At 48.1% G+C, this 70,429-nt stretch overlaps 5 protein-coding genes across 6 annotated transcripts; 3 read left to right on the top strand and 2 right to left on the bottom strand.

Moving 5' to 3' along the window:
* Positions 1 to 7,772: 7,772 nt before the first annotated feature.
* LOC103627643 (uncharacterized) lies at positions 7,773 to 10,583 on the bottom strand. The gene is made up of 3 exons (XM_008647940.3): positions 10,318 to 10,583; positions 9,089 to 9,167; positions 7,773 to 8,540 (listed from the first exon to the last, which is right to left on the bottom strand). The coding sequence occupies exons 1-3, from the start codon at positions 10,581 to 10,583 to the stop codon at positions 8,025 to 8,027; spliced, it is 861 nt and encodes a 286-aa protein (XP_008646162.2). The 3' UTR covers positions 7,773 to 8,024.
* A 21,882-nt stretch (positions 10,584 to 32,465) lies between these two features.
* On the top strand, positions 32,466 to 40,197 carry LOC100283742 (uncharacterized). Its single transcript, NM_001156641.2, has 2 exons — positions 32,466 to 33,480; positions 39,891 to 40,197. Exons 1-2 carry the CDS (start codon positions 32,556 to 32,558, stop codon positions 39,959 to 39,961), a joined length of 996 nt encoding a protein of 331 aa, NP_001150113.2. The 5' UTR covers positions 32,466 to 32,555; the 3' UTR covers positions 39,962 to 40,197.
* A 2,472-nt stretch (positions 40,198 to 42,669) lies between these two features.
* Positions 42,670 to 43,548, bottom strand: LOC100277464 (uncharacterized). The gene has a single exon (NM_001151015.2). The coding sequence runs from the start codon at positions 43,384 to 43,386 to the stop codon at positions 42,931 to 42,933; it is 456 nt and encodes a 151-aa protein (NP_001144487.2). The 5' UTR covers positions 43,387 to 43,548; the 3' UTR covers positions 42,670 to 42,930.
* Positions 43,549 to 49,249: 5,701 nt separating this feature from the next.
* On the top strand, positions 49,250 to 53,488 carry LOC103627642 (probable L-type lectin-domain containing receptor kinase S.5). Of its 2 annotated transcripts, XR_553745.3 has the most exons (3): positions 49,264 to 50,707; positions 52,077 to 53,172; positions 53,251 to 53,488. XR_553745.3 is itself a non-coding variant. In XM_008647939.3 (2 exons), the coding sequence occupies exons 1-2, from the start codon at positions 49,345 to 49,347 to the stop codon at positions 52,961 to 52,963; spliced, it is 2,250 nt and encodes a 749-aa protein (XP_008646161.1). In that variant the 5' UTR covers positions 49,250 to 49,344; the 3' UTR covers positions 52,964 to 53,488. The 2 variants fall into 2 exon arrangements, 1 of the variants encoding a protein (XP_008646161.1); XM_008647939.3 differs by having other exon boundaries at positions 49,250 to 50,707; positions 52,077 to 53,488.
* A 5,775-nt stretch (positions 53,489 to 59,263) lies between these two features.
* On the top strand, positions 59,264 to 62,318 carry LOC100278639 (uncharacterized). Its single transcript, NM_001372463.1, has 2 exons — positions 59,264 to 60,776; positions 61,633 to 62,318. Exons 1-2 carry the CDS (start codon positions 59,551 to 59,553, stop codon positions 61,976 to 61,978), a joined length of 1,572 nt encoding a protein of 523 aa, NP_001359392.1. The 5' UTR covers positions 59,264 to 59,550; the 3' UTR covers positions 61,979 to 62,318.
* Positions 62,319 to 70,429: the final 8,111 nt, after the last annotated feature.

The following is a 70,429-nucleotide window of genomic DNA, read 5'->3' as shown; positions in this document are numbered from 1 at the left end:
CACTTTCAGAACACAGTCCAGCAGCCGAGTGAGGGTATTTCCATCTCGTGACTCTGCGCGCACAGAGAAGCGAGAGGGCAGGTGCCTCCGGAGCCCTTGCCGTTCGAGACCTTGCACGAGGGATCGGCAATTAGGTTTTTGGGGAGCGTCTACGCGACTGCCCAAAGTCTTCCTCCTGCTGACATGACAAGTGAAGTTGGACAAGGATCTAGATCCTCGGAGCGCATGGGAGGGTATGATCAATTCATCTCCTTACTATTTTTCATTCTGCAAATTATATATGTTCATACCTGCTGTTTTATTTATAGCCTAAATTTATTCAATCTGCTTTGTCGTATTATATCATAACATGTCTGATGCCTGCTCATACTAGTAATACGATAAATCTGTTTGTCTTAATTTTACAGTCATGCTGTTTATGTTGCTATCTGTTTATTTTCAGTTGTTCCATAATAATACATGTTCTATGTTTATATGCTTATTATATTTATATGATTCATATGTTTCATGTTCTCTTGATCCATATTGTTATGGATATATTTGAGATAATGATTTCTATGATTAAACATATTTTATATGTCATCATCATAATGTTAATTTATGGAATTAAAATAATACGGAAAATGCCTATATTTCTAACATTATATATACAGTGATATGGAACTGAAGCCTATTGGTACCTTGGAAGTCAAGCTTGTGTAGGAAAGATGTTTGACAAACAAAGATCTGATAGGAAAATCAGATCCTTTTGCCATTGTATATGTGCGACCATTATCGGACAAAATGAACAAAAGTAAATCAATTGTAAGTTTAGTTGCTTGTTTGTGAGCTCTGACTTTTGGAGTTATTTCTAACCACTTGTTTAACTACTTTACATAACAATGATTTGAACCCTAGAACACTTTGAGTTTAGTGTTGAAGATGCTGACACACAGAATGTAACCGTGAAGACTTATGATGATGATTTCGTTCAAGAATCTTGATTGGCTATGCTCAAGTTAGGCTGAAGGATCTACATCCAGGCAAAGTGAAGGATGCATGGTTAAAACGTGTAAAAGATCTAGGGATTCAAAGGGACAGGAAAGATCGGGGTCAGCCGGTCAGGTGAGCCTGGTTTTCATGAAAGCAGCATTGCTCACTTTTCCTTACCGTGATCCTAGAAAAGTGTATTATTTCTTTTCTTTTTAAGGAAGAGGCTTTTACCATGCCTTGTTATCATCCATCAGGGGTGTTGTCATAGATGTACATAATATTTTTCTCGTGGCATACATGATTAAAAAGGTGCACCTTGAGATGTTCTACTGTCCATTTGACATGAAGGATGAGGATTTAAGTCCTTTCAACCAAAACAACAACCGCTAGGTTAGGCTTAGCCTGTAAATAGTTTTGTTCTTGTGTTTTGTCTCTGTTTAACACATTATAATTGCTCAAAATTCGACAATAGCAAGTAAGCACGTAAGGTTGTGGCCTATCAGTCTCTAGCGCGCATTCGTAATTGAACCTATTTTGAAATGCGTGATGGTCCATGTATTCAAACACCATGTAGATATCTCCCCAATAAATGTGATAATCTGCACGGTTCACAGGATAAAATTATACGCAATTAAAAATTAATTTAATATGGAAAATATTAAATTCATCAGCATGGGCTACATTAATGAAGAACATAAGCAATCAAACAAAAGAGAACTGAGTGATGTTATACCTGATCCGTTTGTTCCACGTGCAGCACCTAGGATTTTTTTTAAAAAAAAATGGTTAAGCAATGCCATTAAATAATGGTTAATTCATCCACGAAAATGGCGTTGTAGGCCCTCGAGAAATCCACCACTTCGAATTGTAATTGCTCGGTACGGAAATTGGATGGTCCTCCGAGCGTAACGGGTAGAGCGATTTGTCCGAGCGGGTGGACGTTGTGACGGGGCGTGATGCCATGGATCGGTGTTGTACTAGGACGCAACACGGAGCGTGCGATCCCAAGATCATCCAAGGTCTCGGCGCACATGACATCGAGGCTGCTTCCCCATCAACGAGTACCTTAGAGAGGCACTTTGAGCCCACAATCGATTCGATGACGAGAGGTAGGTCCCAGGATGCGGGATCCTATCCGGTGATCACTTTGGTCGAAGATGATCGGGATCTCCATCCATTGGAGGTGTTGCAGGACGGATGGCTCTACCACGCACACCTCATGGACGCTTGATTCGTTACGGCGCTTGTCGCCGAGTGTTTGCCGGTGGCTGACAGCGGCCTTAGACGTCGTCGACGACGCTTTCCCTTCCGCCATTTGCTAGTGGCGACAAGTCATCTAGGGCGTTGCTCGGAGATGGTGGTGCGCTTCTTGTGGCGTCTCTTTTCCGCCCTACTCCCGACGGAGCGATTGGGCGTTGGGTACACGGCGAGAGGCTCGTCGAGGCCGGCGAGGCGGAATTTGTCCATGATGGTGGCAAGGAAATTGAGGGAGCTGAACTTGACACGGCTTCCAGGGGCGAAAGCTTTACCCTCGATAAAGGTTGATGAACTGGCCATCGGAGTGGAAAATGCCTCTTAGCATGCTAGTGGTCTCCTACCTGACGCGCCAAATAGTGTGGTTTCAGGAAACCAGATGTAGTAAGATTTGTGTTCGGCGGTGATGCTAGCGCGGACTCACTCCGAATGGTGTGTCGCTGAACTCGAGTGATGAAGTTGAGGCGGGTGGATTATACTGGTTCAGGCTTGCACCATGTCGGGTACCATAATTAGGGTACCCCCAACGCTCCTAATCATGGCTGGTAAACACCCTTAGACCAACTAACGGGTGCGGTTCAAGCCAAGACTTCGTCTACCTGAGGGACGCGATCTCACCCGAGCCCAGCCTCGGGTTGGAACAGTAGTCCCCGACGAGTTCACGCCTCGCCCGAGGGCCTCCTCAGGCAGCGGGCGCCCCCTCGGCACTACCAAGGCCCGGCTCGGGCAGGCTTCGTTGTGAAGCAACCTTGGCCAGACCGCCTCACCAATCGACCGCTTCGCAGGCGCATTAAATGCAGGGGATGCCTGATGCTGTATCCTAACACACGCGCATCAGACGGGCAGGCCGAAGTGACCGCAGTCACTTCGCCCCTCTTCTTTACTGTCTGACATGACAGGAAAACATCGTCGCTCGCTCCGCTCCGACTGCCGTGTCAGCCACCCCGGCAACAACAGACAACAAGTCACGATCAACCACCGAGTTCAGCCTCGGGCGCAACAGGAAGCTCTGCCTCGCCCGACCACATGCTCCGGCCTCGGGAGGAGGTTTCCGCCTCGCCCGACCTCAGGCTCCGGCCTCGGGAGAAGGTCTCTGACTCGCCCGACCCTCGGACTCGGCCTCGACCCCGGTCTCGGGAGGAATCGCGTCCTAGCCCGACCCTGGCCTCGGTCTCAAGAGAAATCTCCGCCTCGACCGACCCTGGGCTCGGACCGACCGCGCCAAACAGGGGATACATCATTTCCCTATTCCTAGCCTGCTCAGGCTACAAGGAACAAGACCGGCGTCCCATCTGGCTTACCCCGACGACGGGTAATGATGGTGCCCCGCGTGCACCATGACGCCGGTGGCTCTCAGCCCCTTACGACAGCAAGGAGACGTCAGCAGGATCCTCGCCGCGCTGCCAGCTGGGCTCCTACAGGACTCAAGCGCTCCTCCGGCGGCCACACCATCACATGTACAGGGCCCAAGCTCTCCCCCAACGGCCACGTTGGCATGTACACATGGCTTAGGCACTCCACTGCCGGACACGTTAGCGCATAGCTACGCCCCCCGTTGTACGTCTGGACTCTCTCCTTGCCTCTATAAAAGGGAGGTCCAGGGCCACCCTGAGGGGGGTTCGCGCGAGGGAAGCGGCGGACGAACTCTGTGTCTCTCCCTCTCTCACGCGACGCGCTTGTAACCCCTACTGCGAGCGGCACCCCTGGTGCAGGATAATACAAGGCTTGTCCCACCTCTTGTGTTCCATCCCGCGCCAACCCATCTGGGCAGGGACACACAGCGATTTCACTAGTCGGTCCAAGGGACCCCCCAGGTCCGAGACGCCGACAGTTGGCGCACCAGGTAGGGGCCTGCTGCGTGTTAACGAACACCTTCCCGTTGAGATCCAGATGGGGAGTCTTCAGCAATCTCTCTAGCCCGGGACGGTGCTCCGCTTCGGGAGTCTCGAGTTCATGTCCCTCGACAGCAGCTACAACATGGTACTCCTCCCCCCGCGGCGTGATGACAACGACGGTCTTCGACTCGCCCGGTGGCGGCGAGCTCTACGACAGCATCTCCCCGCGGCAGAAGAGGAGCACTCCGGTCGTCCCCGCCACCCTCCTCGTCGGAGGAGGCAGAGACGAGGCAACCATGGCCACGCAGGAGGCGGCACCTTGTCGGCTGTTGCACCAGAGCGAGTCGACGACGCCGGCACTCCCCCGGGGGACATGTCGGACATTGCCCTCGCACCTGAGGCGACAGCGGGTGTCACTTCCCCACGACGTGTCAGCCCCAAGCGGACTGATGACGCCAGCACCCTCGCAAAGGACCTGCTGGGCGTTACCCTCGTACCTGAGATGACGGTGTGCTCCGCCCTCGACGCGACTTCACCACCGTCCAACGACCAAGAGAGGACGACCCCGACTCCGGTTGGGATTTCTCTGCCCTCAATGACCCCAGTGCCATGCAAGGCTTCATGTCCGCATGTGACCACTGCCTCTCCGGTTGTTCGGACGATGGCCATGACCTTGACGACGAGGGTTACGGCCCAAGTCGCGAATGTTTCCACGTCGATTTGGGAGATCACAACAAAGACAACCACCTCGGTATGCCAGAGGTTGACGATCCCCCTGGGCCCACATCTCGCGTTGACATCCCGCGGGAGCTAGCTGTGGTCCCACTCACTGCGGGGGTCAGGACATACAGCTCGAGCAAATCCGTGAGATGTAGGCCCGGGTCAACGGGGAGGCAGGCCGGCTTGTACAGCTCCGACAGAACATCGAACAGGAGTGGGCAGGTCGAACACTCGCCGGAGAAGCCTGTCACCGGCCCCAAGACATCCGGCGCCGCATCGTCGACAATGCCAGGGCAGCGCTGCCCCGGCCGTCAGCGGGTCCGGCCAGGACCTAGCTGCAGCGGCGACGCTGCTTCGAGCCATGCCGGAGCCATCCACCACCGAGGGACGGCGTATCTAGGGCGAACTCAAGAATCTCCTAGAAGGCGCCGCGGTTCGATGAGCCGAGAGCTCCGCCTCCCGCAGGCGAGCTGACCCCTCGGAGCATCACGCGGTGTCCTCCCGGCGCATTCGGGAAGCCTCGGTCCATCCCGAGCGTACACGGGACAAGGCGCCTGCCGCCCGGGAACGCCTCGGCAACGAGCACCACCATCTCGACCATCGAGCCCGCCTCGACGAGAAGGTGCGCCGAGGCTACCATCCCAGGCGTGGGGGACGCTGCAACAGTGAGGAGGATCGCAGTCCTTCGCCCGAACCACCCGGTCCGCGAGTCTTTAGCCGGGCCATACGACGAGCGTCGTTCCCTGCCCGTTTCCGAGCCCCGACTACTATCACCAAGTACTCGGGGGAGACGAGGTCGGAGCTGTGGCTCGCAGACTACCGACTGGCATGCCAGTTGGGAGGGGCGGATGATGACAACCTCATCATCCGTAATCTACCCCTTTTCCTCTCCGACACCGCCCGAGCCTGGCTGGAGCATCTACCTCCTGCGCAGATCTCCGACTGGGACGATCTTGTCAAAGCTTTCGCGGGAAACTTCCAAGGCATGTACGTGCGCCCTGGGAACTCGTGGGACCTCCGAAGCTGCCGCCAGCAGCCAGGGGAGTCCCTCCGAGAGTACATCCGGCGGTTTTCAAAGCAGTGCACCGAGCTGCCCAACATTACCGACTCGGATGTCATTGGGGCTTTCCTTGCCGGCACCACTTGCCGAGACCTGGTGAGCAAACTGGGGCGCAAGACTCCCACCCGTGCGAGCGAACTGATGGACGTCGCCACCAAGTTCGCCTCGGGTCAGGAGGCGGTCGAAGCCATCTTCTGGAAGGACAAGCAGCCTCAGGGGCAGCCGAAGATAGATGCTGAAAGTCGCCTAGAGGGGGGTGAATAGGGCGAAACTGAAATTTACAAAGTTAATCACAACTACAAGCCGGGTTAGCGTTAGAAATATAAGTGAGTCCGAGAGAGAGGGTGAAAAATAAATCGCAAGCAAATAAAGAGTGAGACACAAGGATTTGTTTTACCGAGGTTCGGTCTTTGCAAACCTACTCCCCGTTGAGGTGGTCACCAAGATCGGGTCTCTTTCAACCCTTTCCCTCTCTCAAACGGTCACTTAGACCGAGTGAGCTTCTCTTCTCAATCACACGGGACACTAAGTCCCCACAAAGATCACCACACAATTGGTGTCTCTTGCCTCAGTTACAATTGAGTTTGTCTCAAGAAAGAATGAGAAAGAAAAGAAGCAATCCAAGCGCAAGAGCTCAAATGAACACAAGTCACCCTCTCACTAGTCACTATTGATTGGAATTGAACTAGAGACTTGGGAGAGGATTTGATCTCTTTGGTTGTGTCTAGAATTGAATTCTATAGCTCTTGTAAGGTGTAGAAGTCTGAAAACTTGGATGCAATTGAATGTGGGATGGTTGGGGTACTTATAGCCACAACCACCAAAATGTGACCGTTGGAAGTCTGCTGTCGCATGGCGCACCGGACAGTCCGGTGCGCCAGCCACGTCAGCTAGCCGTTGGGGTTCGACCGTTGGAGCTCTGACTTGTGGGGCCTCTGGGCTGTCCGGTGGTGCACCGGACAAGTCCTGTAGACTGTCCGGTGCGCCTGCTGCGCGTGCTCTGACCTCTGCGCGTGCAGGCACGCATTAAATGCGTTGCAGTCGACCGTTGCGCGCGAAGTAGCTGTTGCTCCGCTGGCACACCGGACGGTCCGGTGAATTATAGCGGAGCGGCCTCCATTTTCCCGAAGGTAGCGAGTTCAGCGTCGAGTTCCCTGGTGCACCGGACACTGTCCGGTGGTGCACCGGACACTATTCGGTGGCACACCGGATAGTCCGGTGCGCCAGACCAGGGTGCCTTTGGGATTTCTTTAGCTCTCTTTATTTGAACCCATCTTTGGTCTTTTTATTGGCTTGTTGTGAACCTTTGGCACCTGTAGAACTTATAGACTAGAGCAAACTAGTTAGTCCAATTATTTGTGTTGGGCAATTCAACCACCAAAATCAATTAGGAAAGGTGTAAGCCTATTTCCCTTTCAGATGCCCCTGAGGCGTCCGCCCAGCGGGGCACGAAGAAGAAGGCTAAAAACAAGTCGAGAGCGAAGCGCAACCACCCCGACTTCGTGCCAAGCCCGGGAAGGTACCTGCTCGTCGTCGATCCGATCATCGGCAACGTTAGGCTCTCCAAGGTCCTCATGGACGGAGGCAGCAACCTTAACATCATCTACGCCGAGACCCTGGAACTCTTAGAATGCGTTTGGTTTAAGGTCAAAGTGGATAAGTTAGGGTCATCCCTGATTTGAGGGGTAGAGTTATCCCTAATAGTCACCACTTTTTTTGTTTGGTAGAAGAGATGAACTTGGATGAAGCCAACCCAGTTTTTGTTTGGATGGTGGTTGTCACTCGAACCCAGTTTCAGCTTCACAAATGTTGTTTGTTCTATAAACAGTGGTCAGTTGAACGCAATATTACAATATAGTAATACAAAAAATTGAGCATACACCATTATAAAAAAGCATTTCAAAACAATATTTCAAACATTACTTCAAAACAAACAAACTGAGCATACACCATTACAATGAATCTCAAACCCAGTATTTCAAAACAAACAAACCGAGCATCCATGTTGGTCATAACAAACCCAGTATTTCATAACAAACCGAGTATTTCGACATAGCAAAGCCATTATTTCAATCCCAGTACTTGAAAACAAAGTATTGGTCATGGTTTACATAACAAAAGAACAACACAGTTCTAATTTCCACTTAACCTCCAGCATAGTCCTAATTCCCGGTCCTCATAATCTAAGGAAAGGTCTCACTAACGAACCGAGCAAGCAAACTTATCTGATATGTCAATGGGAGAGTAGGGAACTGCCTTGCTAATCCAGGATTTTTCACTAGATATGCAAAGTAAAAGGCCTTGTGTGTGTCATCAAAACCTGGAATACTTTGCAATGTTTGAAGCAAGTCAGGTGGTAGGTCATCTGAACCAGCCTTCTCAATAGCCATTGCAAGCCTTTCAGCACCATCTTTGAATGCTCCAATCAGCCCTGCCTCTTCATTAATAGTAACCTTTGCCTTCTTCCTAGGTCTAGGAGCTGAGGATGAAGCCCCAATATCATCTATAGGACTAGGAACAGCATTAACATCTCCCTCATCAATCTCTGTTTCAGCCATACTGTTTCTATCTTCAGTACCTAGAGCTTCACTTGATCCTTTTGCATACTTTCCTGTAGCCATATTGTTTCCAAAGACAGTGAACATTTCCTTATAGTTCTCCAAAGGCTTGTTTAAAAACTCAGCATCAGATTTGTGATCCTGCATGTAAAAGTAACAGCTTAGTAAGGGCAAAACGACCAACACTATCAGTTGCTTTTGGTGAATAGACCATGTCTGATTTAAAAAAAACAAAGACAAAGCATCATTCACCTAACAAGAGATTCCATGATTTGTTTATCTTACATTCATTTCTTGGCCACCACAAAAACCATAATCACCCCAACTAATAATATAGCTGCTCTTTTTTCACGTTTTCATTTGAAATCCAAACAGAATATGTTTTCATTTGGTCCCTCTCTAGTGCTAGGAAGCAAATACCACAATTATGTTTTATTTGTCCCAACAGACCGAGATGGGAGGAATAAAAAAATAAACATATATTAGACGACCTTAAATAATGCAAAATACTATAATAGACGTTGCTTTCAAACATATATTAAACAGCTATGCCTTCATTGCGTGCTGGTCAATTCATGCGGTGAACAAAATAATGGTACATGTAAAAGTAATATGCTGAAATATATTAATAGTACATGTAAAAGTAATATGCTGAAATATAGTAACAATACATGTAAAAATAATGATACCTGCACATAGTTTGCATAATGTTCATGATCAAGAGTGATCATGTAGTTATCTTCGTTCCAAGAAGCAGCACTTAAGGGTCTTATGGGTTTAAATAGTGATTTTTTTAAGGAGAATATTGAATAGCTGAATATCACACCTTAAAGTAGGGATCTCATCTTGGATTTCCTGCTATTTTGGATGGAGTCTCTAATGATGGTGGCCTAATAAGTTCAGCTCGTAGCTCTCCAATAGCACGAAGCACTTTGTTGAAGTAGCAACTAACAGTCTCACCAGATCTACCATAATTTGTTCCCACCAACCTATTCCTAAGGTTGTGTCCCACCGTGTTCAAAAACATGGCCACTGTTCCTCAACACACATGTGTATTGTATCTTCAAGTAAACCCTGGTCTCTAAAGCCCTTACAAAAGCGAAAGAAATTAGACCTACTAAGTCTAAGCATGTTCACACATGTTGTATCACTCATCCATATTTTAGTGTTAAGATAATCAAGTCTCATCCTATCCCTTTCCTCCATTGGCCCATAAGTAATATCGACTCTTCTACTATCTCTTTTTCTTTTTCTAGACTCAATAACCATGGCCATCATGGACAACAACAAGTGTGCTGAAGCACCATAAATCAAAAGCTTGGTCGCCTTGTCCATCTACAACACATAAGCAAGATTGAAGTTCAATGTACCAAGCTACTAGGCTATGCTCTAGTTTTTAGTAAGAGACTTGAATGATTAACATCGAGAATTGATTCTTCAATTTGATAGAAAAAAAATTAACCGGTAGATCTATAAAAGAATTAACAATTAACACATAACAATTAAATGGTAGTATAACTAATTAACAACGAGGGGATGTGTGATTGAAATGTAAAAGAATTAAATCAAGGAGGAAGCTGTTGGAAATGTGACGGCTGGAATTCCCTCAAGAATTACTGCAGAAGGAAGTCGACCGGCCGCTGGGAGTCCCATATCTGGTCTGTCGCCTGCAGCTAGCTAGCCAGGGACTGTGGGCATCGAACTACTACTTGCTTTGTTGCCTTTTTTTTACTTTGTTCTTAATCGTTAGAAAAGAAGTTTTGTTACGATCTACTACCTCAGCATAACTGGCTTGTAGTGTAGTTGTAGCAAGGGGGTGCACGTGAAAGCGAGAGTGGGCAGCAGAAAATGCGAAGGGAGCCGCCGAACTCCAGAAAATGCGACGGACGGTCGAACTCCAGAAAATACGATCTACTACCTCAAGCATTTGTTCCCCTGATCTAGTAGCACAATGAAGAGGAGCATAGAAAAGTACCAGTTCTTGGAATCCAACGCCTGGACGGACGGCCGGTCGCCTGGACGATTGGACCAGTTCTCTTGAACGGATGCCTGGACGGACGGACGCTTGGACGGACGGCCGCTCGCCTGCGCCTGGACGGACGGCCGCTCGCCTGCGCCCGCGCCGCACTTTTCTCCGCCGCCGATAAGAATGAGAGGGGATAGGGTAAGGATGAGAGGCAACATGATTTTTTACGGACGCGAGAGGGGTGGGGCGGATCCATCCGTTCGTTTTTGGTGGACAGCGCTGCCACCGAAAAATCCTCTGGGGTTCACCTCGCCCCTATGTGACCCCCATCCAAACAGTGTAAAAAATGTGGCGGTCCCGTTCCATCCCACCTGGTCCATCCAACCAAACGCACCCTTAGGGGTTGATCGGTCCGAGGTCCAGGCCGGTGCGGCACCCTTCCACGGGATCGTGCCCGGGAAGCGAATCCTACCCCACGGACGGATCGACTTACCCGTCTGCTTCAGAACTCCCTCTAACTTCCAAAAGGAAGCTCTCACCTTTGAGGTCGTCGGGTTCCGAGGAACCTACCATGCGGTGTTTGGAAGACCATGCTACGCCAAGTTCATGGTCGTCCCCAACTACACCTACCTCAAGCTCAAGATGCCGGGCCCGAATGGGATCATCACCGTTGGATCCACGTACAGCCACGCATACGAATGCGACGTGGAGTGCGTGGAGTACGTCGAGGCACTCGCCGAGTCCGAGGCTCTCATCGCCGACCTAGAACGCCTCTCCCAGGAGGCGTCCGACGTGAAGCGGCACGCCGGCAACTTCGAATCAGTTGAGGCGGTCAAGTCCGTCTCTCTCGACCCCAGCAACGACGCCAGCAAGCAAGTTCGGATCAGCTCCGAGATCGACCCCAAATAGGAAGCAGTGCTCGTCGACTTTCTCTGTGCAAACGCCGAAGTCTTTGCGTGGAGTCCCTCGGACATGCTCGGCATACCGAGGGATGTCACCGAGCACTCACTGGACATCAGAGCTGGGGCTCGACCCGTGAAGCAAACCCTGTGCCGTTTTGATGAAGAAAAGCGCAGGGCCATAGGCGAGGAGATCCACAAGCTACTCGTGGCAGGGTTTATTAAAGAGGTATTCCATCCCGAATGGTTAGCTAACCCTGTTCTTGTAAGGAAGAAGGATGGGAAATGGAGGATGTGTGTAGACTACACTGGTCTAAACAAAGCATGTCCAAAAGTTCCCTACCCTCTACCTCGCATCGATCAAATCGTGGATTCCACTGCTGGGTGCGAAACCCTGTCATTCCTTGATACCTACTCAGGCTATCACCAAATCAAGATGAAAGAGTCCGACCAGCTCACGACTCCTTTCATCACACCTTTTGGCATGTACTGTTACACTACAATGCCATTTGGGTTGAGGAATGCAGGCGCCACTTACCAGAGGTGCATGAACCACGTGTTCGGAGAACACATCGGCAGAACGGTCGAGGCTTACGTCGACGACATCGTTGTCAAGACGAAGAGAGCCTCCGACCTCCTCTTTGACCTTGAAACGACATTCAAGTGTCTGAGAGCAAAAGGGGTGAAACTCAATCCCGAGAAGTGTGTCTTCGGAGTCCCCCGAGGCATGCTCCTTGGATTCATCGTCTCCGAGCGGGGCATCGAAGCCAACCCAGAGAAAATCGCGGCCATCACCAACATGGGACCGATCAAAGATTTGAAAGGAGTACAAAGGGTCATGGGATGCCTTGCGGCTCTGAGCCGCTTCATCTCACGCCTTGGCGAGAAATGCTTGCCTCTGTACCGCCTCTTAAGGAAGGCCGAGTGCTACACTTGGACCCCCAAGGCCGAGGAAGCCCTTGGAAACCTTAAGGTGCTCCTTACGAGCACACCCATCCTGGTGCCCCCCGCCGCAGGAGAAGCCCTCTTGATCTACGTAGCCGCGACTACTCAGGTGGTCAGCGCCGCGATCGTAGTCGAGAGACGGGAAGAAGGGCACGCATTGCCTATCCAGAGGCCAGTCTACTTCATCAGCGAAGTGCTTTCCGAGACCAAAGTCCGCTACCCACAGATCCAGAAGCTGCTCTACGCAGTGATCCTGACACGGCGAAAGTTGCGACACTACTTCGAGTCTCATCCGGTGACTGTGGTGTCATCCTTCCCCCTGATGGAGATCATCCAGTGCCGCGAGGCCTCGGGTAGGATAGCAAAGTGGGCGGTGGAGCTTATGAGCGAAACACTATCATTCGCTCCTTAGAAGGCCATAAAATCCCAAGTCTTGGCAGACTTCCTGGCTGAGTGGACTGACACCCAGTTACCGACAACTCCAATCCAGCCCGAGCTCTGGACCATGTACTTCGATGGGTCACTCATGAAAATAGGAGCAGGTGCTGGCCTGCTCTTCGTTTCACCCCTCGGAAAGCATCTTCGCTACGTCGTTCGCCTCCATTTTCCGGCATCAAACAACGTGGCCGAGTACGAGAAATTGGTTAACGGGCTACGCATCGCCATCGAGCTAGGGGTCCGACGCCTTGACGCTCGAGGCGACTCGCAGCTTGTCATTGACCAAGTCATGAAGAACTCCCACTGCCGTGACCGGAGGATGGAAGCCTACTGCGACGAAGTCCGGCGCCTGGAAAACAAGTTCTACGGGCTGGAGCTCAACCACGTCGCCCGACGGTACAACGAGACTGCGGACGAGCTGGCGAAAATAGCCTCGGGGCAAACGACGGTTCCCCCAGACGTCTTCTCTAGAGACCTACATCAACCATCCGTCAAGATCGACGACGCGCCCGAGCCTGAGGAAGCCTCGGCCCAGCCCGAGGTACCCTCAGCTGAGCCCGAGGCACCCTCGGCCGCACCCGAGGCACCCTCGGCCATCGAGGAAGAGGCCTTGCCCGTCGAGGAGGAACAGAATGGGGTCACGCCAGATCCGAACTAGCAAACTCTGTACCTGGAATATCTCCTCCGAGGAGAGCTTCCAATCGACAAGACCAGAGCTTGGCAGCTGGCTCGGCGCGCCAAGTCATTCGTCTTGCTGGGTGATGAAAAAGAGCTCTATCACTGCAGCCCCTCGGGCATCCTCCAACGATGCATATCTATCTCCCAAGGACAAGAGCTGTTGCAAGAAATACACTCGGGGGCTTGCAGCCACCATGCAGTGCCTCGAGCCCTCATGGGGAATGCCTTCCGACAAGGTTTCTACTGGCCAACCACGGTGGCTGACGCCACTAGGATTGTGCGCTCCTGCCAGGGGTGTCAATTCTACACAAAGCAGACGCATCTGCCCGCTCAGGCCTTGTAGACGACACCCATCACCTGGCCATTTGTTGTGTGGCATCTAGACCTCATCGGTCCCTTGCAGAAGGCACCTGGGGGCTTCACGCACCTGCTGGTCGCTATCGACAAATTCTCCAAGTGGATCGAGGTCCGACCCCTAAACAGCATCATGTCCGAGCAGGCGGTGGCGTTCTTCACCAACATCATCCATCGCTTCGGGGTCCCAAACTCAATCATCACCGACAATGGCACGCAGTTCACCGGAAAAAGTTCCTGGACTTCTGCGACGACCACCACAACCGTGTGGACTGGGTCGCCGTAGCTCATCCCATGACGAATGGGCAGGTGGAGCGTGCCAACGGTATGATCTTGTAGGGGCTCAAACCAAGGATCTACAACGACCTCAACAAGTTTGGCAAGCGGTGGATGAAAGAGCTACCCTCGGTACTCTAGAGTCTGAGGACGACGCCGAGCCGCGCCACAGGTTTTACGTTGTTCTTTCTAGTCTATGGGGCCGAGGCCATCCTCCCCACGGACTTAGAATACGGGTCCCCGAGGGCCAAGGCGTACGACGACCGAAGCAACCAGACCAGCTGAGAAGACTCGCTGGACCAACTCGAGGAGGCTCGGGACGTTGCCTTACTACATTCGGCACAGTACCAGCAGTCGCTGCGGCGCTACCACGCCCGAAGCGTTCGGTCCCGAGGCTTCCAAGTGGGAGACTTGGTGCTTCGCCTGCGACAGGACGCCCGAGGGCGCCACAAGCTCACTCCACCTTGGGAAAGGCCCTTCATCATCGCCAAGATCTTGAAGCCCGGAACATACAAGCTGGCCAACGACCAAGGCGAGGTCTACAACAACGCTTGGAACATCCAACAACTACGTCGCTTCTACCCTTAAGATGTTTTAAGTCGTTCATGTACCTCGTTTACATACACAAAGTCTAACCGTCAAGGAAGGGTCGGTCTTGCCTCAGCAAAGCCCGACCCTCCCTCGGGGGCTAGAAGGGGGGAACCCCCTCTGCGTCAAAATTCTCCTCGGAAAAATTTTCTACCAAAACAACCTTCGTGCTTTTGACTTCCGTATCGATAGCGGGATCCTGAGAACGACGAGAGTACACGTAAGCGGCAAGGCCGACCGAGCCGAGGAACTCCTACGCCTCCGGGATACGGATACCTCACTCATCACCTTCCGTGAGAAGTAACTCACGCTCGGATAAGCGATCCTGCTACCGAACAAGTCCTAACACTCAGGTAGAAAACGACTTTCACGCCTTCTCGACTGTACCAATAATGGAATCCTTCGACCAAATGAGAGCGCACGTAAGCGGCAAGGCCGACCGAGCCGAGGGACTCCTACGCCTCCGGGATACAGATACCTTCCGCGAAAAGTAACTCTCGTTCGGATAAACAATTCTGCTATTGACAGACAAGTCGTGATGCTCGAAACAAGAGGAGAGAAGACGCAGCTTTTTAAACACGACGATAAAGTGTTTAGGCCTCGTCGGCCGCGAAAAAGCATGTGCATGCTACAGACAAACTGTTCTTGCAGGTTCGGGCATCGGCAGGGGGAGCAGCAGCACCCTCGGCATTGTTTCCACCCTCGGCGGAACCAGGCCCGGCCTCGGACAGCGACCCGGGCAAAAGGACCTCCACCTAAGGGAGGACGCCAGCACCACGCCAGCAGATGTCTTGGCTAAGCTGCAGCAGCGGCTACCACATCTTCCTCGGCCTGGGAAGCCGCCATCTCCCGGGTCGATGAAGTCTCTTTCCGAGCCGACTCCGCGTCTATCGCGCTAACACCGCTGCCTCCAGCTCCGGCTCATCGCAAAGCAGCCGAGGGTTCCAAAAACTGAGCAAGGGAAGCCTAGAGCGGCAAGGCCGACAGAGCCGAGGGACTCCTACGCCTCCGGGATACGGACACCTCACTTGTCACCTTCCGCAAAAGGCAACCGACGCTCGGTTGAGTGGTTCAGCTAGCCAACAGACAAGTCCCAGCGCTCGGAATGAGGAAGACACACAGCTTCATTCTCGAACACCCAAATGTTCAGGCCTCGACAGCCACAAAGAACAAACACATATACCCGGGGTAACTATTCTACATAGACTTAGACGTTGGCAGAACCCTCGGCGGTTCTCCTGACCTACGACAAGTGTCTAAGTACTTGAAGCGGTTACATTTTGCTCTGGCAAAAACCCGGTATATCTCCTTACAAACGGGACTCCGGTTCCACTCCCGCGGGTACGAACAACCTCCACACCAGGGGGGCCGCGAGATGACGAACTCCTGGTAGCTCGCCGGCGACCACTACACCAGCAGCGACGACGACCCCCGCTTCGGGCGGCTAAACAGCAGCAGCGATGACCTCAGGGCCGACGCTGCTGTGACGAGGCCCTCGCCCGCGTCTCTGCTCGAGGGGCGAGGACAAGCCAACAAAGCCAAAGAGCCGGGGGTCCGGCCGCAGCTGGCGCTGATGGTCTCATCGACGGAGAAACCTTCTCCGGCTGACACCACCTCAGCACCGACGACAGCGGCCACCAGTGCGCCAGCGCCACGTCGACGAATGGCGGACGCCCCAGCCTGCACCGGCAGATCCCCACTCAGGTCCTTGCGGACGGGCAGGCCCCGACCTCCGCGCGGAGGCGTCGTGCCGGAGTGAGGACGAGACAATCCAAGAACACGAACGCCACCCTTGCGGCGTACGACGTCTTGGATGGTCCACCGGTGCGCACAGCGCCACAGGCGGCGAACGCCCTTCCCTCAGATCACTGAAGGAAGGAGCGAGCCGCTGCCTACGCAGAGGCGAACCCCGACTCAGCTCTCCCTCCGCCTCAGCAAGGATGACGAAGGTCCTTGAAGCTGAGGGAGGGGCAGAGGCCGCACCCCGGCTTGCTCCTCCCCACCAAACTGCTCATTGGTGAGGGAATGCAGCCGGGCTGCACGACGAAAATCCTTGAAGTCGAGCAATGGCTGAAAGGTGCCGATCTCCACGAGGTCGTGCTCCTCCAACGACAGCAAGAGCAAGGCGGCGCTGGAGCACCCCATCCGGGGGCTCAAAAGGCGGAAGGGCGCGATGCATGAGGGGAGAACGAAGTCATGACCACTGCCTAGGGGATCGATCCCCCTTTTATAGGCAGACCTCCTCCCTTGCACCCCTTGGCGTCACGGGAGAAATCTCCACTGACATCCTCCAGGGTTCTCCCCCTACGACACGGGGGCTGGGACCCACACGTCATACGAGCTGATCCGAAGCAGGCGAACTGCCGCATGCGAGGCATGTAGCTGTCCCGCGGTTACAAGCGCTTTCCCATCTTCGCAGAAACCATTGGTCGAAAGGGTGGACTGCCATGCGTCAGGCATCCAACTGCACCGCAACTATGCGCCCCTTCGGCCCCGTCCACATCCGGCGGACCGACGCAAAGGAAGTGGGCCCGCATGTCATGTAACCGGCGCGCCGGTTACGACGTGCGAGAAGTTACACCGCCACTCGCGCCAATGTTGCGCCTCCTCGACTGCGGAACCAGTACCGCGACTCGAGGTAGCCCTGCGCATGACCCAATAGTGCCGGTTAAAGGTGACGGCCACGGGTCAGTCAGCCGCGGGGTAGGCACGACGGTTGCCATGGTCAAAAGCGGGCCGGCAGTAACTGCAGCGCAGACGAGCGAAGGCAGCGGTCAAGTCGCCTGCAGGCTCGCGTACCCTCCTGAAGCGACGGCAGAGCCCTCTCCCACGGCGTAAAGACGACGCGCCCGTGCCCCGTTCCTCGAACGGCTCGCGCGCGCAGCGGGCGCCACGCGAATCGCCCGTCCCGTCGCATTAACTCCCCGACGGAGCAGGCGACACCTCTGGCAGGCGAGGCGGACGTCGCTTCGCCTTCGCCATAATGACCGCGTCAAAAAAGGTGTGCCACCTTATTTAAATTCATATCCTTCCCCTCCTCCTCCTCTCTCTCTCTTGCCACAGGGACCGGGAAAGGGGACGTTGTGGAAACGATCCTTCTCGGTGGAGGAAGCGGGCCCCGAGCCCTCCTACTGATCAGGGGTTCGAAGGCTGGCCCCTCGGAAAGGTTTCGACAGCCGCCCAGAGCACTCGGACTTCAAGCCCATTACTGATCAGGGGTTCGAAGGCTGGCCCCTCGGAAGGGTTCGATAGCCGCCCCAGAGCGCCCGGGCTCCGTGCCCACTACTGATCAGGGGTTCGTAGGCTGGCCCCTCGAAAGGGTTCGACAGTCGCCCCAGAGCACGCAGAGTGAGGGATGACTCTGGGTACGTTCGATACATAGCCGAGGCTCGGGCTACGCTCCCGAGGTACCCTAGGACATTTCCGAGACTGGCGGGAACGATTTGTAACGGAATCCCACCGGAGGGAGGCATCGAGCCCTCGGACCCTATCGAAGGGGTCTGGGTCCGGCGAATCACCCGCAGGTACTTTTGGAGTGCGCCTCTGGGCCACCAGCCGACCCCTAATGAATGGAGCACGGGCGTCCACTCGGATCACCCGTTAGCAGCTCACTGGAAACACCATGTTCGGCACCCTCCGAGGGCAACATGGCGCTTTCCCCCTTCCTCCTTGCGAAAAGGTGACGCAGGGGCGTATAATAAAAGTCGGGAAAGTCCTTGATCGTCCTCTCACTCCATGCAGAGGCTCGGGGGCTGCTCTCGCACCCGGCTACGGCCAAAACTGTTGACAGCGTCAACAAACCAGCTTGATAACTTGGAACCCGACCACGCACCAGGGCTACGGCCGGACCGCATGAGGGAACGATCAGACCGGCCGAAGCACCACGAAAAGCATTCAGACCTCAGAGGAGTCAAACCACTCCTCTGAGGCCTCGGGGGCTACACCCGGCGGGTGCGCTCGCGCGCACCCACCGAAACAAGGCAAAAACCGAGAAAGGTCGGTCCCCTCACCGAAAACGTGACAAAAGCCTCCAAGCGAGTACCATCACTCCCTTCGAGGCTCGGGGGCTACTGTCGGGTACCATAATTAGGGGTACCCCCAACGCTCCTAATCATGGCTGGTAAACACCCTTAGACCAACTGATGGGTGCGGTTCAAGCTAAGACTTCGTCTACCTGAGGGACGCGATCTCACCCGAGCCCAGCCTCGGGTTGGAACAGTAGTCCCCGATGAGTTCACACCTCGCCCGAGGGCCTCTTCAGGCAGCGGGTGCCCCCTCGGCACTCCCAAGGCCCGGCTCGGGCAGGCTTCGTTGTGAAGCAACCTTGGCCAGACCGCCTCACCAACCGATCGCTTCGCAGGCGCATTAAATGTAGGGGATGCCTGACGCCGTATCCTGACACACGCGCATTAGGCGGGCAGACCAAAGTGACCACAATCACTTCACCCCTCTTCTTTACTGTCTGACATGATAGGAAAACAGCGCCGCTCGCTCCGCTCCGACTGCCGTGTCAGCCACCCTGGCAATAACTAACAACAAAGTCACGATCAACCACCGAGTTCAGCCTCGGGCGCAACAGGAAGCTCCGCCTCGCCCGACCTCATGCTCCAGCCTCGGGAGGAGGTTTCCGCCTCGCCCGACCTCAGGCTCCAGCCTCGGGAGAAGGTCTCCGACTCGCCCGACCCTCGGACTCGGCCTCGACCCCGGTCTCGGGAGGAATCGCGTCCTCGCCCGACCCCGGCCTCGGCCTCAAGAGAAGTCTCCGCCTCGACCGACCCTGGGCTCGGACCGACCGCGCCAAACAGGGGATATGTTGGGGCCATGCTTCGTTGCGCCGAAGGTCTTGCGCGAAGAAGCAGCTTCGGCTGAAATCGTCCCCAGGAAATGGCCGAAGGTTCCTTTTTATAGAGCTTCGGCGTTACAAACCGACATAAAGATAGAATGACCTTTTTATCCATAGAGGTCTAAGATAATGTTGTAAACTTTTGTAAAGGGCATAATTGTAATTCGTCACAGGCTGCGTCCTGTGTCTATAAATAGATGAACAGTACCCCCGTACTGTTCACGCGAACCTGTCATTTGCCTTCGCATCACACTTGTATTCTTCAAGACCGAAGGTACATTTGTAATTTGAAGTCATTTACATTCGTTTATAATAATAGAAATGGAGATGATTTTATGATAACATTTAAATATTTTCATATCTCATGATTTATATGAATGCTTCGTTCCTCGTTGTCATGCTTACGAAAGTACGTCCTTCGTAACCTTCGTCCGAGATGCTTTATATTCCAAAGGGATATAATGTTATGGAGGACGAAGGACTTTTATACTTAACATTTTCTATGTTGCCTTGTTCTTAATTCTTAGCATTTGAGAACAAGTCCCCAACATTGGCGCCCACCTCCGGTGAACTCACTTCCACTTTTTGAGCTGATGACTTCGTTCAACAACCGAGCTGGAGCTGCTTCGGACCCGAAGCTGGTGCTACCGATCACAGGTGGCTCGTCCTCAGAGCCAGCTAACAAGAGACAGAAGAAGGAAGCACAGAGGAGGGTACAGCATGTTGGGGTGCAAGGACCCTTCATCAAGACAAGATGGTCTCACATTCCTATTACCTTCTCCCAAGAGGACCTTCAGCTCAAAGATTACCCACACAACGATGCCATGGTTATCTCTTGTGTTATCAAAGGATTTCTGGTCCACAATGTCTTGGTTGACACAAGCAGTGCAGCTGACATCATATTTGCTAAAGCCTTCAGACAAATGCAAGAGCCAGAAGATAAGATTCATGATGCTACACATCCTCTCTGTGGCTTCGGAGGAAGACAGATTGTAGCACTGGGCAAGATCACCATGTCAGTGACTTTCGGATTCATCAACAACACTAGAACTGAGCAAGTTGTGTTTGACATTGTTGACATGGAATATCCTTACAATGCAATTGTTGGTCGTGGTACTCTTAATGCCTTCGAAGCAATCCTTCATCCTGCTTATCTTTGCATGAAGATACCTTCGGAACAGGGACCCATTGCTATCCATGGAAGTCAGGAAGCCGCAAGAAGGGCCGAAGGTAACTGGACTGACTCCAAAGCAATCCATAATATAGATGGAGCCGAAGCTTGTGAACAGTACAAATTCAGAAGGGAGAAGGCAGCTTCAGCAGATCAGCCGAAGCCCATGCTATTGTGTGAGGACATAGCAGAGCAGAAGGTGCTGTTGGGCTCGCAATTATCTGAAGACCAGGAGAAAACCTTGATAAGGTTTTTATTCAACAACAAAGATGTTTTTGCATGGTCGGCTAATGATCTCTGTGGAGTAAATCGGGATGTTATTGAACATTCGCTCAATGTTGACCCATCCTTCAGACCCCGAAAGCAGAGGCTTCGGAAAATGTCTGATGACAAGGCCGAAGGGGCTCGCAATGAAGTAAAAAGACTCCTCAGTGCAGGAGTTATCAGAGAAGTGAAGTATCCAGAGTGGCTAGCTAACACTGTTATGGTGAAGAAGGCCAATGGCAAGTGGAGAATGTGTATCGATTTCACAGATCTCAACAAGGCTTGTCCGAAGGACGAATTCCCGTTGCCAAGGATAGACTCTCTAGTCGATGCAGCAGCTTCTTCAGAGCTCATGAGTCTCTTGGACTGTTACTCAGGATATCATCAAATCTGGATGAAAAAGGAAGATGAGCCGAAAACTAGCTTCATAACTCCAAGTGGCACGTATTGCTATCTTCGGATGCCTGAAGGGCTCAAAAACGCTGGAGGAAGTTTCAGCAGAATGACTGCGAAGGTTCTTCAGTCTCAAATAGGCAGAAATGTGTTGACCTATGTTGATGACATTATCGTCAAAAGCACGAAGCAGGAAAATCATATTGCTGATCTGCAGGAGACCTTCGCCAGCTTCAGACAAGCTGGTTTGAAGCTGAATCCAGAGAAATGTGTCTTCGGAGTAAAGAAGGGTAAATTTCTTGGATGCTTGGTTTCAACAAAGGGAATCGAAGCTAATCCAAATAAAATCGAAGCTATACTTCGAATGGAGCCACCAACTACAAGAAAAGGGGCCCAAAGATTGACAGGAAGGCTGGCATCTCTCAACAGATTTATATCCAGATCAGCAGAAAGAAACTTACCATTTTTCGAGGTGCTGAAGTCAGCCGAAGTCTTTCAATGGGGCCCAAGTCAACAAAAAGCCTTCGAAGAGTTGAAGCAATACTTGATAGATCTCACAACATTAACTCCACCAACGCCAGGGGCTCCTCTGTTGTTATATGTGGCAGCTTCGCACTCAGCAGTAAGTGCGGCACTTGTCCAGGAGAAGCTTGATGGCCAGCTCAAAAAGCAAGTTCCAGTGTATTTTGTATCTGAGGTCCTTAGTGTCTCAAAGAAAAATTATACAGAGCTGGAGAAGGTATTATATGCCGTTTTAATGGCATCCAGGAAGCTTCGGCATTATTTTCAGGCATACAATATCATTGTTCCTTCTTCGCAGCCGTTGAAGGATATAATGAGAAATAGAGAAGCTACTGGACGGATTGGGAAATGGGCTGCAGAGCTCAACGAATTTTACATTGATTATGTGCATAGATCTTCGATCCAGTCTCAAGCATTGGCAGATTTCATTGCCGACTGGACGCCAGGGGCTCAGGATGAAGAAGCAAATAAAGATGCCGAAGTGTGGACAGTATTTTGTGATGGATCTTGGGGAATCTTCGGAGCAGGTGCAGCTGCTGTGTTGGTTTCACCATCCAAGGTCAAAACTTGTTATGCAGCAAGACTTGATTTCAGCTGCACAAACAATATTGCTGAGTACGAAGCCCTGCTTCTGGGCCTTCGGAAATTAAAGGCAATGGGAATCAGAAGGGCAATTCTTAAAACTGATTCCCAGGTGGTTTCGGGTCATGTTGACAAAAGTTGCAAGGCTAAAGATCCGAAGCTTGAAAAATATCTAGATACGGTCCGAAGGATCGAAGCATCCTTCGAAGGATTCTCTGTCAAGAATATCCCTCGAGGACAAAATGAGCATGCTGATTTGCTAGCTAAGTCTGCGGCACAGGGGCTGCCGTTACCTTCGGATGTGTTCTTCGAAACAATAAAGGCACCTTCAGTGGAGCTCCTTGAAAGAGCAGTCCTCAACATATCTCCTGTTTACAGCGAAGATTGGAGAACTGAAATAATCTCTTACCTTCAGGGTAAGTTCCTTTCAGATGACGAAGCTTACAATAAAAGAGTAGAGGCAAGAGCTCGTCCGTATGTCATGATAGAAGGGGAATTATACAAACATGGAGTTTGCGCTCCGCTGCTCAAGTGCTTATCTAGAGCCGAAGGTATAGAATTGATGAAAGAGATACATGCAGGCCTGTGTGGATCCCACATCGGATCCAGGCCGTTACTTGGAAAAGTGTTCCGCCAAGGTTTTTATTGGCCGAAGGCAGCTTCGGATGCAGCGGAGTTAGTCCAAAAGTGCGAAGGTTGTCAAAAATGTGCAAGAGATCAAAAGCAACCTTCGTCTTTGACACAGCTGATACAACCCATCTGGCCATTGCAAAGATGGGGCCTTGACTTGTTGGGTCCATTACCACCGCCCCAAGGGAATCTAAAATATGTTGTAGTAGCTGTGGAGTATTTTTCCAAATGGATTGAGGCGAAGCCATTAGCTACAATAACTTCGGCCACTGTCCAAAAGTTTTTCTGGCAGAACATTGTCTGTCGCTTCGGAGTACCGAAGGCCATCACTGTAGACAATGGAACGCAGTTCGACTCCGAGGCTTTCAGAAACTTTTGTGATCAAATTGGAACGAAGATTCATTTTGCATCAGTCAGGCATCCGGAGTCGAATGGGCTTGTTGAAAGGGCCAACGGCATTATAATGACAGGAATAATGAAGCTAATCTTCAATCAACCCAGGGGAAAGTGGCCAGACCAGTTAACCAAAGTGGTGTGGAGCCACAATACAACAGCATCAAGGTCTACAGGCTTTACCCCATTCAAGTTATTATTCGGAGACGAAGCAATAACCCCGGAAGAAGCCAAAGCTGGATCAATAAGAGTAGTAGCTTCGGCAGAATCAGGTCCCGAAGATGCTTGCCTTGTGGAAAAGGATGCTTTAGAAGGGATCAGGCTTCAGGCCGTGGAGAATATCAATGAATATCAGGCTGAAACAGTTAAATGGCGAGATAGAAAAGTCCGGCTAAAAAATATTGAGCCGGGACACTTGGTGCTTCGGAGAGTGGCTAACCCAGATACAGTGGGTAAGCTACAGTTGAAATGGGAAGGACCATTCTTAGTAGTATCTTCGTCAAGGCCTGGATCGTACAGATTGAAGGACATGGATGGCAACGAAATTCCAAGGTCTTGGAATGCGGATGAGCTTCGGCGATACTATGTATAACATGATGTAATTTTTCATGTTTTTTCTTTTCTTTTTCATGGTACCCTTTTCCTTTCCGAAGGGGGAGAAAGGTTTTTAATGGGGCCATCATGTGTAATTTCCTTTTTTAGTCTTATAAGAGCAAAATCCCCCAAAAAATGTAAATGTAACAGCTGAGAACGCACCATCGAGTGCAGAAACTGAAAAAGAAAAAAGAGAAGAAGCTCCAAAGACGTCCCTAAGGGGATGCAGAGCTCTCAGCGAAAAGTCAACGCTGGTACCGTCTAAGTAAAAGACGAAGAAGCTCCAAAGACGTTCCTAAGGGAATGCAGAGCTTATACCGCCTAAGTAAAAGGCGAAGAAACTCCAAAGACGTTCCTAAGGGAATGCAGAGTTTATACCGTCTAAGTAAAAGACGAGGAAGCTCCAAAGTCGTTCCTAAGGGAATGCAGAGCTGATGTGTGGTTGATTCCAAGGAAATAATGGTTGAGTGTGGCTTCGGTTATATGTTTTGGACATTCATTCGCACATCACATTACATCATAGCATTTGCATTCATAAGCATTCATTCATGGCATCTGTGTTACTAAGTGGTTGCTTCGGCAAAAAGGAGAAGTATTCTTTTATGTTCTGGAGTGTACAAAAAAGAAAAGCTTCGGCAGAAAGAAGAAGTAGTCTTTTATGTTTTGTACAAAAAAGAAAAGCTTCGGCAGAAAGAAGAAGTAGTCTTTTATGTTTTGTACAAAAAAGAAAAGCTTCGGCAGAAAGAAGAAGTAGTCTTTTATGTTTTGCACAAAAAAGCAAAGCTTCCGCAGAAAGAAGAAGCAGTCTTTAATGCTTCGTTGTGTACGAAAAGAAGGGAAGGTGTTTTTTCGCCTTCGGCTCAAAATATTGATTTCGTCCACATCAAAGCGTCTTAATAAAAGGGTAAGGATATATTACAAGGTATGTACAAAGTTCCTTGAGAACGGTTTAATTGTATCTACAACAAGTTGTTACAAATTTTCTAGCCTACTACTACTAATCTTCTTCAGGCTTCCGCTTCGGCGGCATATTCTTTAATCACCTTCAGCTTCGTCATCCTACATGAATCCAGGTATCCAGAGTAAAAATCAAGTATGAAGGAGAAGGTAAGTACAAAGTAGGATTTCTTACTGGTTCAAGATGACTTCGAGCTTCGTCTCCAGCCTTCTCCCGCCCGCCTTTTGTCCATATCATTTTTATAAATCTATTTGAGATACTTCGGGCGAGGTCAGGTATATCGTCCAGGATTGATGGAGACAGGGTGAAGTTGGGCCTGTTGACGATCTTTCCATGCTCGCAGCCAGCCTTCAGGAATGCTGCAGCAGTACCCCGAGAAGCTACCCAGGCACAGAAGTCACCGTGCCCAGCTATAACTTCGTCAAGTTCTTCAATTTCAGCTTCGATATGATCGAAGGCTTTTGGTAAATCTTCATCCGAAGGGGTAAATTTCCCGCTGCTGGCTCCAACTGAGTAAAAGATCTTCTTTAGTTGTTGGATACAATTGTTGCTAAAATTCAAACATTTATCCTGAAGGCTTGTTAATGATTTCTTCAAATTTGAGTTGGCTTGGACTTCGGCTTCAAGTTTAGAATTAAGCTCTAGCTTTTCCTGTTCAAACTGTTTTGATTGACCGATAAGCTTCGAATTCAATTCTGATATTTTAGCTTCGGTCTCTGCCAGCAAGCCTTCGGTTGATTGAAGTTCGAAGTCTTTCTTTTCGATAATGGCTGATTGTTCTTTTATTTTGCTCTCTAAATTTCCAATTATAGCTTCGTGTTTTTTGTCCTCCAAATCCTGCTGCATCTTCAGAGCTTTGCTCAGTAGCATGCTCTGCACAAAAACAGTTTTCGTTAGTAACACTTTCATTATCCAAAGCAATAAGGAACAGAGAAAAGATTGTTTACCTTGAAATTGGAATAAAATAAGCTGCCGACGATATGTTGTCGTCGGTAGCGGCTGATATCTGTCTCTAGCTTCGGAAAACCGATACTCTTTGACAGAGTACCGATGACCTTAGCTCCGGTTTGGTCTCGAATGCAGCCTAATTTTTCATCGTCCACACCTCCGAATAGAAGAGCTCCTGGCCTGTATCCGCAAGATTTGGCATAGTCTTTTAGCTCTTCTATTTCGTCCTCCGAAAGTTTTTGCCCAATTAAATTTCGAAATGTGTAGGCTTCGTCGTCCGAAACGACTTCGGCTATTTCTTTCCCCTTCTCAGGCACTGCGGCCACGACTTTTTTAGCAGCAGCGGCAGCTTCTTCTGCAGCCATGTCTTCTAAAATTTTGTCAATATTCTCAATGGTAGTCTCTAAGTTCACATCTTCGGCTGTAGCGGCTTCGGTAGCCGCGACCTCCGGAGGTGCGACTTCGACGTTTGTTGTGTCTTCAGTAGCTGCTGTTTTCTGAATTGATGCTCTCGGTGGCGTCTTGTCAATAACTTCTGTTACGGCAATAATTCTTTGCCTTTTTGCTTTGGTTATCTTCGTTTTTTCCGGCTCCGCCACCTTTTGAAAAAGCTTCGTCAGTCGAGGCCCTAATGGACTTAGCTTCGTGGGCATGGGTTCAGTCATTACCTTTAGAATTTCCTCCACGTCGCTGGTAGAAGGTGGTGTGGGGGTCCCCTCTTCTTCGGATAGTTTTCGCTTTGGAGTTGATATTTTTCTCTTGACAATTTTCTTCTTTTTTGGTGGTTGTTCTTCATCCTTGTTTAAAGCTTCGGCCTCTCTTTTTCTTCTCTGGCCCTCAGCACCCTTGTTCAGCTGCGCATAGTCAGGATATTCGAAGCCCAGTGCATCAAACACTCGGTTCAGCCTTCGCTTTGGACGGGTGCCGAAGGCTGCTGTCATCAGTTGATCTTCTTTTTTCGAATAATTTCCAAGAATTTCATTACACATCACCTCAACTGTGTCCAGCCACTCTTGGCAGGGCTTCTTAAAATATTTCTTGAATCTGAAGTGGTAAGGAAGTCGGACAAGATCCCCTTCCTTCTTCTCCCCCTTTAACTTTGGCATTTCCCATTTTTTCAGAGTAGGGAAGACTTTGAATGCTAAGAATTCTTGAACCAGATCCCTGGTACCAATATGCTCTGCAATGATTCTGAATTCATCCATTGCCCGTTGAGTTTGACCCTCTGGTGTCATGTTGCAGTGGGGTCGGGTTTCTCCGAAAGTTAGCTCGAGTGGACTTTGCACAAGCTTCTCCTTGTCCTCATCAACCTTGACATAGAACCATTCTGATTTCCAGCCTGCCGGCCATTTGCTTCGGTAGCTAATTACAGGAAATTTTGCGGTTTTCCGGTAGGCAAAATTGTAGCAACCGAAGTTTTCATGAAGCCCATCTTTTCTGGCCTTTGTTTGATAATGCAATTCATGAACTCGACAGAAACTGTCAGCAAAAGGCTCCACTGCTTGGCTTCGGAGGGCCCAAATATAAACGCTAAGCCTAACAATAGCGTTAGGAGTTAACTGGTGAAGGTAGATGCCAAACCTCTTCAATATCTCCGCAACAATCTCGTGAACAGGGAATCTTAACCCAGCCTTTAAAAAGCTTTTGAAGATGACAACCTCGTCCTTCTCTGGCTTCGGGGTGGTCTCTTCTCCCCCGAAGCGAAGTAGCTTCTTCTGATCTTCACTGAAAAAACCTGCTTTCACCATCTTGGCGAGATCAACCTTTGAAACAGTCGATTTTCCGAAGTCTAGGTGGCTGGGTTTGCTGGGCATGGCAATACGGTAGTCATCTTCGGAGTCGGTTTCTTCAATGTTCCCTTCTCCTTCGGCAGCTGTCGGGTTTGCTTCGGCAGCAGGCATTTCTTCCGCAGTCACCAGTCCGGAGCGTTGCATCGCTTCGGAGATGGGCACAGTCTCCGAAGCTTCAGTTTCGTCCCCCTCACGCTCAACCCTAGCTGTAGAGCGAACTCTGGCCATTTGATTATGAACTTGTGAAACTTTAATACTTTTTTCTCCGAAGCAGGCTTCAAGATGGAGCTTCGTTCAAGCCTGACAAGCAAGCTTCGGTGATGGTTAAAAATTTTGGCAGCAAAACAGTGCAAATAGCAGTAAATGCTGTGGTAACTTCACACCTACTCGTCTGTTTATATAGTGCTGCAGGTAAGAAGGCGAAGCGGCAGGGTTTTTACACCAGGTGGGCAGTAACTTGTACTCGCTGCGCAGTGGACCGCAAAGACCAAACAGTGACTCTGCAAGGTGGGACCGACACGATCTCGGGAAATGAATCGTTTCTCGGCAACGAGCTCAGGGAAGGTGTTTTTTGGACCTTCGGCTTCCCGAAGCTTGAGAGGATTTTTTCACGGTTCAAGCTCGTTACGAAAAACGATCTAGCGCCGCGAAAGGGGCTACTGTTGGGGCCATGCTTCGTTGCGCCGAAGGTCTTGCGCGAAGAAGCAGCTTCGGCTGAAATCGTCCCCAGGAAATGGCCGAAGGTTCCTTTTTATAGAGCTTCGGCGTTACAAACCGACATAAAGATAGAATGACCTTTTTATCCATAGAGGTCTAAGATAATGTTGTAAACTTTTGTAAAGGGCATAATTGTAATTCGTCACAGGCTGCGTCCTGTGTCTATAAATAGATGAACAGTACCCCCGTACTGTTCACGCGAACCTGTCATTTGCCTTCGCATCACACTTGTATTCTTCAAGACCGAAGGTACATTTGTAATTTGAAGTCATTTACATTCGTTTATAATAATAGAAATGGAGATGATTTTATGATAACATTTAAATATTTTCATATCTCATGATTTATATGAATGCTTCGTTCCTCGTTGTCATGCTTACGAAAGTACGTCCTTCGTAACCTTCGTCCGAGATGCTTTATATTCCAAAGGGATATAATGTTATGGAGGACGAAGGACTTTTATACTTAACATTTTCTATGTTGCCTTGTTCTTAATTCTTAGCATTTGAGAACAAGTCCCCAACAGGATACATTATTTCCCTATTCCTAGCCTGCTCAGGCTACAAGGAACAAGACCGGCGTCCCATCTGGCTTACCCCGGCGACGGGTAATGATGGTGCCCCGCGTGCACCATGACGCCGGTGGCTCTCAGCCCCTTACGACAGCAAGGAGACGTCAGCAGGATCCTCGCCGCGCTGCCAGCTGGGCTCCTACAGGACTCAGGCGCTCCTCCGGCGGCCATGCCATCACATGTACAGGGCCCAAGCTCTCCCCAACGGCCACGTTGGCATGTACACAGGGCTTAGGCACTCCACTGCCAGACACGTTAGTGCATAGCTACGCCCCCATTGTACGTCTGGACTCTCTCCTTGCCTCTATAAAAGGGAGGTCCAGGGCCACCCTGAGGGGGGTTCGCGCGAGGGAAGCGGCTGACGAACTCTGTGTCTCTCCCTCTCTCACGCGACGCGCTTGTAACCCCTACTGCGAGCGGCACCCCTGGTGCAGGATAATACAAGGCTTGTCCCACCTCTTGTGTTCCATCCCGCGCCAACCCATCTGAGCAGGGACACGCAACGATTTCACTGGTCGGTCCAAGGGACCCCACCGGGTCCGAGACGCCGACACACCATATTCTAGTGTAGTGTTGATCATAGTATTGCTCAGGAGCATGTTACAACGGTGTGCTTGTGTGTCTTGAAGGGTGTACCTCTTCCCTTTATATCTTAAGAGAGAAGCCTTACAATGGGGGCCCTTCCTTGCTGAAGAGAAAGAGAGGCTGAGAGAGTGGAGATAGAGAGGGCGAGCCTTATCCGTTCTTTGCGCTGGCTCCTGTAGCGAGTCCGCTGCTGACGTCTGATGGCAACGTGTGGTGGTTCCCACGATTTTGTACTCATACATGGTTTGTGCATTGTGTGGCCTCGTCCACCGCACGCCTTGCTTGTGTCTCCTCCCATCCTTCACGGTACTCACATTTGGTCCGGTGTGTTCTCCCGTCCTTTCCGACTTGCGTGCTACTGTTGGCACTCCTATGCTGAGGTCTCCCGTGAGGCTTGTCTTGTGTAGTGTGCACATGTTCTGGCGTGACGATGACACGTCTTATCGCGGTGGATGTGGGCCTATACCATTGAGCTTAGGTTTCCACCTCGTGGGCGTGGAGACTTGGTTGGCCACTCCGCCTTGCTGGCTTGTTCGACGTGGACTTGGTCGGTCGCTCCACCTCGCAGGTTTGCTTGGCGGAGACTTGGTCAACCACTCTGCCTCGCTGGCTTGCTCGGCGACGACTTGGTCAGCCACTCTGTCTCGTTGGCCTGCTCAGCGGGGACTTGGTCTGCCACTCTGTCTCGCTGGCTTACTTGGCGGGTACTTAGTCGTACAACCAAAAGATTTATGTGCTTTACTTCGGGTACTCCGTTCCTAGATACCCAACAGGTTCCCATCCACATTCTTTGCACATATTATTGTAGTGTAAAATCTAACGAGTCATGAATCGACTACATGCTCAACACGGAGCATATTTTCTTCACACGTCCTTCCAGTCTTGGTCGATTGAAAAGCGTGGATATTGGCACGTAGTTGGGTTGGTTTCCTCAACTACGAAAAGATAGAGAGTATAAACAATGAGTTGTTGAAGAGTATTTTTAACCTTACTAGCATATAGTTAGCCTATGGTAACGATACGATCTCGAGGAGGGAAGGGGTTGACAGCGGCGACAATGCGAGTGAGTGACAGGGGACGAGGACATGCGAGGATGGGGGGCTGGAGCGATGGGGTCACGAGGTAGGGAGATGGAAAGGGATGAGGCATTAAGAGATGGTCCAAACAATATTATCCATTAGATTTGAGTGAGTAAGAGAGAGAGAGAGAGCATTATTCAACGATCTGAACCGTTGGTTTTGATGGTGTGTTAATTTTGGGTGCAATTTGTTTGGTGAATTTATTGGATGTTATGAGTGTGGGTGATTTAGTTGGATGGGTCTTGCAAAATTTAAATTGGTGGATTATATAATGGTATAAACTAATAAAATGTTCGTGGACTCTGACGGTACACCAATCATATTTGATGGTATAGTGTTACAGTTGTACGAGACCTGAGGGTCTAGTGGCAAATCAGTTTGTGGACCCTCCGCAAAAAATAAATTCAAAATTAAAGTGAGCACTCCCCATAAAAAATAAAATTTAAGTGGACATATGGCTCTTATACTATATATTAAATTACTGATATTATACTCTATCTTAGCCAAAAGGTCGAGAAAGATATAAGTTGAAAAAGAAGACCTACCCCTTTTTTTATAGCCCGCTCGATTGCTCGTCTTCCTTTAGTTAGCAAGGTGGTACTATTTAGAAGCGCTGCACTGTATTTGACTTCATATCATGTTGGGTTTGGGGTTTTCTAGCGTCCCATCTCGGAGGTAATGACTTGATTTTTAGGCAAGACGTGGAGGTGAAAAATAGATCTATCGTCACGCGCTTCGCGCGTGACAAACGACATACGAAACCAACTTGTGGTTTAAATGAGTAGATATGAAAAATCAAGATTAAGAGAATGTTTGAATGCTCTAGAGCTAATAATTAGCTGCTAAAATTATCTGAAGACATTCAAACACTCTAGCTAATAGTTCAACTATTAGCTCCTTTTAGCAAATTAACTAATAGTTAGCTAGGTATTTATTAGAGTATCTCCAAAACTCTTTCTAAATTTCACTCTCTAAATTATCACTTCGAGAGTCATTTGCATAAAAACCACTTTCTATATCTTTTAACTAACTCTTATCTATAGTGCATCTAAATAACCCCTACGAATGGATTCAAAAAATTCTAAGGTCATATTGAATGATCTGTTAAAACTTGTTGAAAACATTGAAACGATATAGTTATTAGTCTAGCTATTAGGTACTTTTGGCAAATTAGTTAAGAGGATGTTTGATTTTTAGGGACTAATTTTTAGTCTCTTTATTTTATTCTCATTTAGTCTCTAAGTTGAATATCTCTTAGGGGGTGTTTGGTTTATAGGGACTAATTTTTAGTCCCTCTATTTTATTCTATTTTTTAGTATTTAAATTACTAAATACGAAAACTAAAACTCTATTTTAGTTTCCATATTTAGCAATTTAGAGACTAAAATGAAACAATATTGAGGGACTAAAAATTAGTTCCTAGAAACCAAACACCCTTTAGTCTTTGCGTTTGATAATTTAGGGACTAAAATAGAGAGACCAAAAATTAGTTCATAAAAACCGAACACTCTCTAATAATTAGCTAGCTAATTTTACGAGAAGATTTTTCCAGTCAAATAACCATTAGCTCTTTCATTCAAACAGGCAGACGTATCAAAAATGTTAGTTTAATTGTTTGATACATGTTACATTATTATCACTTTCATGTTTTTTAGGGCTAGTTTGGGAACCATAATTTCTCAAAGGATTTCTATTTTGCATAAAAAAATGAACTAATTTCTTTTAAGAAAATAAAAATCCTAAAAAAATTGGGGTTCTCAAACTAGCCCTTAGAAATATAAAGAAGCAACGCGGTCACCGTTGGTTGGTCAGCTGGTGTGTAACTTTTTGGTGTTCCAAGTGACCAAGTCAGTAACCAGACAACCATAGACCGACGAGGTGTGAACTGTAATTTCAGATTTCAGAGCGCGCAAGAACCCTCTTGACCACCGCCGCCGCCGCCGCGAAGCCAAGCCAAACTGAGTAAGCAGCTATGGAGGGATCCGCCGCCGCTCCGCTCCGCACGCGCATCTGCATCATCGGGAGCGGTCCCGCTGCGCACACGGCAGCCATCTACGCGGCCCGCGCGGAGCTCAAGCCTGTGCTCTTCGAGGGCTGGATGGCCAACGACATCGCCGCGGGCGGGCAGCTCACCACCACCACCGACGTCGAGAACTTCCCGGGCTTCCCCAACGGCATCATGGGCGCCGACCTCATGGACAACTGCCGCGCGCAGTCCCTGCGCTTTGGCACCAACATCCTCTCCGAGACCGTCACCGCCGTCGACTTTTCGGCCTGCCCATTCCGAGTTAGTGCAGACTCCACAACCGTCCTCGCCGATGCGGTTATCGTTGCCACGGGAGCCGTCGCGCGGCGCCTCCACTTCCCCGGGTCCGATGCATACTGGAACCGCGGCATCTCCGCCTGTGCCGTCTGTGACGGTGCCGCCCCCATCTTCCGTAACAAGCCCATCGCCGTCATAGGCGGCGGCGACTCCGCTATGGAGGAGTCCAATTTCCTCACCAAGTACGGCTCCCACGTCTACATCATCCACCGCCGCAATACCTTCCGTGCTTCCAAGATCATGCAGGCCAGGGCGCTTGAGAACCCCAAAATTAAGGTCCTCTGGGACTCGGAAGTTGTCGAGGCCTATGGCGGCGCAAACGGCGGCCCATTGGCTGGCGTAAAGGTTAAGAACCTACTGAATGGTGAGGTCTCGGATCTTCAGGTGTCTGGCCTCTTCTTCGCCATCGGGCATGAGCCGGCGACCAAATTCCTGGGCGGACAGCTTGAACTCGATTCAGATGGTTATGTGGAAACCAAGCCAGGTTCCACTCACACCAGTGTAAAGGGTGTATTTGCTGCTGGCGACGTGCAGGACAAGAAGTACCGTCAGGCCATTACTGCCGCTGGATCAGGTTTTACTCTACTCCTCATGATTAATGTTCATACATATCAATCAGGGGAGCTTCTATTCCCCTGTGAGTTTCAGTAGAAACCATGAATGTTCAGTGCTAGGCTCAGTTTTTGTTAGCAATGTAGTGAGACTGAGAGTATGAGGCTTCAAAGAGGAAATTGGTTAAGGCATAATAGGTTATATTCTTACTTTCCAGTAACACCAGATGCATTCCTTGATGATTTGAAGCAATTTATTCTCAGTATCTATATCACAACGTTATCCAAGATGTGTCTCTTATAGTTACTTTTTAACTTAAAAATACAAGTAATACAAAACAACGCATATCTATACTACTCTATTAAGAACCTAATGTGGGTGCCTGGTGCTACCACGGTTTCACCCTCTGCGCTGACACTCTGGGCCTGCCCCACGCGCCCCGCCTCGGCGCCGTGTCTTGTGTGCCCATGCCTAGCGCCCGCGCAACACTCTCTCAGCTACTGCCCTGTGGACCCCCAAAGCCTGCGCAACCAGCTATTGCGCCTGCCCAGCACCTGACCCTGCCCGCTCAATTACCACACCGCGCAAAAAATAGTGCAGAGCGAGCACTCAAACCCACACCCCCTGCTCTAGAAATTTGGGGCTAACCACCAGACCACACGTACCTTAGTGTTTAGAAATAAACAATAATTATATAACAACCGTAGCAAAGCACGGGCAACTGGCTAGTAAAGTAGTTTAAAGAGCCTCCAACAGTTCCCCAATACCTCCTCTAACCTCATAAACTTGTCATATTGGTGGTACGAGCATCTCCAACAGCTCCCCTATCCCCAATCCAACCACCATACTGGGGAGTTGGCTCAAAATCTTTGCTGCAGTAGATCCCTCTTTTCATTCTCATTAATCGGTGATCACCAAAAACAAGCCAAACTCCCCTCAAATAAAGGGGGAGATGCACCTCCCCCAATACAACAGGTGGGCAAGCAACTGCTGTTGTCCGTTTCTTGCATCCGCCACCACCCACACATAGCTCTGGGCTCACCACGCACCTCCTGCTTCCAGAACGCCCGCCACTACCCAAGCATGGCCTGGCTCCTGCAGCTCACCGTCTGAAGTGTCGCCCCTCGCTGCCCGAGCACGGCCCTACATCTGCTGCTCGCCGCCCGGCACGGCTGGTGGCTGTGGCAGCTGTGCCCTTGCTATCACGGAAGCCACCGTTCCATGACCTTGTTGCACTGCCAGAGCCTCCACGTGATGCTTGATCTGCAGCTTGGGGGAGACTTCACTGACCGGGGATGCTCGATCTGTGATGCTTGCCAGAATCCGCGTCAGGCTGGAGTTGGGCCTGAGATCGCGGTGTCCTATGTGGCTGGGACCAGGTTGGGGATGGAGTATGCGGTTGGAGAAGAGAGACTGATTGAGAGAAAAAGGAAAGAAAAAAGTATTAATATCTGACAAATGGGTCCCATGTTTTGGGAAGGTTTATTGGTGATCTGCTTGAGCATTTCCCCCAATATTCCAAAAAAACACTATTGATGATCATCAATATCATCCTATTGGGGATGAATTATTGGTGAGCTACTGGAGATGCTCTAACTATACTTTTCCCTTACTCCAGTGGTCTCCATGCCTTGTATCTCGCCAACAGCATGTGGTCCACCCCAAAATTGTATTGGAGGATAGATTATTGGGATACCGCTCAACATCCTCTAGTCACAAATCTGGTGATTTGGTTTCCATATAGGGTAGTTTTCAACGTTGCAGTTGACTAAAAGATTCCTGAATTTGGGGCAACTGAGCATGTGGGGATCATTTTTGTGATTCCAAGTTGATGAGGTTTGAAGGGCGGGCCTGGTGCAGCGGTAGAGCCTACCGTCTGTAACCGGAAGGTCCCGGGTTCGAGCCCCAGCCTCTGCATATTATGCGGGTAAGGCTTGGCGCTAAAATATACCCTTCCCCAGACCCCGCACAGTGCGGGAAGCCTACGGCACTGGGTACGCCCAAGTTGATGAGGTTTCAGGATTTTCCAGTTGTTACTCCTGTTCACTTATTTTGGCAAAGGCATATGTATTATTTGTACTGCAAATCATATGAGACAGTAAAGTCAGAATACCATTCAAGGATGAGGTTTATCAGATAAGTTTCAAGTTCAAGTCTCTGGTGTTCTTGACTTAAAGCTCTGGATGGGCATAAATATAATAAGACTAAGAGCTGTGCTGAACAATAGTAAGTAGAGTCTTGGTTGAGATCTAAAAAAACATCTAGGTGTCATTTTGATGCACAGTGGGATAGGGTAAGGATATAAAACGTTGGGTTAGGAATAAGGATATGGATATCTAGATATGAATATTCAGTCCCTGTCTAGTGTTTGTTTTGCAGTTTGCACTAGGTTAGGGATCGAGAAATAAATTTTGAATGGTCAAAATGCCCTCATCAAATCAAAACAAAAAATTATTATAACTGTTAATTTGATACTTATAATATTATTCATCATACCTTCGGCTGAGAAAGGGATAAAGCAATGTCAATTGAGAAAAAAATGGACGAGAGAAACATAATTCAATTAAGCAAGAAGTAAACAACTAAACACAGATCCAACCAAAAATGAGCTTGTCCTAGCTGCTATGCTGTCCAAATCTAAGGGTCTGTTTGGTTCAGCTTTTTTCTGACCAGATTTTCTGAAAATCTGGCTGTTGAGAGAATCTAGCTGTGGGGAGAATCTGAGTATCATTACGATTACGTGTGGAGGAAGATAAAGTTGTTCATATGGCTCAGGATCTAGAAAGTGACAGATTCCTACTATTACAACGACTCAACCGATTATGTGTTTATGTTGATTTTGGATGGTTTTTGCCCCAACGAATTTTATAGAAGCTGGTTGAAAAACTGAGCGTTTGGTAGTCCGCAGCAGCTTTTGGTGGCCAGAAGCTGCCAGAAGCCGAAACAAACAGGCTCTTAAGTGTCTCCCAGAAGCCAATCTTCACAGCCAAATCACAAAATTAAATTACAGAAATGGAAGAGGGAATTCAGGAAGCAATGAAGGAGACAAGCAAAAGAAGATGAAAGGCATCTTGCACTTGCACCATAACATCGATGGCAGCAAACACCGCCCAAAAGTGTGGCTGTTTGTAGGGTATCCAGATCATGAAAAAACCCAAATCTAAATAAATTAGAACTCTCCTCAATTGCACGATTCAAGTGGATTGAGGTCGCTGTGCCCAGTGCAAAGATGGGTGGAGGTGTGACAGGCAGGCAGGAAGCCACATTCTCACTGAAGATGACACAGTCGATCTTGACGGGCGGTAGGGGGACCGTGTTGGCTGTTCAGGTAGCTCCATGTGGTGAGGTTGTATGCAGAGGCAGCACTGAGCACATCCAGGTCAGATGGTGATAGCGTTGAAGGTAGGTCCATCATCGGAGCAGCGCCAACGCTGCTGACTGTGCCACCACCCATGTTGTGGAGCCCAGCTCTTCCCCTTCCGGTCAACACAGTCCATTGCCATGGCACTGCTGCTGTGAGCCGAGGTTGAGGCTCTTGAGAAGCGTGTCAGGCCAGACTGCAACTGCAACAGCGCCGGGAGATCCTATCTTGGTCATAACCCACCCTCCCAACAGGATACATTTGGTGGGAGATGAGCCGCTTATTTCCTTAACCCTTTCCTTCCCTGTTTCCATTCTTGCAAACCAAACAGAATATTTCCAAACTCTGTTTCCTCTCCCCCCTCAATATCTCACGATCTAAACTGTTCATTAGCTTAAAATGCTTCAGTTAAGATATACCAGTGAAATTCTTTAAATCAAAGGATTGAAATTATGATAAATTCGACTTAGTAAAGTGCTCATGAACTGCACAAATAATTATATGCTTCATGCTTCTGTGGTTTGTTAAACTGAGAAATAAAGGAGTTAAAAGTCACCTGTTTTCTCAAGGAAAGTCTGCATACTAGATGCATCTGCTTTGTACAAATCTCTTAGTTACTTGTTAACCTAAATTGCTTAGTAGCTCTGTTTTTTTCGTTTAGCAATGTAGTGGGAGTATGAGGCTTCATAGAGGAACTTGATTAAGGTGCAATAGGAGTTATTCATGATGATTTGAAGCAATTCAATTTCTGTAGTTCAATGTCAAATTACTCAAGATGTGACTTCAAAACATGAGGAATTTATTCAAAACAATGCTATAAAGTACTTTAGTGTCAAACTAGCTAGTTACCCGTGCTTTGCTACGGTTTTTATATATCATATAAATAGGTACTGAGATATTTATTCAAATATAATTATTGTTTATTTCTAAACACTAAGGTACGTGCGGTCTAGTGGTTAGTCCCAAATTTCTGGAGCAGAGGGTGCGGGTTTGAGTTCTCGCTCTGCACTATTTTTTATATAATTATTGTTTATTTCTAAACATTAAGTTACACGTGGTCTGGTGTTACCTGCGCGGGTGGGGTCGGGTGCTAGACAGACGCAGTAGCTGTCTGCGCGGGCGCTGGGTCCATAGGCTAGTAGCTGAGAGGGCGGTGGGGCCCATAGGGCACAGCCCCCGAGGCAGGGCGCGTGGGGCGGGTCCAGAGTGTCAGCACGGAGGGTGAAACCGTGGTAGCACCCCGTGCCCACATTAGGTTCTTAATAGATTTAGTGTCAAATTTAGTGATTTCTCTATATGTCCATCATTATAGTATAGTTTTATACACAGGTAAAAAAGAAAAAGGGGTACATTTCATTGTGAAGTTAACCAAATGATTTCTGAATTTAGAGCAACTGAGCATATGGAGAGCGCTATTGTGAAGTGGTAATCTGGGCTTTACTGCAAATCATGAGAAAAGAAAGTCATAAATTATTGCATACATGCATGAGGTTAACAAATATATGTCCAGTCTAACTCATGTGTTCTTGAGAGCTCTGGATTGACATAAGTATAATAACATTAAAACTGTACTGAGCAATAATGCAATGCAATAGCAAGTAGAGTTTTGTTTGAGATATGCCCATTGCCCAGAAGAAAACCATTTAGTTAAAAAATGCTGCAGCTAAGATATACCGGATCATTTGAAATAATTTAAATCATGATTGAAATTATGATAACTTCTACACGGCAAAGTGTTCTTGTACTGCACAGATGATTATGTCTATTTCATGCATGATTGATTTGTTTAACGAATGAATAAACCAGTGCAATTACTCTTTTCACTTCAGAAAAAGTTAAAGGGTTACCTGTTTTCTCTAGGAAAATGTGTACACGACACGAGGTTCATCTGCTTTGTATAAAATGTATTAGTTATTATTTAACCCGCCAAGAAATGCATGCATTTACTTTTGGTCGTAGTTGTTAAGGCAACAAGGCGAGGTAAAGCGACCGGCCCCCTTTTAAGCGATAATGCGTAAGGTGAGACAACTATGCGTAAGGCGACCGGCCCCCTTAACAACTATGGTTTTGGTTTGTTTTTTCTCAAACTTTGATGTGATTCTGAAAACCGAGCGGGGGCTCAGTTGGCTAGCTCCGATTGGGTCGAGCTGCCCACCTAGGTTTAAGCACTGGGTGGTGCGGGTGCCTCACCTTGTTAAGGGCTGGTTTGATGACCAAGAAATTGGAGGGGATCCACCATGGATCCCCTCCAATTCCCTGATCATCAAACCAGCCCTAAGGGTGTCTAGGAGACTCCATCGCCTTTTAAGAGGGTGGATTATGCAATCTTTTTTTTTCTTTAATTAAGCCTCTTATTTTTATCTAGTCAAAACTTATACAATAAATAAACTATGTATGTGGAATTACAATTTTGACTAAGTGATTTCATATCTTCCATAAAGAGTTACGTAACATAGGTTCCATACCTATCAACTAAGCTAGAGAGATAAAACACAATCAAGATACACAATATAAATGTGGAAGCTTAAGTGCGATAGAGATATAAACTCTTGTTGATAACTCTGGTAAAATACTGAGGTATCGAGAACCACGTAAGTTTTCCCTTAATCCTTGTTGGAGCCCCTCACAAGGATGCCCACGCGAGGGCCAAGCTCCCAGTCCGATAACTTCACGGGTGAGTGGGTCTTCGGTGTGGTCTCCCTCAGATGCTATCTGTTGTCTTCACTATTGAGTTTTCGGTTGAATCGTTGTTGACTTCGTTCCCTTAAAGTACACGGCGGAAGCCACACCATAAACGCAGCTAGTGTTATCTCCAAAGACTACAAGCCTCTTCGGTACAACTACAATGATATGCACAAGCACCAAAGGATAGGAAATGTTCTAACCTCAAACATTAAGTCTAAACTTAGAGCAAGGGCTATAGTCTTTGTTGCTAGAGTCGTAAGGTAAGTTGGTGGTTGTCTCAGTCTCTTCATAAGATAAATTGTGGAAACTGGCATTATCTTCTTTCAGCTGAGCACGTGTGAATGAGCGTCAATAGCTAATTCTTTATTTATTCGCGGATGTTGCAGGGTGCATGGCTGCATTGGACGCTGAGCACTACCTGCAGGAGATCGGTGCACAGGAGGGAAAGTCTGATTGACTATATTTAGGTGTAGCAACCAGCAATCCATCGAATAGTCAGTTGTCGGTGCTGAAAGCCGCTCTCTGATGCGCGTTTATGCCATGGGTTGTCATGAGCTCACGATTGAGATACCTGATGATTTATGCTGCTTAGTAGCATGCTATTCTTATCGTTAGGATCCAGAAGTATGTCTGAACTCTGAACTATTTACTGGATACCTATTCGTGATTACTGCCTTGAAGTTTTTCCTTAGATATCTCTATTGCTCAAGTCTCACATTATTGTGTTAATTGTGGTGTTATGCTGAACTCATTTGCATCGATGTCTAGCCTCCCAGCTGCAGGTCAGTTTCTTTCTTTCTTTCTTTTCAGAGTAAATTGATGTCTTTTTAATGCGATCATTGATGTTGTTTCTAGATGGTCACATATAATGCTACCTAATTTTAGAACTTGTTTGGTTTGAGGGACTAAAGATCTCTCTAAATTGTGAAACAGTGCGACTAAAGAGAGACTGAACGGCTTTAGTCCTTAGTCTCTCAAGGGAGAAGTAATGCGGGAGAATGATAAAGGGCATTATGATTAAAGTCATTTAATGAGTTCTGAACACAGTCTTTGAACTATACTTTAGTTTTTGAACTAAAACAACCACCAAACAGGCTCTTAGATTTCTGCGCAATGTTGTCTTTTAGGTTGTAGTGTATTACTCATAATAACGATGAATAGAATGGTATATAAGCTGTCTCGTAATTCTAAATTTTGCTTTTATACGAGGCAGTTGTTTTATAAAACTTAAAGTTAATCTCTCACCTCGTGTGTTACCGAAAGTCCTATGATGCTGTTTGGATCGTAAAAAATATAAAGTTACACTGTTCACGCAGGAAAATAGAAAGTGTTACTTGCGTTTGGTTAAGATCGGGCCGTAAGGCATAATTGGACCTTTGATTCCTCCTCTACCCAAGCGTTACCGCATTACTGGCTGCCGCTGCTCAAGCACTTTTTGCTTTACTTGACTCCACGATAGCGTTACCATACCCAACCAAACAGTTCATATAATCACTGATCCCACTCCTGCCCCTTCCGCGATCCATTCCTAAAATCATTTACGTTACCAGTGAGTGAACCAAACACCGTGTGCATTTTATCAGGATACATTTTATCAGATACTCCTCATGGTCCTAGCGATCCGTCTTGCTTAATCTTGGTAATGGTACGCGCATTTGCTTTGTGTTTTTCTGTCAGGGCCTTTTAATGATGCTGTCTTTCGTTACAGATGGGAGAACCACGAACACGCGCATAGGAACACGCGGCCGACTGCCCAGCGCCCACCACCAACCATCCTTTTGGCTCATGCTTCATGGTAAAAGCAGAGACAGAAGACCGCTTCGGCGCTTCTCTTTTTCTGTTCGCAGAGATGGTTCGGCTGCAGCGTTTTGTTCCAGTGGACTGGAATAAAGAAGACGATCGCGTGGCCCATTGGTTGATTTCACTGATCCACATCCGAGCCATGCTGGGCTTTTCTATCGGCTATGGACAAACCGATGTCCAGGGTAATTTCCATCACGAGTAGACTAGTCTGACTGTATATGTACCATGTGTACAAATGTACCATGAGCTAGAGAAACGGCTGTGGATGTGGCTGCAAACTCTCTCACAGAGCACTGTAGCAACAGCAGCAGCCGGACAACGTCTTAAACTTTTAGGTTGAATTGACTGAAAGATACAACTAGGATTGGTAATAGATCATGACTTTTTTCATAAAATGTTAGGACGCTAAATAAATTTTAGTTAAAAAATTAATATAAATAAAGTTCGATTCTAACCCGACTTGATCCTTAAATCTTATAGTGTAAAATTTAGAGTTCATTGTCACCCTTAGATACAACTCAATAGCCACCATATGAAAACATGGTACTAGTACAGTAGGATTTTTTTTGAATGATACAATGGCAGTCACGCCAAACCGCCAACCAGAATCGTGATATGTATGTACCCGAGGCCGAGGGACCAATACAGAGTAGCTAAGACCAATGACAAACCAGCGTTATCCACACCACTCCAACTAATCCTTCAGCTGTGTAACCGATAAGGGCATGTACAGTGGTGTTTAATGTGGGGGCTGTTAAGGTGTTTTAGGGGGTTATTTGCAAAAAAATCTTAGAGCCGTCTCTCCGTGAAGAGACGCCTCTGGCTCGTAAACCAAGTAACAACAGACGCCTCACTTCCCACTGTACGAATTTGTCGTCTGTTCTATCGATCTGATGCTATACAAATACATTTAATTCTGTATTTATTAATAGACTACGTTTATAGACACTCCATTGTACAATAGAGTCTCTTAGTTGTCTCCTGTGCTTAGAGAACCGTTTTAGTGTCTCTCCACTGTACATGCCCTAAGACAAAATAGAGTAATGGCAGGCTAGACTTGGTTGTTTAGCATTTCTGGAATTTGCGTTGGTCGGAAACCACACCCCCACCCCGTTTTCAGCTGGGCACACAGAAACGAAAATTTAAGAAGCTTCGTACGTCAAAGACCACTCCCGGCCCGTCCCGTCGTCATCGCTTGCTTATTTTATTCAGGAAAAAAAGGAATAAACGCACGGGTCATGACGAAAATTAAGAAATGGCTCCAGCGTCGATCGTACTCGTACCGCCACCACTCCCCTCTACAGGCCATTGAGCGACGACACGATAGATGGTAAATGTATGGCAAGCGTGTGCAGACGAACATGCCATCAAAAAAAAGTTCAACATGCATTTGCAACTCTAGAAGTTTCAAACACTCTATTACATCCGTACGTGTGTATGTACCAGAAGATCCACATCTGTATGGCTCCGATGGGAACACGCATATGTATGTGCCACGGCCACGCCACTCGGGTAGCGTGTAAGCGTGTTTCTTCTTCTTCGATCCTGTTGTCCTGCTGCCAGCTGCTCCAGACGGACGACGGAGCCTGGAGCCCTGGAGCGCCTAGCTGCCTACTAGGCTACTTACCTCCGGGCGCTGAGGCTGCCGTAGTCCTCGGCGGGCACGGAGTTGCGCTTGATGAACTCGAGGCAGTCGGCGATGGCCTGGGAGTAGAAGGAGTTGGACCGCACGATCGGCGCCGGCGCCGGCGCCTTGTATTTCTTCCCGGCAGTCGTCGTCGTCGTCGTCACGACGAGAACCCTTCTGCTGCCGGTCCTCCGCGCGCAGCCGCCACCGCCGCCGCTGCTGCTAGCCGACAGCTTCCGCACGAGCAGGCGCACGTAGCGGCCGACGAGGCCCAGGAACGTGAGCAGCTCGACCCGCAGCCGCCGCACGGAGAAGAAGCGGTTCCTCGGGCACAGCCGAAACCCCCGCCGCCGCCCCCGCCGGCCCTGCAGCCTCACGTAGTTCTCCTCCGGTGACCGCGGGTGGTGCAAAGAACCCATCCTGCTCCTGCTCCTGCTCCTGCTTGCTTGCATTGCCTCGCTCGCACAGGAACACAGCCGCTGGAGTTCGTGTGTGTGGCTGTGGCACGCAACGCAGCGCGGCAATGTCTCTCTGTCCTGTCGTTCCTGTGGCTCGCGTGTGAGTTATGCGTGCGTGCGTGCGTGGTGCTGTTGCTGGTGGTGGTCAGGTCAAGTGGCCGGCCATCCAGAGGAAACCAAGCCGATATATAGAGCGCGCTCGTGACCAAGGGAACACGGCAGGAAGGTAGGTTTGAATCGGGCCTTTTCTGAAAGTGATGGGGGGATCCCGGGACATGACAGGATTAGCTTATGGGTTTAACGCGACAGGGTTGCCGGGGCGAGCGCATTACGGACAAGCAAGAGCCAGGGACAGTGACCTGGCCGTGTAAAATGTGATTCGGACTCGTGCGCTGCCATGCCACTCTGCCGATGTGCCGCCGTCTCCTTCCGCACTGAACTCCTACCACCACTCGCTGCTTTTACGTGCCGGCAACAATCTGCATTACGTACTACTACCTCCGTTTCTTTTTATTAGTCGCTAGATAGTGCAATTTTGCACTATCCAGCGACTAATAAAAAGAAACGGAGGGAGTATTGAATAAGTAACTGTGCCGAGAAACAGCTTGTTTTCTTTGTACCGCCAGGCATGCAGTGCACCCTGTTGCAGACAAGACAAGATATATTATTCCCTTGCCGGCTTGCCCCACGAACGAACTGGGGTAAAGTACCAGAACGCTTAGTATCTGGTGATGAAGTGGCGTGTACGGATACGCGCCTAAGCGCTGCGATTTCCAGCGGGCTGGCTGTTGCCCGTTGTCCGGACCTGTAAACAAAACATTTTTTTGGCGCGATCGCCCGGCCGCTGCATGCTGCTGCTGCTGCCCGATCGAATCACTGTCACACGTAATAGTATATTCTGCTCAACGAACTGGACGCCAAAGCACACACACAAGCGTATTGCCGCCCAGCAGTGGTACCTAAATACTCCCACAAGTTGGCATTCGACGCCGGCTCTACGATTTTGCAGGCCCACGGCGAATCCCAGCGTCGGTCTCAACCGCAATTCTGGAGGCGAGGTGATGGCAGGGCCAGGTCACCACGCCACGCCACGGTCGCCGTCGCGCCCGCACCGCTGGACCGCCCGTCCCAGCGTGGCCGCTCGCTTGCCCGCGCCACGGGAGCTGACTCACAGCTCACAAGGCTGAAGGGTGGGAGGAGGTTAGGTACGGCGACGCTGGAACACATGGCGTCCGGCGCTGGACCAGGCGAGCGCGAGGAATTTGTAAACCCCGGACCGGCCCGACCGACCCATACCAGGCGCTGCGCCGGAATCTCGCGGCACGGCTCGACCGCGCGCGCGTGTCCCGGTGGCCGCTCACCTATACTATACGAGGCTACGACCGCGCGTGAAGGCAGTAGAAAAAGGGACCGCGTGCGGGTGCGGTGGTGGCGCCACGTTAGCCGTTCGTTCGTTGGGGGGGGAGTTGTTGTTCGTCGGACCAAAGGTTTGTCGACGATGCAAAAGCTAACGAAGTGCTAGTATATGCTGTACAGAGTCCACGTGTTCTTTGGGCACGTGGTGGTGCTGTGTCATTAACAAATCAGACATTGCACGCGTTTGGTTGAAGCTGAAGCAGCAGGTGACTGCCAATTCAGGCGTAGCGCTGCTAGAGCTTGCATCTGTGAACGTGTCTCATGGCAATAATCTTTGCGCGGTGGAGTACCGAAATGTAACCTACTGCACGAGAAGCCACTGCCCCTGGAGGCTGTTGGAGGCCATTCCATGCACAGAGCTACAGAAGGCATGCTGCTTTAGGATCAGAGGTGCTCTCTTCCCCCTGCCTCTTTATGGAAAATGGAGAGTAGTAGTCCGTGCAGTTTGCAAGGAAAATGGAAGAAGGAAAAAGAAAAACAGTAGCTGTGATAGACTGCAAAGAGGAGGAGGAAAGACAGCAATCGAAGCGATGCATGCGCAAAGAGAACAAATGGCCCATGGGCCTCCGGCGCCCAGCAGCCCATCACGATTGAGTCAAATCGGTTCCAGTCCATCAGTGGATGTGAAGCGGAGCCCGAGTCCACCAATTATCGTGGTAGGCTGTGGAGCCCAATAAGCTCATGCTCATGCAAGCGTCGACACGACACGACAATACAGGCTGCTAGCGGTGGTGCAGGGCCAAATGCCCACCAGGTTCACGACTACAAATCCTACTGATCGTCCGCAAAGCGAGCCATCGCCATCGAGCGCGCTTGTCGCTCGTCTGCCGAAACGGTGGACTGGGGAGCCGCGGGGATTCAGGTTCGGAATTCGGAAGACGGATCCTCCTCGTCCTCCCGAGTCCCGGCAACAGCTACGAGTGAGGTATGGTGGGTGGTACATGCATGGAAGCTGCCTGCGCTCAACCGCTATCCCGACAGATGCCTCTGCTTGCTATCCATCTTTTGCACGCAGTACACATGCCTAGACCAACCCCAATTGTGCTCCTTTTCGGATGTTGTTGTTAATGGGTGGGTGCTCAGTTGCTCACCGAATTGTCTCAGCGAGGGGCGTGTCGTCCATGCTTTTTCAGACTAAGGGCGCTTTTCTCCGGACGAGCACCAGCACGTCGGTTTCCTCTCCTTTGATCCTGTCCCACACCTCTCCCACTGATCATTGTTTATCTGTCTCCTTTCGGAAACAATCATTGTTTACCTGTGCTGTCCAGCCCCGCTCGTTCCGGTGTAGTGTGTACGCTTTGTCCCTGTCGACCCAGCTATCTGTCTACTCTGACGCGGGGTTATCAAGCATCATTCTCGCATGACCATATGAAGTCAGTTTAAGGCCATGTTTGGTTTCAATTAGTCCTAGGACTAAACTTTAGTTGTAGGACTAAACTTTAGTCCTTACTTGTTTAGTTCTAGGGACTAAATAGATTCTAAAGTCATTAAATACACTGTCCAAAGACCCAAATACCCTTGGAATACACTCATGTACTCTATTTTAGTCTCTTTTAGCACCTATGTGAAGGACTAAAGACTAAATCATTTTAGTCCATATTTTAGTCCTAGTGTTTGGCAAAAAAAAAGGGACTAAATGAGACTAAAAACTAGAGAATCTTTAGTCTTCTAACCAAACACCCCCTAAATCCAGTGCTTAGTGCGGTAGTGCCACTGCCAGGGCATGTTTGTCTTGTCTCTTCCTGTCGAGGTTGGTAGTAGCTAATCAATTGATTAGCGTCGATCTAAATATGACTTCTCACGCCACGACATTAGTGCTGTTTTCACAGGGGAAGCTGATTCCTTTTCTCACTCTAATAAGAGGCATCTTTTTTGTAGGCGCTACATCTCTTCCTGTTGTCAAATGTCCACGGGCAAAAGCCGCAAAACGTGCATTAATGTATTATTGCTGTTGTGCGTCCGAACGATTATCTTTGAATATTTTTTATAGAAAGATATACAGATTTCCCACGTATCCTAGAACACAATGCGCCTGATTGGTTTACTGCGCCCGTACACCTGGTCCCACACGAGACTGACCGGTCAGGTACAGCCATTTCTGGCGTATATGCAGATGCAGTTAAATAACCTCAAAATGATTTATTTTGCATTCACTCGTGCAGCCATCGTTCCTCGCGTACATGCAACCAAACAGACGCTCAGCCAAAATCAACGCACACGATGATTCAAGATGGAATAGTGCGGGTAACCAATCAGGTGGAACGTGAATAGTAGCACCGAATGGTAGATCAATCTAGTACGTAATTTGTTGCGTCCATCTGATGTGCAAGTGCTTCAAGAGAGAATACCATTAATGCTTATTTTGGAATCCGAGTAGTCATTTCCTGATGCTAAACTGAAGATTGTAGTGTCAAAAAAACGAAAAAAAAAGGGGGGTGGTTTGAATTGTGTCCCATAAGCTTGCAGCTCATAAGCTCTTGCAGTGTTTGCCTGGTAAACATGAGTAGAACAGTGATCAGTCCATCTTGACGCAATCAACCCTCTCCTGATGTAACGGGGATTGCTTGTTAGTATTTGAAGTTTGATGGAGTAGATTAGTTTAAAGCAGCCTACGCAAGTCTTACTTAATTGGCACTCAATTTCCAGTTGATACACTTTAAAATTGGTCTCTCGCTGTCGCTGTCACTTTAAATTTCAGAGAGTTCATTTGTATAAGAGAACAAGAAGCGTCGCAAAATCCGGGCCGGCCGATGCTTTTTATGAGCAAATGGACAGTCTTATGATAAGTTCACAGGTGCATTTGCCTACCTAACCTAACAACCAATACGCGTTTACGCTGATAGACAAGGCTTTTCAGAGTTTTCTGGCAAAAGGGTAGCTTTACAAAGATCACTGCTAGAACTATATATTGTCAAATTCTTGTGCTTAGCAAAACTACCCTTTTTTATATTTTGATCTCCAATATGAAGTAACAAGCCGGATTCGCAAGCAATCGTTGGTGAGCTACGTCAGATTTACAACATTTTATGCAGTTCTGCTGACGCGAGCCTTGCCGCCCAGCCCCATGAGAGCAACCTCGCAGGAAAATGGTGGCGCTGCGCGACGAATCCTCCTTGTGCAGAGAACTTTTCAGGTAGACCGGTCACATCAGGGCCCTCACGATTTTACTTCCGGTCAACATCGCTAGTGTGCGTTTCCTGTTGTAGAAGCATCTACGCCGGAGAATTTCCAACTGGGTAAAAAATACAGGGGAAGCAGTGACCTGAATAAGATGCTCAGCTGGGAGAAGCGTGCGGGTTACTTCTAGCTTTTTGGGCTTTGGCTAGAGGGGATTTCCTTCCAGGAACCTGTCATCCCCTCTCGGCTCCCGCTAGGCAACAGAAACTCTGTTCTGGGTACCGTTTGGCCAACACGGTGATACGAAACCAAGTCAACTAAAAAAACATCCAGAATTAAAAAAAACAAAGATTTTAAATAATATGTGGTGGATGGAGCTTAATCGTGCATAGCAGTTGGTGTGGACAGCGGCCATCGAATTGAATGTCTGTTTGCCTAATTATATTGCATTGCATGTAATGTTGACATTTGCTTGTTAGCTGATGGGCTGCCTGTGATTGAATCGGCAACAGGTAATCTACCGACAATGGTAAATATAGACAATCAGTCGAAGATGGATGAAACAGTACAGTATATTGCAACAACCTTTTCACCCCGTCATGTAATGTTAACATTTGCTCTTTTTTTTTCTATCAACATCCATTCAAACCATAATGAATATATACGTCATGTGCAAACTGCATTCATATATTACTTAATAAATGTATGATCAGCCTAAACAAACTATATTATGGGACAGAGGAGAGGAGGTATACTTTAAATATGACTTTGAATTTTTTTTTGTTTTTTCGTAAATTTGATGTAAAAAAGTCAAACAAGAGACATTTTCCTTTTATGCAGACTGCTTTTAGAGGAAAATATTGGTTGCGGTTTTAGGCCTTGTTACAGCGCGACGAGACAAAGAGAGCTATTCGGATAATATATTTATCCATGAAGATAATAGCCATGAAGGTCTACACATCATGGTTCAATTTCCCATTTGTAGTAACCTGGTGCAGGCGAAGCGACGAACCGGCCTGCTAATTTTGGCTCTGACGTAGTAACAGTCTTATGGGTTATTGTTTCTGGCAGTGGACGCGATCTGTAAGAGGTGAAACAGTCCAAACGGGTATCATGGGGACGCGGTTTATGTTTGTGACCAGGCAACACGTACAACAGTTTGCACTAGTGAACGCAGGTCACACCGTCACAGGTTAGGTGCATCACTAGGAAGGTCATAGAGTTTCTGGAACAGAGAACCTGGTGTACGGAATTGTTGAACAAGTAAGATAACGAAAAAAAATACAGTTCAAAACGGAGGAAGGAGTGTCCATTTATATAACGTGGAGTCCAAACTGCCCCTTTGATCCCGGGCGCACCCCGTCACCGCACCACAGGCTCTGCCCCTCTTCTCTTTTCCTGCAGGCGGCAGGCCAGCACATGACGACGGGGCCTTGGCGCCGTGGCGGCCGCGCCACGACCAACCTCGCGCTCCTCCTGCTGCTCGCGTGCGTCACCGTCGCCGTCCGCTCCATCCCGGCCGCGCTCGCCCAGGCCACGGTATCCACCAGCACCGTCGCCGGCGTGGACTTCACCACCTTCTCCTTCCCCGGGTTCGACAAGAACCCCACCGACCTGACGCTGTGGGGCAACGCCAGCGTCAACCAGAACGCGCTGCAGATCACCCCCGACACAGGCAACAACGCCAATAGCTTCCTCGTCGACCAGGCAGGCCGCGCATTCTACGCCACGCCGTTCACGCTCTGGGCCGCCAACGCGTCCAGCTCCAACTCCAGCGCCCCCGGCGGCCGGCGCGTCGCGTCCTTCTCCACGGTGTTCAAGGCCAACCTCTACCGCCAGAACCAGGCCGTCAAGGGCGAGGGGCTGGCGTTCGTCGTCGCGTCGGGCAACGGTGGCCAGCCCCCCGGCAGCTACGGCGGGTACCTCGGCCTGACCAACGCGTCCACCGACGGCCTCGCCGCCAACGGGTTCGTGGCCGTGGAGCTGGACACGGTGAAGCAGCCCTACGACCCCGACGACAACCACGTCGGGCTCGACCTCAACGGCGTCCGCTCCGTCTCCGCCGTCCCGCTCGCGCCCTACGGCATCCAGCTCGCCCCCAACGACACTAGCAGCTCTGGCGACCAGATGGTCTGGGTCGACTACAACGGCACCGCGCGGCACGTGCGGGTGTACATGTCCGCGAACGGTTCCAGCGATAAGCCGGCCACCGCCGTGCTCAACGCGTCGCTGGACCTCTCCGAGTACCTCCTCGGGAACGACGCCTACTTCGGCTTCTCGGCGTCCACCGGCGTGGGCTACCAGCTCAACTGCGTGCTCATGTGGAACATGACGGTGGAGGTGCTCCACGGCGCACGCGTCCCCAGCAAGAAGCTGTCGGGCTGGAAGCTCGGGCTGGCCATCGGCGTGCCGTGCGCCGCCGGCCTAGCGCTCGGGCTGCTCGCGGGCCTCTACTTGATGAAGAAGAGGAGGAAGGTCGGGGACGACCCGAGCTCGGTGCTCCACAACAACGCCATTGACCTGAGGAGCATCCCGGGCGTGCCCAAGGAGTTCGACTACAAGGAGCTGAGGAAAGGGACCGACGGCTTCGACGACAGGACGAAGCTGGGGCAGGGCGGGTACGGCGTGGTGTACCGCGCCACCGTGCCCGGGGATGGCGGCCAGAGCATGGAGGTGGCCGTGAAGCAGTTCACCGGTGCCAACACCCAGGGGCAGGAGGACTTCCTCGCCGAGCTCAGCATCATTAACCGCCTCCGCCACCGGAATCTCGTCAAGCTCGTTGGTAAGGAATCTTTTGTCCTGTCCGTCCCTGCCCATTACATCACATTAGAGCATCTCGAAGAGAAACTCTAAACATGGTTCTATTTTAAATATAGGGCTCAAAATCATAATACATCCTTCCAACAGCGGCTCTATTTTATAAAATTTCATCAAATGGTTATAGGATTCGGTCTCTCAGGTTCTAAATATAGTACCCATATACTGGAGCCCTATCCTCATTTTCACTTAATTTCTAACCATTTATTTCCTAATATCATGATTTATTTCCTAAATAGCATTATTTAAGGCCTGACTATTGGAGTAAACATTTCTTTTGAGACCCTAAACATTCTAAATATGGTCCTATTTCAAATTTTAGGACTTTATTTTAGGGTTTGTTGTTGTAGATGCTCTTACATCCTAATATTATTATTTTCCTTATCGTAAATTGCACCGCTTTATCCCGTGTCGTTGTAGCATATCAACGACCATTTCCTATTTTCCTTGGATGGTTGCGTGAATGAAAATGAAATGCTTCCAAGCCGTCGGGTGACTCGGATATAGAGATGGCAATAGGGACCCGATCCCCGATTCCCCGCGGAGAATTCCCCTATTAAGAGACGGGTATGAGACGAATTTAGTCCTCGCGGGAATCTAAATGGGGGAAATTTAATCCCCGTCGGGTTCGCGGGGACGGGGAACCATCCCCGTCCCTGTTCCCCGTGTACCCGCCCCACGAAACTATTTTATCCAAGTTAGTCAATTTACTTGTTAAAATTATAGTAAAAACTTAGTGCATGGCATGTTATAAAATAGAAAACTAAACTCTAATGTAGATGTCTCTTGTAATTTTCAATCTTATTTGTTAAATTTGTATTAATTTGATACAATCAATTTAAATTTATCTTTAAATATTATACTTCTAGCTAGGACAGATTTCCCGCGAGGTTCCCCACGGGGATAAATTCCCCGACAGGGACGGGGATGGGAGAAAAAGCTCCCCGTGAGCGTTCGCGGGGACGGGAACGGGGAATTTTTGTCCCTGCGGGGACAAGGATGGAAGTCATTTCCCGACGGGGAAATCCCCGTTGCCATCCCCGCTCGGATATGTCGAACACAACCTCTAGAATGTCAGATTTTTCGTAGGACACCCAATGGGGAGATAGCTATGCATTGTACCCGGCCGGATAACATTTTGACAAAACGCAAAATTTTGACCTGGCTTTTCTTCCCACTTGCTCTGGGAGAAAAATGCTCCGTATTTGGTAGTTGTTAGAAGATATGCAGGCAAAGTGGCTAACAATCGCGTAGCTAGGGGGGAATAAAATATGTTTCGGTTACTACCAATCTTCTGAAACCCAAGTGAGTAATCTGGAATGCTACGTTTGCAGGATGGTGCCACCAGGACGGCGTGCTGCTGCTGGTGTACGACTACATGCCACACGGCAGCCTGGACAGGCACCTCTTCGGCGGCAAGGATGCGCCGGCGCTGGACTGGAGGCAGCGCTACAACGTGGTCGCCGACGTGGCGTCGGCGCTGAACTACCTCCACCACGAGTTCGACCAGACGGTGATCCACCGCGACATCAAGCCGTCCAACATCATGCTGGACTCGTCGTTCCACGCGCGGCTCGGCGACTTCGGCCTGGCGCGCGCGCTCGAGTCCGACAAGACCTCCTACACGGACAAGGTCGGCGTGCCGGGCACGCTGGGGTACATCGCGCCCGAGTGCTTCCACACGGGGCGGGCCACGCGAGAGTCCGACGTGTTCGGCTTCGGCGCCGTCATCCTGGAGATCGTCTGCGGCCGCCGCGTCTCCTGCAGCAACCCAGCCGGGTGCAGCCAGCTGCTGGAGTGGGTGTGGAGGCTCCACGGCGCGGGCCGTGTCCTGGAGGCCGTGGACCCGCGGCTCGCCGCCGGCGAGTACGACGAGGACGAGGCCGAGCGGCTGCTGCTGCTGGGGCTGGCGTGCAGCCACCCGAACCCGCGGCAGCGGCCCAAGGCGCAGGCCATCTTGCAGAACCTGCAGACGCGGTCCGTGCCACCCCTCCTCGTGCCCGTGTCCAAGCCGGTGTTCATGTGGCCTGTGCCGCTCGCCGACGGGGAGGAGGAAGAGGACGAGACGCAGACGTTCATGTCGCGCAGCGGGGTCACTAGCTCCGACGTGTCCTCGTCGTCGAACTACCCCTACACGTGGTCGTCGGGGTATACCACCCAGACCTTCCAGCTTAGCAGTGAGGTGCAGAACGCGGCGGGGAGGGACGTGTCCACCGTTTGACTGAGACGGGATCGAGCTCACCATGCAGCCGCCGACAGGACGCGTCAACGACGACGACGGTGGCGCACGTGCGCAAGTTGAGCCCGGGCCAGTCGGATCTCACGCTTTCATCAAGAGACAAAAGCCGGCCCATGGAGCTCGTGGTGGCAACGTGACAAAATAGAGTCGTCAACAAAGACTACAAAGTGCATGCCAAAACGCGGATAAAGGTTTTCCTTGTCATAGAAGTTTTCCATTGCAGCTTTGACCTTTCAGCGACTAGCGTAATGGGGGTCCTTTTTCTACAGCTGTCGCTCGGTTTGCTTCTTGGAAGCCATCGCAACAAAAGCCGCCCGACACATCTCTGTGTTTGTCACTTCGTCGGGCATTTTTACCTTTGGGTGACCTGTTTCTGTTTATGTGCAGCAGCAAAATTTTCAGAGTTTCATGATCCAGGGTCCTGTTGATTTCGCATGTCTGCAATGCAGTAGTTATGGTGGAGATCCGAACAAGTATAAAAAAAATATGAACCAATAGTTAGAGCAAGGATTAGAATGCTGACGAATGAGCACTCGTCAGAGCCTGTATCAATCCAGTGAGATCATTCTTCTCAAAACAACGCAGCTACTTGCTGCTCTCGTCTCGGTTCTCTCCCTGGAAAACTATGCATTCCTCCTCCCACGATTCCCAAACAGTCCAAGATTCGATAGTTGTAAACTGCAAAGATGGGCCTAACTGGGCTGACGGTCTACGAGCCGCAAAACATGGCCAACTCGTCTGGATCACTATGATCCAAAAAACACAGCGGATGACTATCACTGTGAAAAGCGACTAGATTTATAAACTGATCAGCAAAAACTATCATAAAAAAGCGACTTCAATTCCTATCACACCGAACTTGTTGTAAATACGGTAAATTTATTAATTCTATTTATGGGTTTTGGTGAATATATAATGATGCATATAGAGTTAATGGTGTTTTATGATATTTTTAGTTATTATATTCTAATACGAAAAGGTAAAGAAAACATGAGACCCCTAATTCCTACTACAAAGAAAGATGCAGCATTGTGATTCAAAGTAAAAGGAATTCAACTTTGTTTTAATTTATTTGAACTTTCTTAAGTATAGAATGTTGTACTATTAAGAAGTATCGAAATATCATTACTCGTAGGTGTCTTAAGTGTTCAAAGGATTAGTAACTAAAACCTTAGATGCCCTAAAGAGCACTCTTCTATAACTCAACCGAAACCTGCTTTTCACTGTTTTACCTAGAATTTCGATGTTGTCCAGGAATTCCTAGACCATTGGCATTGATGGGCTTGAGCCCCAACATTTTTCAGCTGGACCTTCTTTGTCTCAGTGGGTGCATGCCAAAAATGGAGATTCGTATGTTGAAGATGCTTGTCAAAAGTGGGTGCATGTACCAAGGGGAGAAAAAGTGCACAAGTATGGTGGCAAGTAAAATGTAAGAGGCATGGTGAATGGAGTGTCATGTGTAAGGTTAAACAAAGGAGTGTCCCTTAATGTGCTCCTCAACAAGACTCGCGCCACTCACAAGACAATATCTCTATTGCTAGGGATCGACCAATGAAGTCAAGTCAAGTTGACACTCCTAAACAGCATGTCATTGTTACATGTGTTGTTGAAACAAGGATGGAAAATTGTGGTGAAGTATGTTGGCACCTACAAGAAGAAAATATCACCTAGTGCTTGGGTGCACAAGGCTTATGTGACTAACCCTTAAGGCCCATAATCCTATTTGGATGCCTAAAACAAAAAAATGATTGTTTTGTAGGAATACTCCTTCCATGGGTCAAGTTGGGTGTTGGATAGTGGATAAACTAATCATATATGACTAGAGAGAAATATGTTAAATTTTATTTCAACCAAATCATGGCTCTAGTGAAATTATTGTTTTTATGATAATGGCAAGTGTAAATCTTAGTTTGGGTAATATTGTTATCTCGAATGTCAATTCAATTTCTAATGTTGTATTGCTACATTTGTTGAGCTACAACTTGTAATACATTTCAAAACTATGTAAGATGGGTTACAATTCTCTCTAGAGACGAGGGCGCGATTATATTTTTAGAATGAAAAAAATCCTCTATTTCTTTTTTGGGTTGCTTGAAGGGTCAACTATATTTGGTTGATTTCACAGCCGATAGTTTAGTGGCGAAGTTTATCATGGATTGGCTATAGCATCACCAACTAGTTCACGTTGGTATAACTTGGCCACAGTACCAAAGGGCAAGCATGTCCTAGCTCAAACAATATTTCTTTTGAGAAAAATAGAATTTATAGTGCATATCAAACTGGAAAGAAAGATGGAACGCTACACAAGACTAAGAACATTGTCACAAGATTTTGATAATAGCAGATTATTCACATGGACCTTTTTCGGACCCATTGCTTACAAAAGTATTTTATAGTTAAGAATAAATCCAGAAACTTAAAAGTTTGCATCTATGGTTGGTATTGGGTTAGAAGCTCTGTCAAAGTTTTTTTTCAAAAGAAATAAGTAATTCTGTAGTGATTCTGTAAATCGTTCTAAAATGAATTAAAAGGTTGCAAGCTAAAAAAATAGCTTCTTCTAATTCTATGAACGGGTCCTCGATTTTTAAGATTCTGTGCTAGAAAATAAACAGAAATATTTTTAGCTATAGAATTAACTTCAGTAAAAAAATCAGAATCAGACGGCTGCGGCTGAGGAACTGCCTCTATTTATTAATCAGAATCAGGGCGGAGCCATGCGGAATTGCGAATGCGGTGGATTACAAGCTCACGATCGTGGGCAGTCCAGCTTCCACATGTATACGTACTCCAGCTAGCCGTCCAGCTTTTCGCTAGAGCTAGAGCGCAGAGCCTCCTTGAGTTCATTCATGACAGCTAGACGCCTCCTCTTCCTTCTCCACACTCGAAAGACACAACGCCATGTTCTCTTTGTCTCTCTCTCTCGTTCGGACGCGCAAACGGTGGTTGGTGAGACATATCACGTATTCGCGAACAACATTCTCTTCTGTTGCTCTCTCTCTGGTAGCATTTGTTTGGTTTTTTTTGCAGTTTCTGGCCACCAAAAGCTGCTACAGACCACTAAACGCTCCAGCTTTTCAGTCACCTTTTATAAAAAGTGCTTTGGTAAAAACGTAGTATTTCAAAATCATGGTTTTAAAATACTTTGCTTCTAAACACGAGCAATCCTAGAATTGCTCGTGTTTAGAAGCAAAGTATTTCAAAACCATGGTTTTGGAATACTACAGTTTAAGATGTCATGACATATATATATATAATCGTAGTATTTTTTATACCACTCTTAGCTACATATTTGGAGACTAAGTATATATTTCAAACCATGATATATAGTATACATGTACAGGGCTAGTTATAGACAAAAACTTTAGGTTGGAGTGAAGTTTCAAATACTCCAAAAATAACATGGTATTCAAAACATTTTTTTACATTGTAGCCAAACATCTCTTGGCAAGATAATATGGTATTCTCTAATACAATAATTTTACCTTAAAACTCTAAAAATGCTTTGTTTCAAAACACCCTACTTTGCGGGATTGTGTTATAGGCTTAGTTATAGCTAATGCCACTTGCTTCTGTCTTGATAAAGTAGTTCACTTTTGCTAGCTGTTTCTCGCATTTCGGTTGAGTTTTGAAGCATTTTACATTTCAACTTTCCTGTATGTTTTGTTTATTTCCATGTGCAAATGATCGGATTAGCAACAGATTCACTTTAAGTGCAAAAGGGCGATTGATACCCGGTGTCTTCGTGAAAGCAACCAAAAAAGACACATGTGACCCACCTGTGCCTGTGCGGCTGGCATGGCAACCATGCCTGCCTAAACCAGCGCCTACCTCATGTGCGCTAGACTTGGTTCAGTTGGCTCTTGACAGGGTTGCCTGAATATTTGTTAAACTTGTATATATTATTTTTAAAAATACGCCAAAAAAACATTTATGTATGATTGTTATTAAAATAGAGGAGTTTGAGCGTATAAAGAACGTTCTCCGGGCATCTTAGCTAGGTAAGCTACAACAAAAGGTGGGAGCTTAGTTTATATATAGGTTCACGTTAAGCTTCTTAATTTATAGTTCACGTTAAGCTAATACTTGAAGCGTATATACTCATGTTTTACGTTTACCACTCCACTTTGAACAAATCAGCTACTGAAACTATACTTGCCACTAGGAAGGATGATATGGATAAATCGCATATAGATAGATGCAGCTCATATAAGCCGAAACGAGCAAAGCAGCATGCTTGTCACGGGGATCAGACTCCTGCCCCTCGCTCTTGACCAGCAAGGCAGGCAGTAGATGTGATATGCATGGCAGCGTAGTTGCAAAGTCAGATTCCTCGAATGGTTTCTTCTCCGTTTGGAATTTTGTACGGTACATGTCCCTATCGACATGGACGGCGAAACCACCGTATCGCTTGGTAGATCTAACGGAACGGCAGCAGGAGTCCATCCTTCTTCATTCCGCCGCCAGAGTAGAGTATGGTCATCTACAGCTACAGGTAAGAAGAAGAGTGTAGGCGGCTACCATTCTCTGTTGCGCAGTTTCGCCCACCCTTCGTCTCCAAGCAAGAACGCGGCCATCTGGGGGCAAACCCTGTCCGGTCAGGCGGTTACTGATGCAGTGCACGCAGTGGCACCCGAAACCAATGCAAATACTCGTATTATCTTCCACAGTTCCACCCATGGATCGTGACAACAGTTGATGATGTTCTCGACAAATTCGATAAAAAAAAGGAATCAAAATCTTGGACCGGTAGGGAGAAGAGAAAACATCACAAGGCCTTCGCTCAAATTCAAGATTATTTTTTTGAATAATATTTTTGTGAAATTGTTTGCGACAAAAAATACCATCCGCTTTATGTCTCAAGCTAGAGTCGATTTACATGGCTAAGAATTTGTCAAGCAATATACATATAATAAGATAAAGTTATACACACGCGCGATACAAGAAGGTGGTTCTATGCTTAACTATCTTTTGGTCTTCGAGGGAGTCGTTGTAGATCTCCAGGCTATGAGGATAGACTATGATGGTGAGGATTTCGGTCTTATTGTATTGTATCCTTTGTCTAGTTTTTTTTTGCAAACTTTAGAGATACTCTAACGATGGATGAGTTTTCTAAGGCTTTGTAGACTAAGAAAAAGATGAAACATACGATATTTTTGAAGATTCTACTTCTAATAGAGAGGCATTGTTTCTTCATGGATGGATATAAAATAAATCAAACAATAACAATAGATGTAAAAGTTCTAATGGCTATAAAGGGCGTACAAAATCTCGAAGCAAGGGAGATAAATTATATAAGTATTGCCACAAACAATCATTTTATATATAAGTGTTATAAATTAAAGAACAAAGAGAAAAGAGCTAACACATATAGAGAGAGAAAGGTAAATCCAATGATAAAGGTAATGCTTGTGTTCATGTTTCTGATGCAGATAATTCTGACGGTGAGACACTTGTTGCTTTTGCTGGATAAGGGTTCTTGATCGCACCGATTCGTTCTATATTTCATCTCCATCTATTTCAAACATTTTTATTGATTACATAGATGCAAATGTTTAATCGATATGGTAGCCTATAAATGTGAAACTTTGTATGGCGATCATATGCAGAGGTGGACCCAAAAGGGTATTATGGGTAGGCCCCCCGACTATCCCTGTAATTTGCTCAAAAAACAAACTTCTAAAATTATAAATATATGTAATTTGCAACCTAGCTTGATAAATTAAATACATTATAACACATTTTAGTTATTTTCTATCATAATCATATAACGAATTGATAGAAATTATATATATGCAGTACCAAATTATGTATGGTATTATTTTTGTTCTCGACTACCCTAGGGTTCAATACTATTCGGCCATTGATCATATGTTTTATTATTTTATTTTATTTATTTGTGTGGTGTGAACCCGAAACACCTTTGCTTCCACCGAGCCGAGGCTGGCCGGGCTGTTGTTCGGGTTTTCACCGCGCGCAGCCAATCTGCTAGCAGCCCACGCGGTTGGTTTGGTGGGGATGCGCCGCATGACTCGCCTTACGCTACGCACGACGTAACCGCACGAAGCGGCGGTAATTGTCAGTGCAGCCCACCATCCAGCGACCATTACGGGCTACTCTCTTCCCACACGTCCCACCCCGCGCGGCGAGAAGGAGCTAGATGTCAGCCAACCTGCCTTGACTGTTGCTTCGCGGCGCGGCCCCCAGCCCGCCAGACAGGCACCACCACCAGTCGGCGCGCGTCTCCAGTCCAGAACCATCCCTTCCCTCCCATAGCCCCGTTCAGACCGCCCGATTCCCGTTCCCGCATCACCTTCCTCCACCACCGCCTCCCACATTCTTCGCATCCCCTTACTTTTTTGTCCTTCTATCGTCGTCGATCCGGGCTCCTGTTTTGCCCGCACCCGCACGCAGGCTGGTTGCCAAGAAAGACAGGGCGAGTGCGCGGCGCCCAGCTCCGACCGTGCTTCATAGCTCATCTGGCCGGGGACGGGGATATTCGCGTTGCTCGCTTGCCCGGCGGGTAGCTGTAGCCTGTAGGCGAGAATCGGGAACGGGGGTGTTTACAGGCCATGAAGTATAACACGAGGAAAGACGCGAGCGGTGGCGGTGGCGGCGCGCCGTTTGCCATCCCATGCGTCGACATCAAGTCGTTCGTGGCCTCGCTCGCCTTCCTCACGCTGTTCGTCGTGTTCTGGCAGCTCCAGCCCTACGGCTCCGTGCTCACCGCGGCTCGCACCTCCGCCTCGCCCCCTTGCACCCTCCTCCCCACAACCGCTGCCATCGACCTCGCCTCTCCTGATACCACCAGCAGCACTGCCGCAAAGACGGACCAACCGGCGGCGGCGGCGGCTGTTTCAGCTACTGCCGCCGGCGCAAATGCTGCCCCGGTGTGGTTGGCAAAGGCAGCGAGGCCGGCGCGGCCGGAAGATCCGAACAAGCGCGTGTTCCGGCCGTACGGTAGCGCGGCGGCGCTGTTCGTGCAGATGGGCGCGTACCGGGGCGGGCCGCGGACGTTCGCCATCGTGGGGCTGGCGTCCAAGCCCACCCACGTGTTCGGCACCCCCTACTTCAAGTGCGAGTGGCTGCCCAACCCCACCGCCGGCGACCCCTCGCCGCGCCCCGTCCGGACCAAGGCGTACAAGATGCTCCCGGACTGGGGCTACGGCCGCGTCTACACCGTGGTCGTCGTCAACTGCACGTTCCCCTCCAACCCCAACGCCAGGAACGCCGGCGGCAAGCTGCTCGTCCACGCCTACTACTCCACCGCCTCCCGCCGGCACGAGCGCTTCGTCGCGCTGGAGGAGGCGCCGGGCTCCTACGACGAGTCCCGCTTCAGCCCGCCGTTCCAGTACGACTACCTCTACTGCGGCTCGTCGCTATACGGCAACCTCAGCGCCAGCCGAGTGCGCGAGTGGGTGGCATACCACGCGCGCTTCTTGGGGCCCAGGTCGCACTTCGTACTCCATGACGCCGGCGGCATCAGCCCGGAGGTGAAGGCGGTGCTGGATCCGTGGGTCAGGGCCGGCCGGGTCACCGTGCAGGACATCCGGGCGCAGGCGGAGTACGACGGATACTACTACAACCAGTTCTTGGTGGTGAACGACTGCTTGCACCGGTACCGGCACGCCGCCAATTGGACCTTCTTCTTCGACGTCGACGAGTACCTTTACCTGCCCAACGGGCAGAAGCTCGCCGAAGTGATCGGCCAGCTCTCGGGTTACTCTCAGTTCACCATTGAGCAGAATCCCATGTCCAGCAAGCTCTGCCTGCAGGATCCGAGCAGGAATTACTCAAGGTTTGCCTTCCTGTTTCCTCGCATGTTTTTTTATTCATGCAGCATTTTTCATTGAAAATTAGCCCAGTTGCTGCGGTCGTCCTGGATTGCGTTCCTTGTAGGAATCATCATGTTCAGGCCTAATGCAACTCTGATTTCTGTTGCTATCCCAGTTTGGTTAATTAAACAGACATTCTTACTGGATTGGTTAAGAAAGCAAGTCGGTGGCTAATTGTTTATGCAATTTGTTGACTAATTTGGTAGCCTTGTTGTTGTTGTGTGTGACCTTGCATCCCTCACATGGCATGAACTTGGCTAGATTCCCTTATGCTTCGTTTGGATGTAGGCATTCACGTGGTGGAATTGAATTGATCTAGGAATACCAAATCTGAGGGAAATGGAATTGATCTGCAATACCAATGTTGTTGTTTGGATGCGGGTGTAATTGAATTCTGAGCAATACCGAGGTGGGGGGCTTGGTATTGAAGGGGAGGGGGTGCAGGTGTAGTTGAATACCAGGGGAATTGGGATGGATTTCCAGTTCCGAATTCCGTGAGCATCCAAACGCTGAAATTCGGCTTTACCAATTCCAATTCCAAAATCTGGGCCTCAATACCAGCATCCAAACGCAGTGTTAGCTAAATTCTGTTCTCAAAGTTGCACAGCAACTTGCCCAGGAAAAATGTTATTTTTCCAAGATGGGAAATGTTGCACAAATGAAAACGACATCATAACTAATAAAAACGAAAAAAAAATGTGAATAACCTCCATAGGAATAGAAACTGAAAAAGATCTGGCATGACGAGTCTTCAGTGCCACTTCCATCAAGATGTGCCACTTCGCTGTGTTTGCTAAAGTGTGTGCTATTGATATGCAGAGAATGGGGATTTGAGAAACTCGTCTTCCGGAACTCGATCACCAAAGTTCGCCGGGATCGCAAGTACGTCATCCAGGGCCGGAACGTGTACTCAGCCGGTGTGCACATGTCGCAGAACCTCTACGGGAGGACGACCCACAAGACGGAGGGCCTGATCAGATACTACCACTACCACGACTCCATCAACGTCATGGGAGAGCCTTGCCGTGAGTTCGTGCCAATGCCAGCGAACGGCAGCAAGACGATGTTCGAAGGGGTTCCCTATGTATACGACGATAACATGAAGCGATTGGCTGGCGAGATCAAACGGTTTGAGAAGGTAACCCTTGGATCAGCTCGGACATAGTAGCAGCTTGGCAACTGAAGGCTGGTGGTACAGATAGATTTGATATTCTTTGAGTGCCTGGCTCATGTCATGTGTACCATGGAGCTCACTCTTCTACAGTTCTACTGATACTGATTGGTCGGCACTGCATCTGGCTGGCGATGGACCTCTTACGGTGGTCCAAATGGAAATGGTGTAAAGTTTTGGTCTTTATTGGCATGATCTCTCTACAGGGTCACTGCTAGCTGTTGGTGCAATCTGTCCTCTTTTACCTTTTTCTCCTGTATCCTCTATCCATGTCTGTTTATCGATCTGTGTAGACTGTAGACTCATGAAGCTGGCTTTTTACTAGTATTTTATTAGACCTTTTGATTCTAGCTCCTTGCTATATAACTGGAGCAGGTTTAACTAAGGGAGTGTTTAATTTCTAGAGATTAATTTTTGACCCCTCCATTTTAATCCCTAAACTATCAAATATGGAAACTGTAACTCGGTTTTATTTTCTGTATTTGACAATTTAGAGACTAAAACAGAATAAAATAGAATGACTAAAAATTAGTCTCTACAAATCAAACTCCCCTTAAAATTAAAAGAATATTTTAGGAACTCTATATGCTCTAAACCAACTATTTTTAGACTGTTCTCTATGGCAATTTTGTAGCACTCTTTCTAACAATGTCATATAATCAAAAGTGCTATGAAACTAAAAAAACAAAGTCTCTCGATAAAAATTTCACTTCAATATTTTAGGATATTCTCAATGGGAAATTTATAATATTTTTTCAATACTGTCACATCATGAGTGCCATGAAATTAATAATGTCTCTCAATACAAAATATTATTTCACTATTTTATAGATTAATATACCAATTAAATATTGTAACTAAATAACCAAAAAAACAATAAAATATGTGAAAGACGAAATAAATTACCTCAATGGAGGTTTCACACGGTTTCCACGACCTTGGAAACGGGATGACATGGTTTCGTCCCCATAAAATTAATTTAATCTCATGGAAGTCATTCCTCTTGAATGTTATACCGTATCATATAAAATGCTTAATTAAATGTTGAGACTCAATAACCAATAAAAAAATATGTGAAGACAAAACAAATCACTTCCATTGGAGGTTTAATACGGTTTTCAAAATCTTTTAAACGGGTTAGCATGGCTTTATCCCCATAAAATCAATTCCATTCCATGAAACTCAATCCTCTTATATGATATGACACTATTAAATACGCATGAAAACACCATAAAACTACTATTGAGAATATCCTTAGGGCATGTACAATTTAGAGACCCTGAATCGTTTTTTTATAGTATAAAAGACATCTAAAAGTATGTATGATATAATCCTGAATCTTTGGATTATAAATATAGTTAAGGAACAATATGTATGAACGGTCGTGTAGAGAACGAACTCTTCGTGAAGAGATCGTCTCTTAGGGCCCGTTTGTTTCGTTGGAATTGAATTCCATTTTAATAATTATAATTTAGATAAAACTAATTAAGTTCATATATTTATATGTGTAATATATTTGAATATTATCCTAAATCATATAGGATAGATAGTTACATACTACATTTATGTTATATCGAAGCAAGTAGAAGAGTGTGCTATAAGTTGTGCATCGGGAAAATAGTATGTAAATCTATAGAATCAATTTCCATCTCTCACCCCGTGAATTTGAGATGGGCTAATATGATAACTTTGGAAAGTGGTGGAATGTCACATTCTTAAAAAAATAGCATATTCCATTAGTAAGATTCCAATTCCTCAAAATGAAAGGAAACAAACGGGACCTTATATTTTTCTTCATTCAACCCCTCATTGTTCTAGCCATTTTATCCCATTTCTCCCTTCTTAGATGTTTCGGACTTCATCTTATCTCTCGCTCGCTACCTCCATAAATTCTTTCTCTTGCGTTGCCCACTAATCCTTGGCACTGGCCCTTATTTACCGCGTTGCCGAATAATATAGCCGATTAGTGACTATTAAATTTGTAGATATAAAGCTGTTTCGTGAGATGCCGTTTGGTAACTTTGGTTGGTGGCAATTGGCATGGTGTAGCGTCTTTCTTGAGACAACCTTATATCTAGTGGCGGTCCTAGGAATTAAAGACAGTCTAGAAGAGATTAAGCTGTGATATTCTATCAGAATCGTACGAGGTTAGTAGGATATGTACAGTGGTGATTAACGTAGAGATTCTTAAGGTGTTTAAAGGAGCTATTTGCAAAAAATCGTATAACCGTTTCTCTATAAAGACATGTATCTAGCTCGTAAATCAAGTAGCAACAGATACTTCATCTCCCACTATACGAATTTATCGTATGTTCTATCGATCTGATGTTGTATAAGCGTATTTAGTTGTCTCTTATGCTTGTAGAACCGTTTTAGTATCTCTCTACTGTGCCCGTACACTACAGTCGCTTCTTTGGTTCCAAATTTTCGGGAAGAAGCTTTTCTTGACTCTGATCTGTCACGTCTGTGAGCTTCGGGAGGGTATACTGGTAGAATTTTGGGAGGGGACCAGAGCCGATGCCCTCAGACTAGAAAGTGCATGTCATCATGGCACTATTGGGAATTGGCATGTGCTTGTGCGTCTGTAGGCACTGGGACATCGGGTCTGGCGGTATGGGCCTACGGGCGTCGATCTCCATTGCCCCGAGCCTGATTGCAAGTCATCATCGTGTTGTCAGTTGTGCATGCCGACATGTAGTAGGCATCGAACGATCGCGCGTGACGTGAGGATGCCATGAAACTGGAAGGGGTCAGACACCAGGAAGGCAATCCAAATGATAAGGCGTGATGGCTGGGTGGCTCCATGTGCTCGCATGTTACATTTGCCTCGCGCGCGGAGCCAGAATTAGGATGGGTCGGTTCATCGACTGTCAAAAAAAAATGCAATATCATTGTCAGATCTTAATGCTAGTTTAAAAAACATTACTTTTTATATTAATTAAAAAATATAATAAATTATCTTTAGTCTAATCATCTTAAATATATGCTGAATATCTAATTGAAGATAAAAGGCTCACATTACATTTATTTAGTTTTGATATTTAACGTCACTTGTTTCTACCGTCGTCGTGCGACACCTCTTCTCTCACACATTTAAATAGTAAAAACTAAAATTATATATAAATGTAAATATAATGGTTACCGGCTCCAAGCCTATATCCATACCCATCAAGCGAACAAAACACACAAGACATTATGTTTTATACTCTATACTTAAGCATAAATAAAAACCGTAACAACCTAAAAACACCTAGCTAGTTAGACAATCAAGAAATACATTTAAAAATTAATCTATCCGGGTGATCACAACACCACATAGTCATTTATGTGATACCGATTACCAAGAGTAACAAGCACTAAGCTCTCGCTTTAACAAACCAAGGCTAATGAGGGTAGGGGTTGCCCATAAGTCCCTCTCTATGCATTAATAATGTCGTTAATCGCATGATTATAAACTATCAAGTTTTTCTTTGTGCAAAGGGTCTTCCTCACTCTCAAGTAGATGCTTCAACCGTTGGAAGATGCAAGACATCTCAAATGACTAAGTGGGGGTATAAATAGCTCTGAGGGGTGAAACTACTTGTTGCACCTCCACTCAACGTAGTCAGTGGCACCAGGCACGTCGGTGTCTTTCAACGGCTAGTTTCTGAAACTAGTTATGTGATATATGATGTGCACAGTAGCGCGACACTAAACACGTCTGATGGGTATAGTCTCGAGCAATAATTTCAAGTCGTCCGACTAATCGTGATTAGTCGATCTAGTCGGTTTTAGTGGACCGACCAGGGCATCCGACCCGATTAGGTCGACTAATCGTCCAGTCGTCCGATTAGTCGTCGACCGAGGACGATTAATCGTCCAATTAATCTGTGGACAACTAGTTATTCTCTGGCTGGCGGCTGGCCTTTTTTTACTTTGGGCTGGACGTCTAGTTAAGGCCCATTTAGTGTAACCCTTAGGGTTTTAAGTAAATAGAGTTATCGGCTGCTTGCTGCCTTGCTCCAAATTATCTGTTCCGGCGGCTGGTCTCTCCTTGCACCCTGCTCGCCTCTCTCCCCTTCTCTGGCGGTTGCTCACCTCTCTCCTTGCACCCTGCTCAACGGCTGCTCACCTCTCTCGTTGCTCACCTTCTCTGGCGGCTAAGTGAGTCAGTGCTCACCATCCTCGGCGTCGCGGCCCAGCAACCTGCCTGCACCCTGCTCGGTGGCCCAACAACCTACAGCGAGCATCGGCAAGGCAACAACATGAGTTCATCATCCGTCGGTACATGCATTGATGCATTGATCTGTTGTCTACTGTGTTTCGATGTGGAACTCTTGAATTCCTCTCATCTTCCTTCAATTTCTTTTGTTATTTCTGAATGTGTAGAGGGGGTTGGCGCCGTGAACGTGCAGCAGCTGTTGAGGTGATCATGGGAGACTCATACATTAGAGAAGAGAGCACTGGTGGTGGTGATGTGGCTGCTATCCTAGCCACGATAGCATCTGCTGGTGGTAGTACTGGTGCTGGTGGTACTGCTTCATCGGTTGCTCCAGATGCTGCCTCTCTCACTGAAAAGGCTATTGCAGCACTGCCCCCTGCTCTGGCTGCACAAGCTGTTGATTCTAAAAGGAAGGCCCGATCACAAGACCCTGGATGGAATTATGGATGGTGGCCAGATCCCACAAAGAAATATTTTGTGCAATGTATTTTCTATCAGAAGATAGTCCCTGTAGGAATAAAGCGGTTCAAACAGCACCTTGCTGGTGGATTTGGTGACACAACTAAATGTGCAAGAGTTCCGGAATTGGTGTCAAAGGATATGCTTGCTTATCTTAGAATGAATTCAAGGGCTCTTCCTTTGATCAATGTGGATGAAGAAGAAGATGCAACTAAAGAGTTTGCAGCTGCAGAACCTAGTTCTGGGACAAAATGCAAGCAAGCTAAGAAGAAAAGTGCTCAGAGTACCATGACATCGTTTGTTGTTTCTGCAGCAACAAAACCAATTGCTCATAAGCCTTCAAAGTCGATTGCTTCCATGCTCTGCAAGTCACCAGAAGAGGTAGTTGCAGAGAGGCATAAATCCAAAACGTCTCAATCTACTCTAGAGCACTGCACAAAAAAGGGAAAAGAAGCTAAACAAATAGTTGACGACCATGTAGCTGACTTTCTTTATGAAAATAAGATACAACTGCATGTATTCAAGTCAAGAAGTTGGGAGATTATGTTGGAGTCTATTGGGCAATATGGTCCTGGATATTGTGGTCCATCATACCATGAAGCTAGGGTGCCTTGGCTTGAGAGGGCTGTTAAGAGGACATTCGAGTTGAGGTCGAAGCATGAAGCATCTTGGAGGGAATATGGTTGCACACTTATGTCTGATGGGTGGACCGACACATCACACCGTCACTTGATCAATTTTCTAGTAAACAGTCCGGCAGGGACCTACTTTTTAGCTTCTGTTGATGCTTCAAGTGAGGTAGCTAATGCTAACATGTTGGCTGATTTGTTGGAGAAGCAAATTGACAAGATTGGAAGAGAGCATGTGGTGCAAGTTGTCACAGACAATGGAGCCAATTTTAAAGCTGCAGGGAGAATCTTGATGGATAGGATCCCCCATTTGTTTTGGACACCTTGTGCTGCCCATTGTTTGGATTTGCTATTAGAGGACATTGGAAAGATCAAGGACTTCAATAGTTGCATCAATATGGCTAAGAAAGTGTCGATGTTCATTTACAAGCATGGTAGAATTCACAACCTAATGAGAGAGAAGCTAGGTGGTGATCTTGTTAGGCCAGGTGTGACTCAATTTGCTACCTCATTTCTGACATTGGCGAGCATGCTTAGGCATAGAAATGGTCTAAAGAGTTTATTTGTCAGTGATGAGTGGCACCTAACTAAGTTTCCCAACACTGAAGAAGGGAGGCAAATCACAAGAATTGTGCTTTCTATGCCATTTTGGGAAAAAGTGGAAAACTGTCTAAGGGCTTCACAACCACTCCTCATTGCTCTAAGGATTACTGATGGAGATGAGACACTAGCAACCCTAGAAATCATGGCAGCAATGGATGTTGCAAAAACCACCATAAAGGAGTCATTGAAAGATAAGCCAAGATTGCAAGCAGATGTACTATCATGCTTTGAAAAAAGATGGGAAAATCAAATGGAGCAAAAACTATATGGAGCAGCCCTATACTTGAATCCGAGCAAGTTCTTTGCTTTAAGGGATAAAGATAGGAGACAAGCTGCTAGACTTAGATCCATGTTCAATGATGTGATGTGGAAGATGAACAATGATGATGATGAGCAAACAAAAATTAGCAAGCAAGCGGATGACTATGAGAGGTCTGAAGGTGAGTGCTTCTCAAAGCAAGGAGCAATAAGAGAGAGAGAGAGAGAGAATCATCATAGGTTCTTTTTGTATTTCAGTCACACTATATTTAGTTATTTGGTGTTTGCTAATGAACTAACAAAGCTGCCTTTTTAGTCCTTTGGTGGGGAGCTTATGGTGGCCTAGCATATGAACTAGAATGCTTAGCAAAGAGGATGGTTAGCCTATGTTGTTCAGCATCTAGATGTGAACGAAATTGGAGTGACTTTGCCCAAGTAAGTATTATTTATGCTTTTGGAGTTGCAGCAATAAAATAGGCCTTATATGAGTAGTATTGTTTCTAATGGTTGCTGATTTCATGTATGCGCATGTGCAGGTCCATACAAAAAAAGAAACAGATTAGAGCACCAAAGATTGAATAAGTTGGCGTATGTGAGCTACAACCGGAAAATGGAAAATCGGTTCGCAAAAATAAGAGAGCTCAGTTCCAAAGGCAAGAAAAGGAACCCACTGGTGCTTGAAGAGTTTCAATGGGAAAATGAATGGGTTGATGAGGAATCTGATAGTGGTAATCTTTGGGCTGCTGTTGATGAAGCATTGGGTGCAGCAGAGGGTCTCTGGGGCCGAAATGTACCTAGGGCTGCTGGTGGTCTGGTTAGGGGGACCTCTTCTTTTCAGCCTCATCCAAGGACCTATGTTCGAACTAGGAAGCGTCCAAGGAACACTCAAGATGTTGGAGAAGAAGATGGTAGTTATCATGATGATGAAGATGGTAGTGATCATCCAGCTGAACAGCCAGTACAAACTCAAGGAGAAGTGGATGAGGAAGAAGAATCTGAGTCAGGTGGAGGGGCTGCTAGTGATGCTGCTTTTCAATTGGATGAGGCTCTACTGCTTTAGGTCAATAGTAAGTCTGTAGTTCTGTTATGTACTTGCCTACTTGGCATTTATATACTAGTAAGTTTGAAATCAGAATTCTTAATTCTGAAATGTGATCTGACTATCTGAGTGCCTGATAATTCTAGTGTTCATAATTTCTATGATGTTCTGAAATCTGAATTGTCCACTCTCCACTGTCCAGTTCTACTGTTCTAGTATTCATATTTGTTTTTGTCGGGGACCATAATTAGAGGTACCCCCAAGACTCCTAATCTCAGCTGGTAAACCCCATCAGCACAAAGCTGCAAAGGCCTGATGGGCGCGATTCCGGTCAAGGCTCCGTCCACTCAAGGGACACGATCTCGTCTCGCCCGAGCCCAGCCTCGGGCAGGAACAGTAGACCAAGGCAGATTCACGCCTCGCCCGAGGGTCTCCTCAAACAACGGACGCACCTTCGACTCGCCCGAGGCCCAGTTCGGGCAGGCTTCGCGGAGAAGCAACCTTGGCCAGATCGCCACGCCAACCGACCGTATCGCAGGAGCATTCAATGCAAGGATCGCCTGACACCTTATCCTGACGCACGCTCCTCAATCGACAAGGCCGCATTGACCGCAGTCACTTCGCCGCTCCACTGACTGACCTGACAGGAAAACAGCGCCGCCTGCCCTGCTCCGACTGTTGTGCCACTCGCCAGAGTGAGGCCGACAGCAGCTAAGTCCAGCATCGGGCGCCATAAGAAGCTCCGCCTCGCCCGACCCCAGGGCTCAGACTCAACCTCGACTCCGGAAGACGGACTCCGCCTCGCCCGACCCTAGGGCTCAGACTCAACCTCGACTCCGGAAGACAGACTCCGCCTCGCCTGACCCCAAGGCTCGGATTCAACCTCGACTCCGGAAGACGGTCTCCGCCTCGCCCGACCCCAGGGCTCGGACTCAACCTTGACCTCGGACGATGGTCTCCGCCTCGCCCGACCCTAGGGCTCGGACTCAGCCTCGACTTCGGAAGACGGTCTCCGCCTCGCCCGAGCCCTAGGGCTCAGACTCAGCCTCGACCTCGGTGGAGTCACCGCCTCGCCCAACCTCGGGCTCGGACCGACCACGTCACAGGGGGGGCATCATTACCCTACCCCTAGCTAGCTCAGGCTATGGGGAACAAGATCGGCGTCCCATCTGGCTCGCCCCGGTAAAACAAGTAATGATGGCACCCCGCGTGCTCCATGACGATGGCGGTTCTCAGACCCTTACAGAAGCAAGGAG

The sequence above is a fragment of the Zea mays genome, chromosome 5 (assembly GCF_902167145.1).
Source record: "Zea mays cultivar B73 chromosome 5, Zm-B73-REFERENCE-NAM-5.0, whole genome shotgun sequence".
Taxonomy (NCBI): Eukaryota; Viridiplantae; Streptophyta; class Magnoliopsida; order Poales; family Poaceae; genus Zea; species Zea mays.
Note: the sequence above shows the minus strand (reverse complement) of the source record. Positions and strands in the feature narration are given on the sequence as shown.

What these genes read in the sequence shown, in the direction of transcription:
- LOC103627642 (XM_008647939.3), top strand. Translation starts at nt 49,345, where the DNA reads ATGACGACGGGGCCTTGGCGCCGTGGCGGCCGCGCCACGACCAACCTC. An exon ending in GAATCTCGTCAAGCTCGTTG is followed by an intron (nt 50,708 to 52,076) that starts GTAAGGAATCTT and finishes CTACGTTTGCAG; the next exon opens with GATGGTGCCACCAGGACGGC.
- LOC100283742 (NM_001156641.2), top strand. Translation starts at nt 32,556, where the DNA reads ATGGAGGGATCCGCCGCCGCTCCGCTCCGCACGCGCATCTGCATCATC. An exon ending in CATTACTGCCGCTGGATCAG is followed by an intron (nt 33,481 to 39,890) that starts GTTTTACTCTAC and finishes CGGATGTTGCAG; the next exon opens with GGTGCATGGCTGCATTGGAC.
- LOC100278639 (NM_001372463.1), top strand. Translation starts at nt 59,551, where the DNA reads ATGAAGTATAACACGAGGAAAGACGCGAGCGGTGGCGGTGGCGGCGCG. An exon ending in CCGAGCAGGAATTACTCAAG is followed by an intron (nt 60,777 to 61,632) that starts GTTTGCCTTCCT and finishes ATTGATATGCAG; the next exon opens with AGAATGGGGATTTGAGAAAC.
- LOC100277464 (NM_001151015.2), bottom strand. Translation starts at nt 43,386, where the DNA reads ATGCAAGCAAGCAGGAGCAGGAGCAGGAGCAGGATGGGTTCTTTGCAC.
- LOC103627643 (XM_008647940.3), bottom strand. Translation starts at nt 10,583, where the DNA reads ATGTTGCCTCTCATCCTTACCCTATCCCCTCTCATTCTTATCGGCGGC. An exon ending in CAGGGGAACAAATGCTTGAG is followed by an intron (nt 9,168 to 10,317) that starts GTAGTAGATCGT and finishes TAAACCCATAAG; the next exon opens with ACCCTTAAGTGCTGCTTCTT. An exon ending in ATTATGCAAACTATGTGCAG is followed by an intron (nt 8,541 to 9,088) that starts GTATCATTATTT and finishes TTTTACATGCAG; the next exon opens with GATCACAAATCTGATGCTGA.